The sequence below is a fragment of the Silene latifolia genome, unplaced genomic scaffold (assembly GCF_048544455.1).
Source record: "Silene latifolia isolate original U9 population unplaced genomic scaffold, ASM4854445v1 scaffold_95, whole genome shotgun sequence".
Taxonomy (NCBI): Eukaryota; Viridiplantae; Streptophyta; class Magnoliopsida; order Caryophyllales; family Caryophyllaceae; genus Silene; species Silene latifolia.
Genome location: NW_027413826.1, coordinates 747776 through 819864, shown reverse-complemented (window position 1 = coordinate 819864; position 72089 = coordinate 747776). Strand labels below are relative to the sequence as shown.

The 72089-nt window shown below is 39.7% G+C and overlaps 2 protein-coding genes across 2 annotated transcripts; both read right to left on the bottom strand.

Moving 5' to 3' along the window:
• Window positions 1–28710: 28710 nt before the first annotated feature.
• LOC141640620 (uncharacterized) lies at window positions 28711–50312 on the bottom strand. Its single transcript, XM_074449348.1, has 2 exons — window positions 49627–50312; window positions 28711–30305 (listed from the first exon to the last, which is right to left on the bottom strand). Exons 1-2 carry the CDS (start codon window positions 49658–49660, stop codon window positions 28816–28818), a joined length of 1524 nt encoding a protein of 507 aa, XP_074305449.1. The 5' UTR covers window positions 49661–50312; the 3' UTR covers window positions 28711–28815.
• An 11785-nt stretch (window positions 50313–62097) lies between these two features.
• On the bottom strand, window positions 62098–63087 carry LOC141640590 (uncharacterized). The gene has a single exon (XM_074449324.1). The coding sequence runs from the start codon at window positions 63085–63087 to the stop codon at window positions 62098–62100; it is 990 nt and encodes a 329-aa protein (XP_074305425.1).
• Window positions 63088–72089: the final 9002 nt, after the last annotated feature.

Sequence of the window (72089 nt, the reverse complement as noted above, 5' to 3'; positions counted from 1 at the left end):
TAGATCATGTTATTGAATGGCCTAGATTAAAAGTAAAAAGCAAGTAATAATATTATTCTAATGACTAAAATAATTACCTCTCTCCTCCTACCACTCATAGGGTATTAGCATGCGAGCGGGGTTGTCAATCAAAACATCACTCACACACGTCCTACTAACTTCCCCCACTTATCATCTCTATATTATTCAAAATTAATTTTTCCCCAAAACATTTCCCCCAATTAAACGCCATTCATTTCAACCGCTTAAGATTTAAAACGCTCTAAAAAATCCCCAATTTTATCGCTTTTTTGTTACCTTATTATCGTTTTTTTTTCTCCATTTTCTTTGCTCACTTGCAAACTGCCATTGTCGTCCTTTCAATCACTTTAGAAGGTAATTTTTTTTGGGGTTTTTAGAGTTTTATAATTTTTTTTCTGGGTTTTTAGAGTTTTATTATTTGTTCTCTTCATTTATTTAGACGTTTTTTTAATTTATTGGACATTGTTATGTTATTGGACCGTATTTGATCACCGTACTTTGTCACCATTGTTGATGTACTTTGTTCTATTTGATCACCGTATTTGGTTTCTTCATTTTGATTAGCCGATTATTTTTAGCACATTTAGGACATGTAGGACATTATTTTTGATCATCAGTATTTTGTCAACTAACGTTTTTAGCATATATGTTCATATTCATTAAGATTAGTCAGATTTTTTTGAAAAATCCTACTTTTTTTGCTTACAATTACTCTTTCTTTGTTAAAATTACGCTTTATCCATTTTTTTTTTGGAGAAATCCCACTTTTGATTACCCTTTTGTTAGAATTACACTTTTGTTGCTAAAATAACACTTTATGCTGCTACAATTACACTTTTCTTTGCTAAAATTACACTGTAACCTGTTAAAATAACACTTTATCTTGTTAGAATTACACTTTTGTCACTAAAATCACACTCTTTTCTCGTTAAAATGTCATCATTTGCACGTTAAAATAACACCGTATTTTGTTAGAATTACACTTTTGTAAGCTAAAATAACACTTTATTCTGCTACAAATCCCACTTTTGATTACCCTTTTGTTAGAATCACACTTTTGTTGCTAAAATAACACTTTATGTTTTCTGAATTAGACTTTTTTTTTTTGCTAAAATTACACATTTGCTGTAAAAATAACACTTTATCTTGTTAGAATTACACTTTTGTCGCCTAAAATCACACTTTTTTTCTCGTTAAAATGTCACATTGCTGTTAAAATAACACTTTATTTTGTTAGAATTACACTTTCCTCTCGCTACAATTACACTTTTTGTTTGTTAAAATAACACTTTGTCTTTGCTACAATCACACTTTTTTTTTGAGAGTTTTCTTTGCTGTTAAAATAACACTTTATTTTATTAGAATTACACTTGTGGTCGCTATAATTACACTTTATCTTTCTACAATTTTAACTTTTTTTTGTCTTATTTTTTTTTTGTATGCAACAATTAATGTTGCGTAATGTTAACGGATGCCAGGTGGAAATGAGGGTAAATCGGCAAGTCCAAAAAGCAAAGGTGCTGTCAAGTTGAATAAGGAGCTTGTTGTTGCCAAACCACCAAACCAAATAAAACCGGACACGAACAAAATAGCAAAGGTGGTCATCAAGTCTTGGCAAGCGGCTTGTTGAGCTCGTTGAAAAGCTTAATGATGCACAGCGAGATGCGGTACGGAGGATCGGTTTCGGTGGTATTCTGGAGCTTAAGCTCAAAACATATCCGATGGGTCATGTTAAAGATTTTCTAAAGCATTCGGTGATGAATCGTATATTTTTCGGGCTAAGGATAAGGAGTTCATGGTCACCAAGCATGACGTGTATGACTGTTTTATGTTACCACTTGGTCCTAAAACTCTTGATCTAGTACCTACGGGCCGCCAAAAGGATTCTCAAGCGCCGGAGAACAAGCAATTGAAAGATAAATGGCGAAAAGCGTACAACATAAAAGGGGTTAACGAAGGCATTAATTTAGGAATTGTCTTCCAAGATATTTTTAGAAAAAAATACGAAAAGGAGGTCCGCAATTCTGCAGGTTGTTTGTTCCGCTCGCAATGTCATCATTCCTAACTCCAACGTCATACAGTGGGATTGACTTCAAGCTTTTGAGAGTCGTTGAAGATGTGGACTCGATTACGCAGACGATTGGTGTACTTATGTCTTTGAAAATTTGGTGAAGGCTGCGGCGGCTGCTGGTGAAAATAAATGTACGCTGGGGGTGTATCCCCTTCTTAATGATTACATACTTTCAACGTTTCGATTTACGTGGTAAGAGTTGTCGCCACGGCCGCCTCTCATTAAGCACCGGGACCGCGACGCTTTCGACGGACTACATGGTGAGCTTGACAAGAACTGTTTGGGTCGGCTAACTTGGTCCTTGGTCAAGTATCCTCGGTGCCTTCAAAAGAACTCATAAGCATTGGTGGGGTGCCTAATGACAGCCAAGTGTTGGCCATTGGAAATGTGGTTAGTGATGCGGCATTACAAGTGGCTTCAACTTCAGGCGGGAAGAAGTTCATCGAGATTGAACTCCTTCGGTGTTGATGATGACGAGGAGTTGAAAGCTCGGGCTGTAGATGTAAGTGCTATTTGTTTATTTTTCAAGGCTAATTTTAATGTTTTAAAGTTACTTTTTCTTTCACTACAATTACACTACAATTGTAATTGCGATATTAATCATAATTGCTTAAATTACAAGGTTGTCGATTAAAATTATACTTTTTAAAGTTAAAATTATACTTTTGTATGTTACAATTACACTTTTGTCCTTTAAAATTATACTTTTTAAAGTTAATATTTTACTGTTGTAGCTTACAATTACACTTTCATCCGTTAGAATTATACTTTTTGCCCTTAGAATTACACTTGTCAAGGTTAAAATTATACTTTTGAATGAACACTTTTGACTGAACAATTGTCCAATTATCTGTATTTTAATGTAGGATGTGCATGAGCTTTACTTGAAGATGCAAAGGAATGCTAATGTCTTCTATTTATGGTATGCAGATGAAACCATGACGCTCAAAAGGTTAACAGGAGGGATGAACCATTCTAGTGACCCTTGTCCTACACAATGCACGCAATCATTCTTTCAAAGCCAAAGGATGAAGGATTATCTTTGTGGAAATGCAGGAGATAGTCAACAAATAAATCATTCCGTGAAATCAACACCTGTTCGCAACAAAGTCCAGGTGATCGATGATCGAATGACGAGGTAGATGACGACGGGTGAGCGATGTTGGTGACGATGATGAAGAGGAGGACAATGGTGATGAGGATGAGGGAGATGACGAGGATGGTGATAATGTTGACGATGAGGAGGATGGTGATGATATGGAGGATGATGGATACGATAATGAGAAAGAGGTGACTGTAGATGTTGGTACAGACCGTGAAGGCACGGTGGCCGCCTCAATTGTTTCGGATGAAGCGGCCGGTGAGAAAGCACGGAGGTGTCTACACAATAGATAATGGAGGCCGTGCAATTTTACGGCAGACGGGCTGAGTTTACGGACTCGCTAACGACGAGACGAGTACGAAGGAAGGACACCGACGTTGATGTTGGTAGTACTCGTGAGATTTCCGTTATTTACTGAAGGAGGAAGGTAGATGGAAAGCGGTGGGTGTTAAAGAACCACCAAAATTTGACCGGGAAATTCTCGAAGATATATATTCAAAAGAAGATCTTGATGAGGTGAGAAAAGTTCTATGCGAATCTGCGGTAATTAAAGGAAGAAGAGCAGACGATGGATATGGACGTGCATGTGGCCGGGGATATTGAGATAGCGACAATAAAAATGAGGAGGATGGGCCCACCGACGCCGATCCACCCATCACTCAATTCTTTGATTTCGTCTGCGGAGATTATTGAAGCGAGCGCCGAGCGAAATGCCGGCGAGAAAGACCATGGAATTGGAGAGGTAAGAGAATTGGTGAAAGTGGCCTCCGACGCTACGGGAGCGGTTGTGCATGTGAGTGAAGTTCCGAATGCCGAGACGGACAAGGATGATGACAAGATTGGGAAGGGTAATGCTTTCCCTGGTCTCCAATGTTCAAGTACAATAGTGGTTTCTGCAACACTAGACGATGCTGTACAAGTGGATTCTAAATCTGCGGAATTTTGTGGGCCGATGCGGGGAGCCCGAGAAGGCGGATAATGCTTTGGTGGAAGTTCGAACATAGAAGTTACCCCCCTGCCACTCAGTTCCTATTCTCGACTGCTGAGATATGTGATGCAGAGCGCGCAGCCGAACAACATTATGAAGAGGGTGCAGGAAACGGCGGATGCGCAACGACTGGCGAGCGGTTGTTGAAGGGAAACGAGCAGCCGGAATATGTATATGTGTTGCAGGCAAAGAAATTTATGGACGTAGAATGGACAAGTACTGTATATTCTACTGCGGACGTAAACGCGCTGTTCCAGGAGCACCCAATATCTGTGCATGCTGAAAATGAGGAGGGGTGGAATAATGATGAGCCAAATTTGGATACAAGTTCTCAGACAGTGGTAGAGAAGGTGGTGGATGGGGCTGACCTTTGAAGGATCACGGAGGTAATGCATTGACCTTCAGAGTTTAGAAGTGCCGTGGATGAAGTTATTTAGTTAGAATTACATTTTTCTCTTTTAAAGTTACACTTTTTTTAGTTACAATAACACTTTTTTGGCTTAGAATTACACTTTTCTCTGCTGCAATTAGACAATTGTTAGTTAAAATCACACTTTATTTAGTTAGAATTACAATTTTCTCTGCTAAAAGTACACTTTTTTAAGTTAAAATTATACTTTTGTAGCTTACAATTACACTTTTGTCTTCTAGAATTAGACTATTTTTAGTTAAAATTACACTTATTTGTGATAAAATAACACTCTATTTTGTTTGAATTATAATTTTGTCTACTAAATTATATTTTCTTCTCTGCCACAGTTACACTTACTTACCGATGATGAAATAACACTATTTTTATTACGAGATGCGGCGATTGAGGATGTTGCTTGGAAGTCTTCGGAAGGACTATCGAGAGAAGAGAGGTAACAATGACGTAGTACGAGGGCGAGAACGCCGACATTCCTATCCCTGGTCCCCGTCGTCCCTCACGCGTGATCGAGCTACCATCCTTTTTTACTTCACTCGAGTGAGCCCTTACCATGCATGGATCACGTCATTGAGAACCTTGGGTGTTCTATTGATTGTGGGGCACCTAATCCTGAATTGTGCTTTGCGACGAAAACCTAGCATTCATCAGGAGCTCCTAGTGCCAATGTTCATGATGAAAAATACGTGATTGACTATGCGTTCAATCGAATGTGCGTTTAACGAGTTGTAAGTGTATTATTTTTTACAAGAGGCCCTTAACATTCCTAATTATATATATATATATATATTTGTTGGCTAATTAAATTTTTTTGTTGTAGGGAACGATTGGTCCAATTCAGCGAGTTTTATTTCATTACCTGGGAAGATATTGCAACTTTGAACCCTCGAGAGCAAATCATGACAAGTGTTATTGATGGTTGGTGCTTGCTACTCAACCACATCATGAAACCTTCGGACATATCCCGTTCTTTCTTTGGACTAAGTCACATTGTAAGTTAAAATGTTACCTTTGTGTGTTAAAATTACACATTTGTCCGTTAGAATTATACTTTTTAAAGTTCAAAAGTTTGTTTTGTATGTTAAAATTGCACATTTGTCCGTTAAAATGATACTTTTTGCCGTTAGAATTACACTTTTGATTGTTTAACTTATACTTTTAACATCTCCCTTCTGAGTTTATTCTAACAGTTTTTTTGGTTAAAGTTTCACTTTATTTTTATAAAATAGCTCTTTTAATTATCTGTTCACGCATTTAACACTTTTCAAATTAAAGGACCCGGCAAGGTATATTTGGAACGCTCAAAAGCTTGGGAAAGTGTTGAACAAAGACGAAGACATTTATGGTGGCTGGGATGCCTGGGCTGAAACATGTCGTGCACTATTCCAGCTTGATACGGACATGGTAGGTAACAAAACATGTAATCTTGTCTCATGGTTTTTAAGTTTTCCTTTTTCTGATCTTAGCGACACACGGTGCAGATTTTTCTGCCCGTGTTATCTGGCGACGGTGATCACTACAGCTGCGTGTGCATCAACTTTCTCACCGAGTAGATTGACTACCTCGACAACCGCAAGTACGATGACCCAATAGAAACGCTCCCTTACGGAAGGATAGCGCGTATTTCGGTAAGTGTCCGATATCCAAAAGTCAACCAATTTATATGGGTCGTACTACGTTAACACACTGACGTTTTTTCATGTTCAGGCAAATATAATGGGAAGTATTTGGTGTCTAAAGGGTTCTAAGGGGCAAAGGTCAGCGGGTTCAAGATTGTCAACATTGAGTTCAAATTGGCAAGGTCAAGGGTATTCGAGAAATGACTGTGGTGTTTTCATGATGCTACATATGATGTTCTACCGCGGAAGCCCTTTTCAATGTGACCTCGGGAAAGAGGATGCTATGAGTTTGTACCGTGCTTTGAGATTGCTTTAACACTCGTCATCTGTGACATTAACAGTATCAGAGAAGAGATCTTGATGCGGGTTGGTTATTTCAAAATAACTGCTGGACATCCGTTGACAAGAAAGTTGAATGCTGTTAAGAGGAAAACAGATGGTGACATAGGGCCGGAGTCCACAAAACGTGCTCGCGTAACTGAATTTGAAGAGCCCGTTATGGAGGCGACGCCTGTTGCCATGCGCATTCCATCCGTAAAGCGCTATCCTCTCATTAAGAGCCATCCCGTGGAAAGAGGGACGGGTTGGGCTGCTCTCTCGACTGTGGTAGAGGTGGTCTCAACACAAATGTGGTGTCGAAGGCTTTGCTCCGGGGCAACCAAGCGTTAATCAAGGATATTAAAAACAGGAGGAAGCATGTTGCCGACTATTGCTTGTTAGATGACCACACTTATGATGAACGGTCCATCAATCGGCTTAATTAACTACTTCTTTAATCAAGGATACTCAGATTATTTTTCACATTTATTTTACTTTAATTAACGACTTCTTTAATATTACGGAGTGCAGTGAACAGCTGGTCTGGTACACCCGTCACGCAACGCTTCGGAGAAAAGACATTATGTCCTTGATGCCTGAAAACCTTATGTCGGTAAATGTCATCGAGTGCTGGTCGATTTTGATGAACCATTTGGAGAAGGAGGATTATGGCGACCAAATGAGGATGTCATTCTTTGGTATACGTCACATGGTAATTCCATTAATCATTGCATAATATTTATGTCCACTTCTATTACACCTTTGTTACTTAGAATGACACTTTTCTTAATTACAGCGTTATTATGTGAATGTTTCACTTTAGTTCTTTTAATCAACAAAAGTGTCATTCTAACTGCGTGAAGTGTAATTTTAAGGGACAATAGTGTAATTTTGGGTGACAATGTAACCACATTAATCATGTTCACTATTGCCTTTTCAAGGATTTACTGTTGGGTATGCTCGGGACGTTTGAACAACCAGGCACACAATCGACAAAGAACTATGACAACCTGTACGGATCTGGGACACCTTCATCGTCGACAGTGAGCGTACCGTTAACTTGAAAACAGACTTGCTATTTGTCCCATTCTGCATTGACGACCATTTCGCATGCGTATGTATCAATCACAAATCAAATACAGTCGACTTGCTGGACGGGCAAAGGCATTCTGATTTGAAAAAGTCGCAGTTTGGCAAAGCAGCGCGTTTAATTGTAAGTTATTGTCGATCGCTTTCTTCCGAATGCTATCTTTTTTGTTCAATAAGTTTTTATAAGGTAATTATGTACATTTGCAGGCTAGCGCAGTGAGTGATTATTTAGAATCACGGGATAACGAAAAGAAGAACACTAGGGCACGAGAAATTCCTAATTATGTGTTGAGCCAGATACCTTTCAGCGGGATGTCACCTACTCTCAACCAACCAGAGTCGGGTCTGTTCACCATGATGGCTATGCTGTTATACGAGGGTCTTCCTTTTGAGCATGAAGACCTCGAGAAGAAGAAATCACGGCGCTATTTGGTGATCCAGCTGGTAGCTACCCTTGTTCTGGCAGACATGAACATTTTGCGCGAAGGTGTGCTCGAGAAGGTCAAAGCTTTTGTTAGCACGAAGGACAAACTGTGGAAGGTATTACAACGAAGCGTGAGATGACCCCGTGCCAATGTGAAAAAATAACAACCTTAATTTAGTAGTTCTGTTTTTGTGGGAATATTCCCTTGGCTATGTAAACACTTATTTCATACTTTGTATTATTTGCAGATGTTAGCAACCTTAATGTAGACAGTTAGTTTTTGTGTAAACAGTCTTACAACATTCTATAAAAGAATGCCTTTTCCTCTCAAGCAAGATGCAGACCACAACGTCTTTCAATGTATCTAGTTCAACAATATAGAGTAACATGTTAGTTAAATCAGTCAGAAGAAAGTGTCACTGTAATACACAAAAGTGTAATTCTAACAGGCCATAGCAATAACAGATAAACATTACATTACATAAAATATAAATGTAATTTTAAAAGGCAAAAGTGTCATTTTAGGAGTTTTATTTATGAAAATATAGTTATGTTGTTTTACCTATTTAAAAGATGGTGCAATAATAACTATGTTATAAGGCTTTAGTATAGACGAAGTGTAACTGAAATTGCATACTCTGTAATTATAATGAGTTTAAGTGTAATTCTGATCATAACAATCCTACCCTAAGCAGATATGAGGCCATTGCAATTTTATTCCCTAGATATGTGTACTTTTAAGAACATAATTTGTCATAATAGTCAAGAGTGAAAATTTCAACGTTCTGAATTTGCACATTATAACTGTGTCGTCTAATAAAAAATACTTCATCAAAATACATTGTAATACCAACGGCGACCAGTTGTCTTCCTGGCAGTTTGATGTCTAAACACAATACGAAACATCATGTTGTACCTCGTATTTTGTGTAGACATCCCCAAAAAATTGTACTACTTATTACGTATTATATTGATTATTCTAAGATGCCTTCTTCTTCTTCTTCTTCTTCTTCTTCTTCTTCTTCTTCTTCTTCTTCTTCTTCTTCTTCTTCTTCTTCTTCTTCTTCTTCTTCTTCTTCTTCTTCTTCTTCTTCTTCTTCTTCTTCTTCTTCTTCTTCTTCTTCTTCTTCTTCTTCTTCTTCTTCTTCTCCATCTTCTTCTTCTTCCGACGAGGTTTCGACGATTGCGACATCGGCGGGTGCTCTGCGAATGGGTTAGGCGTCCTTTTGTCATGGTTAGCTAATCGCTTGCAATTTTTACACATACGTTTTGGCTTCCTTACCAAAGCAACTGCTTTTTCCTTTATCGACAACATTCTCTTTCCGCTCCCTTTGTTCTTGGATTTCTTGGGCGGCAAAATGGTTATCTCCTCACTAGGAGAACATCCAAGAATTTTCTCCAACTGTTGTCGTTTATTCAATGGTGATCCTAATGGTGAGAGTTTCTCCTTAAACTGTCTAATTAGACTAGAAAAGTTCTCGACATCATTCTTCAATTTGCCCATGAGCAACCCAACTGTCTGATGAATCTCCGACCACATTACTGACATCGCAATCTGTTTTCCATCTATTATATCAACGTACTCAGTTGCTTCACCATTACAATCGAACATTTTAGACAACCTTGCATCTTTACACCATCTTTTAACAACACATTGTTCTGGAATAATCTTCACTCCGTTTGATGAGTAAATCCATATGACATGCCGGCAAATAATGCCTTTCCTCTCATGCATTATGCAGCTACAAGTGGCTTTCAATGTATCTAGTTCAACAATATAGAGTAATATGTTAGTTAAATCAGTCAGATGAAAGTGTGACTGTAATACACAAAAGTAGCATTTTAATCAATAAAAGTGTGATTGTAACGGATAAAAGTATAACTTTAATCAATTTGTAATTTTAACTACCCAAAGTGTAATACTAATCAATAAAAGTGTAATTTTAACGGATTAAAGTATAACTTTAGCAACCCAAAGTATTATTTTAACAACCCAAAGTATAATTCTAACAACCCTAGGTGTAAATTTAATCAACAAAAGTATAATTTTAACGGATAAAAGTATAATTTTAACAAACAAATGCTACAAAATGATACCCGGCGTATGTGACCTCATAATTTCTGTCCCTGTTTGTATCTCTTACAGTGGTCACTTCTAAAGAGCCACACTCAGTGAATCCTCTACTTTTACAAGTACCAATTGAGCACTTGGCCTCTTCTTTAAATTCCTCGAATACTTTATGACTGTACACTTGCGCCCCGTGCACTTCAATAGCTAGATGCGTTGATATTTCAGGGAAACGTGTCTCATTACGATTGTCAATCTGCTTCGTGTGTGTCTTTGCTGGTCCATCGCGCTGTCAAAACGCATCGTAAACTCAACTAATGTTCCCGACTTACTCTCAAATCTCTTAAAAAAACTATTTTCGCTCTACGATCTTCGGGTTGTCCTCATAACACCTCCCATATCTAGGTCCCTACAATGAGCCATAACCCACTGCTTCCTTTTAGCGTACATTTCTTGGAACCAGTCAATGTTATTAACATTGTGTTCCCTGCCAATTTCTTCCCATTTTGCATCGAACTCTGCCGCTTCAATGTCTTCATCCCATATTATGGCATTCAATTTCTTTAGAAAAACTGAATAATCATCTCTCGCCATTCCATACTTGCTTGGATCCTTGTTCATGATATGCCACATACAATAGCGGTGGCGCGCTGTCTTGAACACCAATGGCACCGCTTTAAGAATACCAGGATCCTGATCGGTGATAATGTACTTAGGCTCTTTGCCACCCATCGCACCTTTAAAATGGGTGAACACCCATTTAAACGAGTCTGCATCTTCATGAGCAACAAGCGCGCCACGTAAAGTGACCGACCGTTTATGATTATCAACCCCCGTGAAAGGTGTGAACGACATGTCATACTTATTGGTGGAATACGTCGGATCGAACGACACTGCATCCCCAAAAACCGAGTAGTTCCTTCTAGCGATCCCGTCGGCCCATATAGCTTTACTAAGGCTACCGTCAGAATCAACATCATAGTCAAAGAAGAACCCTGGTCTAGTAACAGCCAATTCCTTAAAGTGGTCCACGAACATCTGACCGTCCCGTTCATGAATGTAGCATTTCACATCCCTGTGAAAGTTCTTAAAAGAATTCAAACTAGCACCGATGTTTTCAAACCCATTAACATGTTCCTTCGAATTTTGTAAGTCTTCGTAGCTCCTATCTTCAAATGTTGATTATTGACAATCTTTTTGATGTACGGATTTTAATCACCAAAAACATAATTAAAACAGATATACAAATATATCGATTCAAAAAAGAAAAGTGTTTTTTTAACAATAGAAAATGTAATTGTAGACTCAAAAAGTGTAATTTTAGATGACAGAAGTGTAATTTTAACAAAATAAAGTGAAATTATAACATAAACAAGTGTAATTTTAATCAAGAAAAGTGTAATCTCAATCAACTCACCCTTGAATTATAAAGGATTATCATTTTGTGATAGTCTCATTATGTTGCATGCCAACTTTTGAAACTCTCTATCTCTCGGGTGATACGAGTTCATGGTTGTGGCCACCGTGGAATCACAATTCGTAATTCCCCATTCATCACAAATAGCCTAATCCTCGCTTTGCAACCAACACGCCTGACTTTGTGTCTCCTACCTGAGTCTTGGCCGCCACTACACTCCAATTGTCCCTTCTGTTTGAACCCCTCCCGGTTGCAAACCAACAGTTTAGATTTGATCTCCCCTCCACGCCATCTCTTAGTCGTGTACTTACGCACATCAAAACCACAAGCAACAGCATAAATTCTATAAAATGTCACTGCTTCCTCTATTTCCAGGAATTCCTGACCAACATAGGGGGTGAACTTAGCTTCAACATCTTTGCAAAATTCTTCTTCGTTCGGCTTTCGTTTTCCATTGTGCTCAATATTATCTGATAATAGCGTAATTATTATCAATTGTTTTCATAACAACTTAAAGTAACCCATATATTTGTTAAAATTATATATTTCTTAAAATTACACTTTTCGTAGTTATCATTACACTTTTGCCTGTTAGAATTATACTTTCTACTATTACAATTACAGTTTATAAACTTACAGCTTTTCTGTTACAATCAACCCTTTGGTTGTTAAAATTACACTTTTCTGTGTTACAATTATTCTTGTTTCTATTAGAATTACAGTTTGAAAACTTACAACTTTTCTGTTACAATCAACCCTTTGGTTGTTAAAATTACACTTTTCTGTGTTACAATTATACTTGTTTCTATTAGAATTACAGTTTGAAAACTTTTGCCTGTTATAATAACAATTTAACCTATTAAAATTACAGTCCAATCTGTTAGAATTATACTTTTTATTATTACAATTACAGTTTCAAAACTTGCTTTTCTTTTACAATAAACCATTTGGTTGTTATAATTACACTTTTGTCTCATTACAATTATACTTGTAATTATTAGAATTACGCTTTGAAAACTGACATATTTTGTCTCTTACAATAACACTTTTACCTGTTAAAATTATACTTTTATCAGATACAATTACACTTTTATAAGTTATACTTACGATATTGACAATTTCAATTTAAGATACAAATATTACACTTTTGAAATTCAATTCTACCATAATAATTACAATAATACTTTGGTGGCTTAAAATCACACCTTTTGCAGTTAAAATTACAATTTCATCGAATTATAATTACACTTTTTAATGTTACAGTCATGTTGCAGATACTATATTCACTGTTATAAATTTCAAGCCTGACATATGATGTTGAACTCTACCATATAAATAACTCCATCATCGAGAAGTTTAACTTATTATTCACAGAGTTGATATTGAACTCCATAATGATGGAGTTCATGTTAAAAGAGTGGATTTACAGATTTTACATAATAAAAAACAAGCTTCAAAAATAACCTAAAATACACTTCCTCATCATATTTAAACAACTGTTCATATCTAACCTAATATTTTCATAAAAATATGATATATAAACTAACATGAAGAAAATAAAAAAAACAATCCAATAATTACCATGGCCAAATGGAATCATTTGCATATCCGTCATTTTTTACGTTGGACGTTGGTCTTGTTGTTTGTTTTTGAGCTTGGAGGATAATAATGGAAGATGATCAAGGAAGGCGATAATGGAAGTGATAAAGGAAGATGAGAAATGAAGAAAGTAGGATTTGCTCTCAATTTTCGCCAGTCTGATGAGTTTTTTTTTCAAATTGTGTTTTGGTGGAGAATGTTTAGAAATGTGTTGAGGAAGGTTGTTGAGTGATTATGCATGTGTTTGTGTGTGCACAGTGGGTAATAGCCAATTGTACTGACACACACATCCTCTCTCCTGCTCACCCTATTTCCCTTTTTTTTTCACGCCTATAATGGGCTTAAAGTAGGCAAATCTCCACTCTCCATTCTCCTAATCCAAGAGCCCTAATAAAGACTTAGGGACTCAAAAGATATTAAGGACTTAGAAGAACTTATCACTATATATATATATATATATATATATATATATATATATATATATATATATATATATATATATATATATATATATATATATATATATATATATATATAGAGGCAAGATCCTATGAGTCCACTTATATATTTGAGTCCATGAGTCCATAAAACAATATCACGCACTATACAAAACAATATCACGAAACTTTTTTTTCAAATTTTTTTTTTCGGAAAATTTTTTTTTCAATTTTTTTTTTTTCGATTTTTTTTTTTTAATTTTTTTTTTTTTTGAATATAAGCTGTGATATTGTTTAATATAAAGTGTGATATTGTATCATGGACTCACGGACTCAAAAAGATAGGGTGGACTCATGTGATCCTAATTCTATATATATATATATATATATATATATATATATATATATATATATATATATATATATATATATATATATATATATATATATATATATATATATATATATATATATATATATATATATATATATATATGATGGAGATGAACAATACACGATAAATCTGTCATGCCCAGAATTACCACTTGTGATACATAGAAATTAAAAGTAATTTGCCCATGTAACATCATGATATCATTGTGGTCAACACAGTGCCAACATAATCCATCCCAAAATGATCACCAAATTATTAAATACACTTAACAACCGCATAGAACGATAATTAACACAAATTAGTAACCACATGGAATTAAAATCATTATATACCGACGAGCATGCTAACGACATATAACGTCAATCAAAATATTCCCGTGGTCCTAAGTAAGACAACAAAACGGGCTTCCTAAACATGCAGATGTACTCGATCGAGTTAGGCGTACTTGATCGAGTACATAGTAGGGTACTCGATCGAGTATGTACATGTCAGAATGTTTATTAAAATGAAATATACGTGGAACTCGATCGAGTTGAAGGTACTCGATCGAGTAACTCCAGATCAGAATACCCTCAAGGCCATGTCAAGGCAAGAAATATACCAAGTTTTGGGTTTTATCCCCGACATCATTGTACCTACACAACAATTCCAGAAAATCCAAACATAAAATATGGCCTTATGGCCGATTATAAACCAACTAAAAATACAAATACCAAAATAAAAGTAACAATCCAACACAAGTCCGCTAAAACAAGCATAAGAAAACAAGGAAACGGTCACTCAAGGTCACCGCCTCGATCCTCCTCCATCTCATCACCTCCTCCGGCTTTCGACGTCCCAGCTCCTGACGTGCCTCCTCCAAACCCTCCTCCGGTAGCTGCTCCTGATCCTGGGTCTCCTCCACGACGCTAGGCATCCGTAAGGGTAGCTCTCAGGGGCTCCTCATGTAGTCGGATCCACCCCGTAATCGTTCCCTACGCCGCGCCACCATATTGGTTGGGCCAGGTTGGTCCCCACCCCCTGCACATAGGCGATCTCGTGAAGGTTCTGGAGCACCAAGGCGTTCGACACTCTCTCTGTGAGCTCGCTCATCTGCATCTGTGGGCTAAAGGAAGAAAGATAATCGGGGTACTGGTAATGAGGGGGGTCCCTGCTGCAGAAACTGAGACTCCCCAACCACTTCTCTAGCTCTCCGGGGTCCTCTACCCTCCCTAGTCACCTGGTTCTTCTTCCTAGTCTGGCCTCCACCAAACGGCTCAGGCATCTCCTCTAAAAGGCAATCAATGATCAGATATGCCATCAATGATCAGGTATGTCTGATCGGGAAGTGTAGCCTCCGTACTACTAGGGGCAGCCTCAGTCAACGGCTTAGTCACAGGAAGGTGGTCTGGGTCAGGCACTCTCATCCAACTCCTACCCCGCACCCTCCAAGCTAAACCTCCATCATCCAACACCCGCTACCACTTCTGATGAATGAAGTAGTCCTTATCCAAGGTCGAAACAATGGACACATGGGTGTGGACATGGGCCACCTGTGACGCCCAGCCGATCTGTGGGACGTGCAGTGGTCTGAAAGCCACGCTCGGTAGCGTAAAACATTGTTTCGACCGGATCGTTTTGGATCGGTCTGTTTCGTCTCGGCAAAAGTCTCGAAATGATGCAAGAGATGTTCGGAGTCGCCACCAATCATTTGTGGGATGCTTGAAACCCGTTTGAATCCACTTTATACCTAGGTCAACCAAGGCAAAAAGCGGTGTTTGACATAGGTACTAAAGATAAGGAGTCGTCCTCTTTAGCATCCTATCTCTAGAATGTCTCTCGTTCGCCCCGGATAAGGCGCGCCCACTATCCAAAGTTTCGTGTAAAGGTGAAGGTATGTATTGGTAAGCCCTTTAATCGGACACCCAATACCCGCGATGGCGCCTCTCTTGATCGATCTTGGTTGGTTTAATGCAAAAGTTGATAAAACGAGTAAATGCATGAATGCGCATCCACAAGTTTAAACCTAACATGTGAGCTTTCTATGTTGGTAGTTTATCCAAATATCAAGTAATTGATGTCAAATTGGATTTAATGTTGATTTGCATGCAAGACGGAAATTAAACATCCATTTATCGATTTAGGTTCATCGTGCATAACTTGAATAATTGTCATTGTGTTGATGATATTTGATGTGGGGTTCGGTTTTGCAAGCTTGACATGAATAATTTTGAAAAATGATTATGAACTATTTGTTTTAAGTTCGTTTGTTTGTAATTAGTCAATGTTTATCATCGTACTCGGGTTAAAAACTGACATGGTATGTGGAATCAAGGATTATTTTGTGTTTATGACTAATATGCTTGTTTTGAAATGTAAAGAAATGAAATAAAAGGTTTTAAAATACCCTTTAATATGTAATTAACCAAATATTATCACCGAAATACGGATTAAACCATCATGGTTTGAGGAACCAATGGTGAAATGTTTTATGGTTAAAAGTTTATCATGAAAGATTTGAAATGGTAAAAACCGATTGCAAATAAGAAATGAAATAAAAAGGAAAGATGAGAGCAAAGACGGTTGGATTAACGCCTGGCAGGGCATTGAGGCGCGAGCCCTCCTGCTACGCAAGTAGCCCCTGTCTCCGGCCAAAATCCGATTTTGGCTCATCTAACCTATATTTGAATCATGTTATGCATGTTTTAGCATGTTATAGTCATAAAACAGATGAAAAACGTGAAAGAAGAGAATTTTTACATCCTCATAATTACATGCTAGGCTTAAGACGAGAAATCGACGAAAGTGTATCAACTTGTTTGGTCGGAAAACTCGGTTGAAAATCGTCTTAGGAATGTAAAGAGTGTTTTTTTAAGTTTAGTGAGTGTGTAGTTGGTCGAGATGGTCGGTCAAGTGATTTAATGCACGATGACGGTACCAAACAATGTGTATGTACTTTCGATCGGTAGGTCAAAAAAACGTGTCGGTTTGTGACTTAAGAAGCCGAGTCGAGAATTTTAAGGGAGAAATGAGGGGGCGGACACTCGCGTTCCTTCAAATGGTGGCATTTGAGGGGTATTTAATGAAAAATGGGTGGTTGTGTGCGTTTCAAGCGACGTGGATGTATGGGCTACTCGAAGAGGCGCGAGCCATTTCGCGGGTCTTCAAGCTGTCTTATCACTATCACGCAATTGAAATCATGATTTGTTCTATCCTATGTTTTGGATGACATGATTTGTACTTGACCATTCAAGTATTCCGGGAATACTTAACATGGAAGTTTTAAGAAGTTTGTTTTTTGTGTTTGATTCGGTTTAACTCGTTGTTGGAGTCGGGATTTGAATTTTTGAGTCGGTTTTTGGTCCGGTGTCGGTTTTGACGCTAGTTAGTGTTATTGCGACCCCGTCGTCGTGCATTAAACACTCCAAATACCTTTTAAAAGTTTTGAAATGTTTTTGTTTTCGAAATTGTTTTGAGTTTTCCGACGTATAGTTGTACAAAACTGTCGATTAAACGCTGCGATTCCTAAGAATGTTGTAGTCCGATAATCATCGAGTGTTTGTTGGAGACTCGACGGATACTTGGTATCTCTGAGCCCCCGGTTGACTCGAGGCTTGGACAGGCGAAAATCAAAGAATAGCCATCGGGTCAATCGAAGATTACAACCTGGAGACCGAAGCGACGTCGAGGCGTCTCGAAAGAATTCGGACCAAGGACCTGCCGTTAGGAAGGGCGACGCCAAGGCGACCCTAGGATGCGAGTCAAGGACCTATCATCGGGAACAGTTTAGAGTTTGTCGACTGTCCGTATGGGTCGTTTAAAGTCCGTTAGACTACGTACGAAGGCTCGCCAGCCATAATAAGGAGTCATACCTGAGGCATCTTCCGGATATGTCCTTAGTTGTTTCTTGTTTGCGGGCAAAGGCTCGCCAGCCGTGTTGCGGACCTGATGGGGCTCGCCAGCCACGTTGAGGTTACGTTGTGAGGCTCGCCAGCCATGTTGAATGTGATGCGCTTTGAGGCTAGCCAGCCATGTTGAATGTGGTGCATTTTGAGGCTCGCCAGCCATGTTGAATGTGGTGCATTTTGAGGCTCGCCAGCCATGTCGAATGATGCGTTTTGAGGCTCGCCAGCCATGTTGCATGTGATGCGTTTTGAGGCTCGCCGGCCATGTTGAATGTGCGTTGTGAGGCTCGCCGGCCATGTTAAATGTGCGTTGTGAGGCTCGTCAGCCATATCGAATGTGCATTGTAAGGCTCGCCAGCCATGTCGAAGGTGCGTTGTGAGGCTTGTCAGCCATGTTGGAGGTGCGCTGTGAGGCTCACCAGCCATGTTGGAGGTGCGTTGTGCGGGTCGCCAGCCATGTTGGAGGCGCATTGTGAGGGTCGCCAGCCATGTCGAGGGTGCGTTGTGAGGCTCGCCAGCCATGTCGAAGGTGTGTTGTGAGGCTCGCCAGCCATGTTGAAGGTGCGCTATGAGGGTCGCCAGCCATGTCTAATGTGGTGATTGACTGTGGCAAATAGTCGTGTTGGACGGGCTTATTCCGATAAGTCGTTGAGTTAGTGGGCTCCGTGGGGAAGTCTCTGTTATCCTGCTGGGCAATCTTGGTGTTTATATTGGATGTTTGTGGTGCCGGAAAGAGATGGGCTTGTGAGCCTGGCTCCTGTGGACGAAGGTGATTTCGAATCTCGAAGAGACGTAACGGTTTTTACTGCCGTTTGTTGGAAGTTTGTAGAAAAGGGCAGATGTGTATTCTGCCATTTGATGTGTGTTTGGGACAACGGTTTCGACTTCGTCTTCCCGTGATTTGAGATTTGTGAGGGGTAGTGAATTTCACTATCCTGTTTGAAATTGTGACGGTTTTTAATGCCGTTTGTTTGAGATTTGAAAATAGCGAATTTCGCTATTTGTTTCTGTGATTTGAAAATGCCGTTGAAAATTTTGCGCAAATAGCCAATTTCAATTTCACTATTTGTTTTTGTTTGAAACGACGGTTTTGATGCCGTCATTGGAAATTTGAAATTTGTGGAAATAGCGAATTTGAATATCACTATTTCGTTTTCGTATTTGAAAAATGATAGTTTTTAATTCCGTCGCTGAAAATTGGTGAAAAATAGCGAATTTTGAATTTCACTATTTCGTTTTTGTATTTGAAAAATGACAGTTTTTAATTCCGTCGTTTAAAATTTGTGAAAAATAGTGAATTTTGAATTTCACTATTTTGTTTTTGTATTTGAAAAATGACGGTTTTTAATTCCGTCATTGAATATTTGTGAAAAATAGTGAATTTTGAATTTCACTATTTCGTTTTTGTATTTGAAAATGACGGTTTTTAATTCCGTCGTTGAAAATTTGTGAAAAATAGCGAATTTTGAATTTCACTATTTATTTTTGTTTGAAAAGTGACGGTTTTTAATTCCGCCGTTGAAAATTTGTGAGAATAGTGCGGAAACTGGGCCAAAGCCCAAAGTTTTGCTGAAAGAGCAGGGAACACCACAAAGAGGCGCGAGCCTTCCTGCGAGGGAACGAGGCTCCCCTTTTTCTGTAAAAAGACGCGAGAAGCCTAAGCTTCTCATTTCCTTCATCTTCTTCCTCAAAAACACGACATTTCCAAGAAAAATTGCCATTTTTGGATTTTGCCATTTGCTCATTTCCGTGCTATTGTCTTCATGTCATCTCAAGGTATGTAAATCTTCTTGAATCCATTTGAATTTGAACTTCTTTTTGTTAATTGAATTGGGGCGAAACTCTAACCCTCGACAATCGATTTGGGCGTTTTTGTTTAGCCCATTTTCGAGTGAAATTGATGATTGCATTAGGTTAGAAACCTGTTTAGGAGTATAGGGGTGCTTTTAGTTTGCATTTTGGTCCCCGTTCCCGCTTCCTAGGCTCGAAAAATGTGAATGAGACGAAAATCCGTCTCGTTTCACAATGCCGTGTTTGTTTCCTTGATTTGTGTGCCCGACTAGGTTGCATTGTAGTTGGGGAAGACCGTCTTTGCCATATTGGACCTTCGTTGGGCGTCGTGGGCAAAAGTTGGATTTTTGCCTTTGTGAGACGCTCTTATGCTGACGAAATAAGTGTCTGTCTGGGCTCAGATTGAGTCAGTTTTTCTTGAAATGGGCCTTAACGGTAGTTTAGGTCACTTTGAGACGTGATTAAAATCACGTTGTTTTGTTGTGGTCGTATTTTAAATTATTGACCTGTTTGTGCCCGAATTGGCGTAAAATTGCCTTTTTGAGCCGTGAAAAATACCCAGTTGTGTCGGGAATTTTGGTTGTTTATTTGGCGGACCTTGTGTGGGCCTTGGGGTGTTGGGTGGTTTTTGTAATTTTTGTCGTTGTTTTGACTCGTCTTTTGCTTGAATAGAAGGGCGAGTCGTTTTTTTTGTGCGATTTTTGTGAAGTGTTTTCCTGGACGGGCTTGGGCGGGTTTGCCCTTGTTTTGTTTCTTGTGAGTTTTGTTTGGACATATGGACCGTTGTTTTGTTTATTGATGTTTCTTGCTCGTTTCAGCTTGGGAGTGAGGGTAGAGTATGATATGGAAGAGAGTTGTGTATGTTTCCGTTGTTGTCATGGTATAGTGATATCCTGCTGATGGGACACAGTTGTGAGAGGTTGTTACAGTACTTTTGATCTTATATTAGATGACGCATTGGTGGACATAGTTGTGGCAAGAGTTTTGTGGAACATGTGTTGTACTGAACTGGAAGCTACAGGTAGTTCATAATCTTTTTTAGAGACAGTGAACATAGGGTGTTGGGAATTAATATCATGTTAAGTTATGAATGATTTTTGCGGTAATGGAGGAAAGGAACTCGAGGATCTAGTGTCAGGGTGGGTAATAATTGTGGATCATGAGTTATTAGTATGAAGATAAGTGCATGTATAGGGGGCTATGTCATTTTGGCGGTAATAGGGAACAATTGGAGTATTGGTTATGCTAAGGATCTTGTGGTATAGGTTAGGTGGTGTGCTGAATGAATTGAGGTATGAGAACTGTTTAAGTAAGAGAGCCTTGGAAATAGGAATGGTTATAGGTGTTGAGGTCATAGGCGATCATCTTTGACATGTCGGGGTGATGAGGATAATGAGAAGATATAGCTAAGGATTTAGTATTAGTGAGTTACGAGGACGTAACAATTATCTTAAGAGGAGTAGGATACGATAAAAGAGAGTTTGATGGTTGTGCATATTGTATCATATTTGAAAGTAGAGTTTTGGTGTAGCATAAAGGATGGATCTTTGTTGTGATTGATTTTATTAAAGGTTATGGCCGTGCTTGTAGTAGTGTGATGTCTAGGAGTGTGAGAATACTTCGATAATGTTGTGATTGGATGAGGATGCTTATGAATTCGATAGTGTTAACAGTTGGATGATGATGTTATGAGTGGGAGTAAACTTCGAGGACGAAGTTCCTTTTTAAGGGTGGTAGAATGTCACATTCCGTTTGATGTTTATCAGTGTCTTGATATTGGATTTTCTAGTGGATGATATGTAGTGAGACGAAGCAAGCGACGTTGGTGGATGGCATTTGGAAGTGTATGGAGTTAGTGTCGATGACCTATAATGTGGTTGATACCATATCGTGAGCCGTGTTGTGGAGGTAGGCATAGTTGGTGGAGTTGGTGTTAAGAGTTCATGTTTTATAGGTTGGGGTTTTGTTTTGAGTTCTTAGTTGCGTTGTTGTGTCTTGATCGAGTTAGTATGTTTGTTTCGAGTATGGGTTGAACTTCGGGACGAAGTTCTTTTAAGGAGGGAAGACGTAATACTACGGTTTTTACGTGTTTTTGGGTACTCTATCGAGTGGGGCTTACTCTCACGTCGAGTAAGTAAGTTGTTTTACGAAGCAGTGTTAATGGATGGGTACTCGATCGAGTAAGTGTAGCACTCGATCGAGTAAATGCGTATTACGGGTTGTTTTAGCCGGGTTTTGTTAATAACGCGAGATTAATATAAAAGGCTTCCATCATTATTCTTAATCATTTTTACTTCTTAAAACTTTTCAAGAGAAGAGAAAAAAGTTACGTAGTTCGCATTCGTCACGTTATTAACAAATCCCAAAGGCTAAGGTGATCGGATCGTCGTGTTCTTTACGCCGTTGAGTTAAATGCGTGTCGAGGGTAAGATCCTTGTATGGTTTTTATGTCGTTTCATTGAGTTTGGTTAAAACCCTAATTGGGTCGATTTGAGGGTTTTGGGTGTATTGTATGGATTGGGTGATAATTATATGAATATGTGTTATAGGAGAAGGATTCGTAGAGGGACATTGTTGTTTAGTTCTTTGTGACGGTCTTGTGGTCGCTATCCCGGTAGGGTTTCCTACTCGGTATTGATTACATGGTTGTGTGGTGATTAACTCATGTTGTTGTTGTATATCGTATTGGCATTGGCTTACGTAATGGTGATTGTTGGTAGCGTATTGTGATTGTATTAAGGTGATTGTTGTGTAGCGTATGCGTGATCATCGGGGTGCATCCCTGGCTGAGTGGAGTCACTTGCGGGAGTGGCTTCACGCCCTTGATTCGGCTTATGTGGAACCCGCCACATAAGGGATGTGCACATTAATGAACATGGGTTTATCGCTCGGATGAGATGAGCGGGACTTAGGTGGGAACGGTTGCGGTCCCCCACTGGCGGTGTGGAATACTTGTTGCGATGAGTATTCTGGCAGGACTACACACCTTAGTGTGTAGTCAGGTGTGTGGAGTTGTGACGGAGTTTGGGTAATGTGTTTGTGTATCTTATATATTGTATTTTGTGTAATCAGTACTGACCCCGTTTAAATTTTTTAAAAACTGTGGTGATCCATGTGGGGGTGGTGAGCGGTTGTCTAGCGGGTATACTATGGATGCGCGAGATTAGTCAGATGGAGTTGACACGAGTCCGATAATAGTCTTCCATTGTGTTGTGTTTATACTTTTGTTACTTCAAATTAGTTTGGTTTTAGAACAGTTGTACTTTACTTTACTGATTGGTTTGTTATGTAATTTCTTAAACTTATTTATTAAAGTACGTTCTTTTATGGTCTATTTGATATACATTGCCTCGGGCAACCGAGATGGTAGCATTCTCATGCTTTAAGTGGTCCTGGTAAGACACTTGGAGTATGGGAGTGTTACAAAAATATTGATTATGACTAAGTAAATATCACATTTAGACTAAATATTTTATATATTATCTTTTAAATATTTTGAAGTTAAATCTCAAAAAATAATATTTGAGAAAAGTTCAACCTATTTTATTTATAGTAAACTCTTAAACATCATTATATATAGTTGTTTAAAAAAACAAAAATTGCAAATTTCTTATAGATATATTTGACACATAGCACATGCAAGATACAATCAAAACATTTGAATAAGTTGAGTCTCAACCTTATAAGTTTGATACATAAATATCATACGTTATACATAGAAAATTAAAAATTACATAAAATTATATTCACATCATTTTAAACAAATATTAATTGATTTGGAGCTTAACGTATCATGAAATGATATAATTTAAGAACTTAATGTTGAATGTTGCATTATTCAAATAAATTTTATTTTACTTAATATGATATTTAATCACTCGCAAATTTAATTATAAAATATTGATCATGCATATTTAATTATCACTTATTAGTTTTAATTAAAATTGCATGTACTTTTATTTTAAAACATTGAAATTAAACCTAAAAAACTTAATTTGAGAAAATTTAATTTAATTTTATTTATAAGTAACAATATTAAAAGTCATATATGAAATATATTATTTTTCTTCAATTATAATAATAAAATTTTAAAACAGGCCGCGCGAATTGCGGGATAATACCTAGTTTTATTATAAAAATGGGTCGGTCGCGCTATAAGAGCCGTCTTGCTCGATAATTCGCAATAAGAAACCGTCTTACTCGATAATTTGCGAAGAAACATTTCATCACATTGCACCACGTGTAGTATGTACAGGTCCTAGTGCCACTCTAGGAGATAGGAATATTGGGATACTTTGAAGCGTCATTTTACGTGATAGTACTACTGTTATTTTGTCCTTTTTCTAACTTCGTCTCCATCTATTTCACAATCAGTTACGGAATACATTTCATTCATTTATTCTTCTGTTTTTCTCAACTCCTTTGATTCCCTTCCTTTTGTTTTACTTCTTACCCTCCTCTTATGTAATTTTACACACATTATGAAAAGTTTTATAAAAATTCATATTACAAAAATGTTTTACCTTTTGTGTAATCAAAGTGATTGGACGTCGATGTCCTAACATCTATGTTGTTCCTGTAGTTAAAAAACTGAGAACTTAATTTCGTCGTCCAACTAACTTGAATCCATCCTACTCCGTAAAAAATGAGGATTATTTCAATAACCTAACACGGATGTTATTTGCGACGATCAAGTAAAACCATATTCTTAGATAGATTATAATGCAATATTGTGTCGCGATTGCTTCAAATTTTTTTTTCTGGAGCCATATTTAGACATTATTAATCACATACATTATGTTACTTGAGATGGATCATAATAACATATTAACATGATCACTTGCTTATTTTAAAACTAGACAAAAGATATTTAATACTATGTGACTTGAAATTTGTTACTCTCCGTAGTAATAAAGCATGAAAATAATTATTGAAATAACATGATCAATTTTACCATGTTGTAACATGACACACTTATTGTTAATTTCTTAATGACAAGCTAATTAATCTAGTTAACTACGGAGTACATACGTCATTTATCTAGTGAATTAATAAAAACCAATCAGTAATTAACCATAAAATTTCACTTAGATTCTTGCATATCTAATAATGCTCGTTACTCAATCAATAGATGACAAAATCTGTTGGTATGGTACAAATATTTACGTACTCGATCTTACACTATAAATTCACTTCCACCATCACATATACTACTTCATTCCTTCCAACAACATTATATTCCTTCTTCCTTTCTCCTCTCAACAAAAATGGCGGAAAACAATCCTATCTACTTACGAAACTACCCTTCTTCCTTTACTTACCCCATCAACCACCACACCCACACCTGCCCATTCCACCACCCTAATTACTCCACCGGTATCCTCATAGCCGCCACGGAAAACAACTACCCATCAAAGAAACAAAAGACCGCCCCTACTCCTAAAAACGACCATAATGCAACCCCAAAAACTTTCCAATGCCAGTTTTGCCCTCGTAACTTCAACTCATACAAAGCTCTCGGGGGTCACCAGAATGCTCATAAACGTGAACGTGCTGCTGCTCGTGCAGCTGCTGCTACTCCGGTGGTTTACTCTGTTCCGCCGCCGTTGATGACTGTTTTGGGTAATGGTTACGGTGTCGAAGACGGTGCTGGTGGATTTTTGATGGGTTTTGGTGAAGGGGAAACTAGTGTCTCTTCTAGTGGTGGTCAGGTGATGAATAATAATGAAGATGGTTATGGTAATAATTATTATGCAGCTACTGATCTTAACCTTGATCTTACTCTTGGTTCTTTCTAAAGTAACTCGGTTAGATTAAATAGTTGATCATGGTTAAAAAGGAGCAGTAAATTTTGATTAATTTTCAGTTAATATAGTAGTGTTTCAACTTTCTAGATAAGTTTGAAGCTAATTAAGTTTGTTGATTATTCTCATCATTACTGAATTTTGGTGCATCTCTTTCTGTTTCTTTTATTATTTGTGTTTCAGTTACCTGCTGCGTAGTTTCTCAACATTATGATTCTGTTATTGTTATTTTAGGCACTACAGTGTGGAGTATTAATTTTGAGTTTTTCGAAATTAAATGTGACTGGAAAAGTGATCCGAGTGGCAATGTTGATCCAAAATTAGTATGAATGAACATAAGATGGTAACATCATACAGGATCCGAATTTTTGTATGATACGGTTTGATATCTTATATATATATATAAAACTGGGTTGAAAGTTGAAACGCTGTGGATGCGCCACGTGGCGTTTCAACCTTAATTACCGTCATTTATTTCAACTAATCCTTAAGTATGAACATAATGAATACTGCAATCTCAACAAATTATTAATTATAGTTTAATAAATATTACGGTATTTATTAATTATATTAAATAAGTATGGTTATTTGATTCTAAATTTATTAAAAAAAATATTTGGATAAAAATTCTAAAATGTAAATCATTACGTTTATTTTAAAAATTGCTTTCAATAGAGTATAATTTCCGTTATATTAATTGCAATATTTTGATATGTATTGGTAGTGTCTATATATAAAGTTGGGTTGAGAAAATGTGGATTTAACATGTGTCAAATTTTTTAATAAAGAGAAACTTACTTGAATGTTTTACATTCATACGTGAATTCTGAATGTAACATTTCCAAGAGAATAGAAATTAAATTTAAATTATAGAGAAGATAATTACAATGGTATTTCCAAGATGCATACTCAATGTAAAAGACTAAAAGGAATGGTTGTGTTCCCATGTTAATTAACACATTCATGGTATCAAACTATCAATGATCTATCACATTCATACCTATTCAAAGCCCTTTGAAACAAATTCACACTATAAATACAAGTTTTTTCTTCTCACGACATCACACTTCTAAACCTTTTTTTCATTTTCATAGACAATCTGCAAAAAAAAGAAAACGAGAAACTAGCCATAGTTATGTTCACATGTATGATACCATGAATATGTTGAATGTAAATCCATAATGATGACTAAAAGGTTAAAGCTCAAAGTATCCATATTGAGAAAGCTTTCAATGCGATTAAGTACGAATTAAGTACATCGAGTCGCATTGTACAACCTCCTCTTATTTAGTTTTTTTCTCTTCTATGCATCTCTTGCATGATACGGATACTTTGAAAACACAAACATTCTTCTATTCATAAACCAACCTACGAACATCGAAGAGATCGAGTAAATGTGGTCATGGGTCTCAGTGTGAGCAACTTCCGTGATTGGGAAGGAAATTTGATAGAGCATGCATGTGCGTGAAGCCGTGAAGGAGGTATAGAATGGTGGCACAGCGAGAATTGTTGTGCATTTTAACACAAAAATGAGTATTATTTAAAAACTACTCCCATCTTTACGTATAATGTCTTCATTAAGTGGAGTGTTTTCAAGCTTGGTCAAATATATATATTTTGGTAAATAATCTTTACTTTAATCCATTATCAATATCAATTATTAATTTAATACACGATCGTAATCACATTTTCTTTAGCCTCTATGTGTTACGTTGTTTTCATTTAGACACTATTGTCATTGACTTGCACTTGAAAGCATTAACATTAATTTGGTCTTAAAATCTTAATTGTGAGTTTTGTTCAACAATGCATTCAAATGTAAGGTCTTAAATTATTTATTCTTCGTTTAAAAACGGCTATCTAATTTAATTCCTTTTGGTTAATTTGTGGTTAATTACTACTACACTCCATATATTTATCAGATGTCCCCGAAAGAACTACACTCCATATTATTATACGTATATGGTTTAACTTTGAGGTCTTGAGATATCCGGAAAAAAATAGTAATATTATATTGCCGAAGGTTCTCTACACAAATTGCGAGGTGTTTTGGTTTGAGTAAATTTCTCCTCTCTTAAAGCAGTGTAGAGAGTGTCACTTATAGTTGGGGTTTTATGACGAGGATGACATGCCAGCATTAACTTCTCGGGGTTTATTAACCGGGAATGAATCGTCATGAAAAGAGCTGACATTTTCTGTGACTCACCAATGGAATTTTCAGGCCATTTTGCTCGAGTGCCAATTCGAGTTTCACATTTTGATAGTATTTTTTCAACAGAATACCGAACAGACAATCATAAGATGAGTTAATTTTCTAGGGTTTTTGAGTTTTCTAAAAGAGAGATAAGGTAGGAGTAGGATAAGGGAATACAAGTAATTGTAAGAATGCATAAGTTTGTTACGTTTGTTGAGGCTAAAATTATTTTGTAGAAGATTTGTACATAATTCACCAGAATAAGTTGTAATAGTTTGGTAAATAGCAGAAGTTGACCATAATTATGTAAAAAGAGCGTAAATGGTTATAGTATGACATACAGTAAAATATTACTCCACATTTATTACTAGAAATCCATGAAAGTAGTTTTCGTAGAAAAATAGTTTGTATAAATTCTTAAAAATATGTTTACTATCTTCTAAGAACAGTATGAAATTCTGTTTATGTTGTCTTCTGAAAACAACATGAAATTAAAATCAAAAAACATTGTAAAAAAGGGGAGTATAACTATATCGAGATGCCATGTAAGTTAAACAAAAACTAAAAGGGATGCATGAGATGAAAAGGAGGACTATTGTATCTTTATAATGCAATAGAATAATTAACTTATGTATCAAGACTCAAGAATAATTCTGTGTATTCAGATGCTCTTCTAATTAAAAATTTGAGTGTTTTTTACTAACTGAATATTAAAACAGGCCGTGCGAAGCACGGGATTCTACCTAGTATGGAGTATAAATTTGAGTACATGTTTTAATTTATTTAGATTATTCAAACATATTTAACGAATTCTTAATATTGTACTCTAATCCGTACTTTATATAGTTCGTCTTTATCGATTTATTGGCATTAAACTCAAACACGATTATAAACTTTGAATAATCCAACCATTTGGGACTACATCTAGTGTTAACGGCATAGCAGCAAATCGGTTCAATTTTATCTACTCCTTAATTTCTCAATCTCATTGTTAGACTCTGTCCGTCACAATTGTTTATTTAGCTTTAATTAAATTACTTCGTTCTCACAAAGAATAAAAAGGTTTTTTTTTTTTTTTTGGCAGCAGAAAAGAAAGGTTCCTTACGCAGTACCTACCCGACTCTCGGAGTCGGAATTTATTAATACATAATTAGGATAAGAAATTAAACTACAGACGGGGTTGTTCTCCGGAAAAAGCTTCTTTGTGGGACGATCGAGTGACCAAATGAGGGAACATTTCTTTTCTCTTCTTAATCAACCGAGCTTCGGAGGAGTACCTGCAACAAGACACACTTACGACACGAGGACGTAGAAATTTATGGGAGAGAGATCTACTTTTTGAGAAAGTAGATAAACTGTGTCTTGGAGATTCATCCCCTTGGCTTTGATTCTTCTTAGGAGTGGTCATCCTCCACTTCTCGTGCACATGATGAGTAGAGGGGTACCTGCAAAGGATAGGAGTAAAAGGGACGCCTGACGGCTTCTTAGACGAGAGAATCTTACACATCTTAGGACGAGCTGAAAAGATGAAAGGCGGAGAGGCAGGAACGCTTGGATCATTAATACCACTCCTAGTGTTATCCTGGGGGATATGAGTACTAGGAGAAGAAAAATTGTCACAGATTGAAGTCGCGCTTGAAGTCACGGCCTCGGTAGATGACGCGCTCAAGCTTGCGCTAGGAATATCAAGTTTCACGTTGATAACCTCAGAAGAAGAAGTCATGCCTTCGTTCATAGCCCCCATCATCTTAGATTTCCACTTTTTAGGACATCTCCTCCTCTTCTTCTTCTTCTTTTTACATTGTTCTCTTATACTGTCTCGCTCCTTAGTAGTCTCGCCATTAAGAATACGAGTTGTTAAAGTTGACAAATCACGTTTACGGTAAAAGCTCACCGTTTTACCATCCATCAACTTTTTATAAGATTCCGCGGGAATCCTTAGACGGGAATAACCCCCTCCCTTTTTGGAGAACTCCAGAACTGACTTATTGGCACAAAAATTTTGGCCCTCCGTCACATCCATATTCACACTCTCATTATCCTTTATACTCAGATCCTTTGGATCATCCATCACCTCTGTGACCACACTTTCACTATCTTTTATACCTACACTAAATGTCGAGACATTCGGCACAAGAGCAGGCTTCTTATTGTTCTCATCCACGCAATCTTTAGTAGCAACCCCCAACATTCTTTTACCATTTTCCTTAATGAGAAGGTGACCTCTTACCACATCTAATTCCCTTAAAACATCCTTATTACTAGGTTCAACCACTAAGGCCTCCACCAAATCCAATTCAGCTTTCGAAAACCTTTTCAACTTCATAGAAGCAACCGCCCTACGAAAAAGTGCCTTAACATGTCGAGGAAATGAGTCCAAAATCATAGAGCATAAACCCGAAGCAGCTCTATACTTCTCAAGTTTCTGGGCACAAGCAGCCATATTAGAAAGAAGGGAAACAACAAGGTCAGATAATGATTGAATATCTTGACCTCCAATATTTCCCAGACTTAAACTAAGCAATTTACAAGCTTCATCATAACACGCTACAGCACTATCAAAATGATTTTGCCGAAAAAGACCGTTCCCCCTATCTTTAAGCTCCCTCACCTCAGCTAACATTAATGGAGCTGACCCCTGCAATTTCATAAAAGAGCCTAACATCTGTAGACACCTCGTTTCTGCACCCCTCGCAAACCACCCGGTGATGATTGGGCCGCATGTTTGATTCGCGGAACGATTAGTGACAGTTCGTAAGATTATCGTCAAGTGATTGCTCAAATATAAATGTCAACCTCTTAGTTGTCATCTACGTGCCGATACGGTCGTTTTGGCAGTAATTAGAGTACATTCGGAGTCCGGGTCAAAAACCGTCTCCATTTTCTGATAGCTGTTAAATCCCGAGTCGGAATGTTCTGGAATGTTCCGGATATTTCTATTCCTTATTCATCAAATTTTATCTTTTGGCAAATAATATCCCGTAATATTTAAAAGATAATCGAATAAATCCGTCCTACCATAACTTAAACACGGAAATCTTTCTTAAGCGGAGGAAACCTCCGACGGGAACAGACGCAGAGTCTTTGCGCCTCTTCCAAGAGACGCAGTGGGCCTGCGCCTCTTCCCAGGCCCTTCTTTGCATGATTTACGTATCTCTTTTATATCTTTCCGAGATTCACTTCCAAAGAGTCTCCGAAACCCTATTCCTTCACGTGATTAGTATAAATAGGAGCCTTCGTTCCTCATATTTCTCACGCGAGTGTCCGCCCTTCTCTTCTCCCTTTGCATTCTAGACTTCGTTCTTACTAATTGGCGCCTACGTGCTTGGACTTCCGACCACGTAAGCTCGGATCTTTCCGGGTACCAGCCTCTCCGTTGCATGACCGACCAATTTGACCACTACACTTAATCAATCTAATTAATCTGTTCAATCGTTTTCCTCTTTCGAGGGCACTCTTTCCTTGCATTCGCGTCGAGCATCACTAATCGATCTTCTTAGTTCTTCTCGTTCCGTCAACATGTAAGTCTGAGGGTGTATAATTCCTTTTGTTTATTGTATTTTTAATTATTGTATAACAATTGTAAGGTTTATGTCGAAAACACCGTTAAAACCGATTTCTAAAACCGTCTTTAAAACCTTTTTGCGGATTTCCGGTGAGACGACAATCGAGAAAAGACGCAAAGAATCGCTGCGCCTCTTCAAAGGAGCGCAAAGACTGCCGCGCCTCTTTGTGAGGCCGCCGCAGCCTTCTGCTTCTTTTTCTTCTTCCTCCGTCCTCTGCAATTCGTATCAAATTTATTTGTTTTGTTTGTTAAATCTGTTAATTCTCCGTCATAAAATCATAATAATTAGCATGTATATTGTACCATATATTTCATCATTCATTCACATGTTTAATTCATCTAATCCGACTTAAATCTCAAGTAATCAATATTTGCGGGTTTTCGTCACTAATATTCAATTCGAGTTCTAGAGATTCAATTCGTTCATGTTGAGTTTCTGGGTTTCATTGTTGATATATTTTTCATCATGTTCATTGCTGATCCGCCATCAATTCATCATGTTTAGTTAATTATTCGCTTGTTTGGTTCATTCATTAACATCGACCCTTCACATGTTTAATCTGTCTTTGTCTCCGTCTCATCCATGTTTATTGTTTTATGACCTCAATCATATGTAAATAATCTGTAAATCACTTTCATCCGAATAAATAATTAAATCAATCCATTAAATTCGCCAATTAACGTTAACAATTGCAGTTTTGGCTTCACAGCCAGAGTTCGTCCTTGGAACAGACGCAGCGTTTGCTGCGCCTCTTCCAAAGGGCGCAGTGTCTGCTGCGCCTGTTCCAGGACGACTTCTGTCCTTGAACTCCTTTTCTGCTTTGACCTAGATTAATTAGTTTACGTATTAATTAACTAATATTCGTAATATCGCTAATTCCTGTTCGTTAATTTGTTATTTTATTCTTTCGTTCCTTTTTATCAAATTATCCGTTTTAAAGGTACTTTCGACATAAATCGCCTAATCCGTTGTAATTAATGTAATTCTTTTTGTTGTAGTTATATTAATTTATTGTATTCCTTTCATTTATCATTTGTATGTCTTCACATGTAAATCAACATTAAATCCTACTTCGACCCCAATTGTATGCTAATTAATTGTCCACCGACTTAGTTAATTTTCACATGCTAGGATTAAAACTTGGATGTTGCATTGCATGCATATAGCCGACGATATATCGAGTACGAATAACTTCCCTAATCATTAGTAGAGGCCGCTATCGAGGCGGGCGGGATTAGGTGTTCGATCAAAAGAGCTTCCTAATACGTACCCTCACCCCTTACTCCAGATCTCCGTGAGCACCCGTGTTCATTGGCATCCACGAGAGTCATTCTAGACATAGAATGCTAAGGGTAACGATTGCTTAGTGTTCATGTCACTACTTTGTGTCTTGACATGACACGAGGTATTCGAACGGTTCCAATTTCCCATAAAAATTGGTGGCGACTCCATACAAAATGCAAACGCTTGTTTTCGAGCCCCTTCACTCCCAAGCGCCCCGTGGGCGGCCCGCTGTCCACGGTTTGGCGACTCATGGGGATTATACACTTACGTGTAGCTAGGGTGAAACTTGAACAAGGTTAGGGAATAAGTTTGTGCAAGACAATTGTCGGTTTTCATAACTCGGTCTTCCTAGACCGTTTAATTCGGCCTTCCTAGGCCCAACCCAACCTATTCGACCAATCGTCCCGTCTAAACGGTCCTAATTCTTATTTGGGCCTAAGGATGGATAGCGGTTGACGTCATCCATACCATGGTGCTTACTCTTGTTTGTATCAAGGGCCTTCACTACTTGAGGAAATGGACTAGGAATCGGCCTTACTCTTGTTTGGCACGAGCCTCTCCACAGACTTCGGGTTTGATGGTTCGGTATGGCAACCCACCCTTTAAACCAAAACCCTTCTAAAAGCACTCAGCATCCCGTTATAATGCTTGTATAAATGTGTAAAACTCTACATGATCACCATTTCTAGACAAAACTATGACAAATTATCAAAAATCAAAACCCAATTTCAAATCAAGAATTTCGAAAATAAAGGCCTTCAATTAGCGCAAAATCCGGTCAAAACTCCGTCCGTTTGTCGTGTCAAAATTCGGGCCACAAGCCCATTTCAAAACCTCACTTCGAGTCCACTCCTACAACTACACTACAGTTGGCTAGGACACACATTTTCAAAGACCTTGTCTTTCTTCAAAACTCACTCAACACAAGTGGCACACACCCACTTCACGAGTCAAAACTCTTCCTCTTTTAGCAAGTGTGATAGAATGGTCGATTGTGTTTTGATTCGTCGCCGATCTCTTACTCAGTTTTCAAGATGCCTAGGTCAAGTGATGATACGAACCTCCAGCAAATTCAAGAAAGTAATGATCGAATCCTAGCCGCGCTAGCCCAAATGCAAGTTACCCAAAACCAAACCTATGACCGCCTCGAGCTCATCGAAGGCCGTATCTTTGACGTAGAGGGAAGGTTGCCTCCCATTAAAGGTGAAGTACTACAATTTTCCGATGACGAGTCTAAGGATGAGAATCCTCTCATGGGGACGACCGCAGCTGAGAAAAGGCTCCAATACCTAGAGGAGCAATTGATGTACCTTAAAGGAGATGACATTTACAGGGAGAACAATCGTAAGTATGAAGCCGTCAATTCCAAATTGCCCACTAACTTTAGCATGACGGATATCCCTAAGTTCAAGGGACATGAGAACCCTTTGAACCATATCCGTGCCTTCAAGGATTACATGTCTATCAAAGGCATCAAACCCGAGATGTTCTTAAGGATCTTTCCTTCATCTCTCGACACCATCCCAAAGCAATGGTTCTACACTTTAGATCACAAAAAGGTCGCTACTTGGGAGGACGCCGCGATCGAATTCTCAAAACAATACGCGGATAATGCCGAGATCCAAGTCAATATGCGCACTCTAGAGGTTCTTACCCAGAATGACAAAGAAGGATTCACCGACTTTCTAAGTAGGTGGAGGAAGACTAGTACTCAACTAGTAGAACGCCCGGATGAGGCCACTCTTGTGGAGAAGTTCGTGGACAATCTCAAGCCCATATATGCCAACCATTTGAGATATCAAAATATCAAGACTTTCAAAGACTTAACCGTGTTGGGGACACGAATTGAAGATGACATCCGCAAAGGACTCTTGTCCAAAACGGTAGGTCGAGGATATCAAGGGTCCACAAGTCGTTCATACGGCTCTACTAGCAAGACCGACGAAGTTAACCTTCTCGAACCATCCAAGAAAACTAGCCCACCAAGGAAGTTCACAAACCTTGGGGATACATACTCCAATGCTCTAAAAAGGCTAGTGAAGCAAGGCAAACTCCAACCCATTGGACCTACTCCCGAGCCCGAAAGGAAGTCCAAATTCGGGACGAAAATTCCTCTTGTGAATACCATAGGGGTAAGGGGCACGACACCGAAAAATGCTACAAGTTGAAACACGTGCTTCAAGATATGATCGAAGATGGTCGACTTCCAATTCCACCAGGAGGTAAGCCTAATAACACTCAGAATCCTCTTGGAGTTCTAGTGATTACAAGTGATGAATCTACCTTAGATTGCTCACATCTCATTTCTCCCGCCGAGGATGAAATCCATGCAATTGAGAAAGAAAGACTCTACTCTACCATCTCCCCTACCATTTCCGACTTCATCGCCTGGGCGGGGAGTGTAGATAGACAAGTGTGGGAACTAGAAAACATGGTAATGATCTTGCGCGATCCCAATGCAACACCTAAAGAACGCGCACCATTGATCTTCTCTCAAAACGCTACTATGCAAGAAGTCATCACCGCGGTCGACAAGCTAGTTGATCAAATCATACAACTAGAAAGTGACATCATGAGGATGAGGGAACTAGCCGCGATCAATGGAGTTTGGGCCGATGACGATGAAGACGAATATCTCATTGAAAACTCTTTAGTCAAAGAAATAGTCCAAAATGGCGAAGACCAAGATGTGGATCACCTAACTCGCTCGGGTCGTCCATACCAAAGCACTACTCAAAACGGTCCCACCAATGTCATCACACCAAATGACAACGAAGATGACCCCACTGATCATTTGCTCAAGCAATTACAAAAAACCAAGGCTGATCTTTCGGTCTGGCAACTAGTGGCAAGCTCATTTCCACACCGCCAAGCTTTACTGCAAGCTTTGGCCAAATTAAACGTGGCACATAACTCTACTCCTGAAGATGTAGTCAACTTGGTCTTCCAAGAATCCCCGAAACTAAGTAACCCTGTTACTTTCTCGGATGAAGACTTGCCACCTTTTGGCGCCAGTCACAACCTTGCTCTATACATCACCGTCATCTGTCTAAAGAAGAATGTGCCAATGACCTTGGTGGACGATGGCTCCGCGGTCAACGTCATACCCCTCAAAACGGCATACAAACTAGGCATGAAAGAGTCGGACTGGACTCCTACAAATCAAGGTGTACGTGCATATGACGGTACACGACGAAAAGTAGTAGGACTTGCTAACCTAACCATAGCAACGGGACCAATCGAACGAAAGGTTAACTTCCAAATAGTGGACATCGAAGCTTCATTCAACATACTTCTGGGGAGGCCTTGGATTCATGCTTCTAAAGCAGTAACATCCACCCTTCATCAAAAGATCAAAATCCCACTAAATGACAAAGTTGTGACAATCACTTCGTCACCCATTAAGGCCATAATCGAGAAGCAATCAAATAATCAAGTCCTTGCGGATCCCATATACGAACTTGGGGGCTTCCAAAGTGTAAATGTCATAGAAAGCGAGTTGGCACCCTTATACTATAATCCCTACTCCAACTTGGTGGTCAACCACATTCTCAAAAACCAGGGATACTTCCCTGGAATGCCTTTGAACCCAGTGCGGAAAAACACCTTCGCGCCATACAAGAAAGGCAACTCATCGAGAATACCACTTGGACTAGGGTACAAACCCACAAATGTAAAGAAGTTCTCGAAATGCTCGCCCAAGTCCAAAACCGCAAGTATGTAGGAGTCCAAATGAGGCCATATCTTCCTACCCTCAATGGATACTTCGTTCAAGAAGGAAGTTCGGAACTCTTTCATGGATTTCCCGAACCTTGGCATTACCTCGAAAAGAAGTTAGCCGGAATCGAGATCTTTCACGATTGCTACTTCATCCCTCCAGAAACGGTTCCTACCGTCAAAACCCGTCAAGCACCTTGCTTAGACGAACAAGCTGTTAGCCTCCTGTTTGGAGAGGACCGATTTGTTAGGGCCGCGCAGGATGAGATCATTACTACGATACTTCAAGACGATCGCTTCAACCCCACCGCATTGATCACAGAAATCGACACCAAGCAACAGAAAGGGTGGAGAAAATCAATCAAATGGACCAACAGTCAAGGAAGACTCTTCAAGCTCACCACTGGAGAAGGAGAGATGTTCAAAGAAGAACCAGAAGACGACGAATTCGAATCGAGTCGGAGTCGGAGTCGAGTCGAGTCCGGAGGAGTCATTAGAGAGTCTACTCCGTCGTCATCCCCACTCCCTCGTTTCTCCTAGCTTATTTTCGAGTAGTCACGTAGTTCGGAAATGCCCCAATTCTATCGTCCCTTTGCCGCCACTATCCTTGGATCAGTTGGCTTCTTTGTTTCAACTTTACTCAAATCTTAATATGAATAAATCGAGGTTACGCTTACTCTTTGCGTTATCTTGAGTGCAATTCTTTTATGATGATACTGAGGATGACCAAGACCCAGACTTGACCGAAATACCTTCCTACGTAGCCAAAGAAATACTACGGGGAAGGGGAAGGGGGACCAGTAATTGAGGACACCGAACCCATCAATGTTGGAACCGAACTAGAACCCAAAGAACTTAGGATAGGGACTACCTTGAGCTCAACCGAAAGAACCGATTTCATAGACCTCCTAAATGAATTCAAAGACGTTTTCGCTTGGTCCTACAAAGACATGCCGGGGATCGACAGGGATATCGCCGAACATAGGATTCCAATTAAGCCAGGTTTCAAACCTGTGAAATGAAGCTTCGACGAATGAGAACAGTGGGCTCAAGATTAAGGAAGAAGTTGACAAACAATTCAAAGCCGGGTTCATCAAAGTTTCCGAGTATTCGACATTTGGGTAGCTAACATAGTACCCGTGCCCAAAAAGGATGGGAGAATCCGAGTTTGTGTTGACTTTAGGGATTTGAACAAAGCAAGCCCAAAAGACGACTTCCCTCTACCTCACATCGACATATTGGTAGACAATACTGCAGACCATGCATTACTATCCTTCATGGATGGATACGCGGGTTACAACCAAATCAAAATGGCCATGGAAGACATGCATAAGACCGCGTTCGTCACCCAATGGGGAACCTATTGCTATACAGTAATGCCGTTCGGATTAATCAACGCCGGAGCTACATACCAACGCACCGCGACTACACTCCTACATGACATGATGCATAAAGAAGTCGAGGTATATGTAGACGACATGATTGTCAAATCCAAGGAAAGAGAGGGACATATTGCGAACCTTCGCAAGTTCTTCGCAAGGCTACGGAAGTACAATATGAGACTCAACCCTCAAAAGTGCACATTCGGGGTGACGTCTGGCAAACTCCTAGGGTACGTCGTTAGCCAACGAGGCATAGAAATAGATCCTTCCAAAATCAAAGCTCTGATCGAAATGCCACAACCTCAAACAAAAAAAAGAAGTCGAGGATTCCTGGGAAAAGTGCAATACATAAGTCGATTCATATCGAAACTTACGATGATTTGCGAGCCTATCTTCAAGAAGCTCAAGAAAACAGACCACACCATGTGGGGACGACGACCGTCAAAAAGGCATTCGACGTAATCAAGGAGATATTGGCTAAACCACCAGTACTCATGCCACCACAACGAGATCAACCTCTTGGTTTATATCTCACAAGAATCGAAATCGCCCATGGGTGCTATGCTAGCTCAAATCGTAGGAAGTGAAGAAAGAGCTATTTACTATCTAAGTAAGAAGTTCTTGGAATACGAGTGCAAATATTCACAACTCGAAAAGACATGCCTCGCTCTTGTGTGGGCAACAAAGAAGCTACGTCATTACATGCTTAGCTACTCACAAGATATTCTCCAAAATGGATCCAATCAAATACCTCTTCGAGAAACCCGTTCTCAACGGACGTCTGGCAAGATGGACCATGATGCTCTCCGAATTTGACCTCAAATATGTGCCACTGAAAGTAATAAAGGGTCGCGCCGTCGCCGAATTCTTCGCAGAAAATCCCATCAACGACGCACAAACCATAGATACTTGGTCATTTCCCGACGAGGATATACTTCAAACTGATGTAGACTCTTGGGATCTATACTTTGATGGAGCATCAAACCTAAGAGGATTTGGGATAGGAGTGTTGCTCATTTCTCCCGAAGGTGAGCATACACCGATTCTTTGTCAAAACTCGACTTCGAGGTGACAAACAACGCTGCAGAGTATGAAGCTTGTCTCATTGGACTACAAGCGGCAGTAAGCTTAGGTATCAAAAACCTACGAGTGCATGGGGATTCATCACTGATCATCAACCAAATTACGGGATCCTGGAAAATCCGAAGTGAAAGCCTTGCACCCTATCAGGCCAGGATAGACCAAGTGGCTCAATTCTTTGATCATGTAACCTACTTACACCTACCTCGAGAGGAAAATCAATTTGCAGACGCTCTTGCGAAACTTGCATCTTTGATAAACATGCCAGATTACATGATGGAAATGCCTTTGTGTATCGAACGACGGTCGGAGCCAGCGTATGTCCATCAAATTACCGACGAAGAAGAAATCGCACAAGAACCTTGGTTCCAAGCAATCCTAAACTTCAAGCTTAACGGTACCTATCCGCCAGAAATGGACAAAAGGGGACAACGAGCTATACGCCTACTAGCTTCCCAATACATCCTGATGCAAGGAGAATTGTACAAAAGAACACCTCTTGGTGTAGTCCTACGTTGCCTTGATCATTCACAGGCACGAAAAGTAATGGAAGAAGTCCACGACGGAGAATGCGGTCCTCACATGAGTGGACCTATGATGGCAAAGAAAATCACACGTCTAGGGTACTATTGGACCACAATGGAATCCGATTGCATCAAATATGTGAGGCATTGCCACAATCACAAATCTTCGAACGTACAACACGTCCCTCCTTCGTTGCTCTACACAATGACATCTCCTTGGCCATTCTCCGCATGGGGAATTGATATAATTGGGAAAATAACCCCAGCCGGAACAGGAGGTCACTGTTTCATCCTAGTAGCGATTGACTACTTCACCAAGTGGGTAGAAGCGGCTTCCTACACCGCTCTTACTGACTAAAAATGTGGCAAAGTTCATACAAAACAACATCATCTGTCGATATGGTTGCCCGCATGAGATCATTAGCGATAATGGGTCCCACTTCCAAGCCGAAACCGAACAATTGCTAGCCAAGTACAAGATCAAGCATCATCACTCCTCGCCCTATCGACCACAGACTAACGGCGCGGTAGAGGCTGCTAACAAAAATGTCGTCACGATCCTCAAGAAAATGACTGACAATTATAGAGATTGGCCAAGCAAAATACCCTTCGCTTTGTGGGGGTATCGTACATCAGTCAGGACGCCCACTGGGGCTACTCCTTTCTATCTGACCTACGGCATGGAAGCCGTACAACCAGTTGAGCTAGAAATACCATCCTTGCGTATTCTACTAGAAAGTCAAATCCCGGAAGCCGATTGGAAAAGGGATAGATACGAAGAACTCATCCTCCTGGATGAACGTAGGCTACGTGCCTTGCATAATGTCCAAACATATCAAGCACGTATCAAACGAGCTTTCAACAAAAGAGTTAGGCCAAGAAACATCAAAGAAGGAGATTTAGTTCTCAAATCGGTTAGAGCTCTTTTACCTGTCGACCCGAGAGGGAAATTCAAACCTAATTGGGCCAGACCATATCTAGTCAAATCCATACTCCCAGGGGGTGCGGTTAGGATCACAGACCTGGATGGAAATGAGTTTTCAAACCCCACAAATCTCGACCAACTGAAACGATACTATGCCTAGGATAGAACAGAAACGCGCCTCGCGTAAACCCACGTGTCGCTCTTGTGGCACTAAATAAACGGCCCCTGGCCTATTTGAATGTCACTATGCTCTTGCATCTTGGCAAACTTGTCATCCTCATGTCATCAAACAAACTAAATTCGCACCTCCAGAGTAAGTAAAGCTCATGCTTGTTTTCTATGTTCATTACAAGCTCTTGCTTCGAACAATTATTCTTTTACATTTACTCGAACTACGCGCAAGGGTTTGATTTCGCTTTCTTTAAGTGAATACGTAGGCAATCCTTCACCGGATTCAACCCGCCATTATATATAAAATAAATGTAAATAGAAGGACATTTGCATTGCATTTGAAATTCGACAAGAATAATTAAAGAAAATGCCAACGGTTTCATAACCACATAACCTCTTTTATTTCATTCAATTTCTAATAATAATAGTACGACAGATAATAAAAATAGATAGGCTAGGATTCTAAAAATCCCTCCTTTTTATTACAACAATAATAATAATAATCAAATAATAATAACTAAGACTTGGGCTATTCCTCCATCTTTCCCTTGCCCTTGTCGTTCTTGTCATATTTCTTGTCACGACCTCGAGCCGGGCGCTCTTGCACCACTTCAGACCTAATCACCAACGGTCTTTCTCGAGGCCTGACTCTCCCATTCTTGTTAACCACCATCTCTGCGACAGGAGTAGTCTTCGATTTCTTCGAAGGATGAATGACTTGAAAGCCGGCTTCTTCTTCTCCTTCGGTCAGATGCTTCTCTTTCTCTTTCTCTCCCTCGCGCACCTTGTAATCAACGGGCTCGCGCTTCCTCAGTCTTTCGCGCTCTTCCGAAGTTGCAGCCTTTCTCCACCTCAGATAAGAGTCCGACACCCACAAAGCATTGGAGGAGAAGCTCAGGAACCACATGTTTCTCTGGGCCCATTTCATAGCCCACTCTCTTCGGCTCTCGGTAGTCAACGCCATAGCAGTCTGCGGGACGGTGTCAAGCCTGGGGATCATCTGCTTCAACCCAACTTGCCTCATCAATCTCTCAGGGAAGATGCACACCATAAACTCCAATCCAGGGATGCGCACGGACCTAGTGGGATCTAAAGAAGACACCCCAGTGACAGACTTGAGGTGCCACCACGGTACAACCCACCCGATCAAAGGGCCGTCATCGCCTTTAGCTTGTTCTTCCAATAGTCGCAGACCGGGTGAAGTCCACCATGTACCAGTGTCCTCATCGAAATCATACGGGCATGATAGGAAAGTGCATGAACCGGGGCTCAAGCAATCGGAGCCGTTCCATGAGCAAAACCTACCAAGACAATATTAGACACCAAAAAAAAAAAAAAAAAAAAAAAAAAAAAAAAAAAAAAAAAAAAAAAAAAAAAAAAAGAAGGTGTCTTTTACCTGTAAGATGACGGGACTTCCCAAGAACGGCAGATCGCGGTTAGATTTCCTATTATCCAAACCCAAAATGATCTCCCTAAGCACGCATGTGGGCTCTGCGCCTCCATTTGCTCAATAAGGCCCAATAGGCGAGGATCACCTCTCAAGTCCTCATCAACATGTCCCTGAAAGACATACACATGCAACAAACAGAAGCCAAATGCTCTCCTTCTAGCAACATAAGAGATAGTAGGGTCGGCCCTGTTGATGAATCGGTCTATAAAATCCAACATCCGCACGCCTTTCGGGGTAACAAGACGATCTACCTCGAGTCTAGTCGGTCCCAAGCAAATCTCTCGAACTTACTCTTATACCCTTGAGCAGTAGAAGGGATGGCAGGTAAGTGTTCAGGGTCCCACCCGCCAATAGCAGCAATTTCCTCCGGAAAAGGACAAATATCACCTCCTGGAAAGGCGAATACATGATAATTTGGATCCCAATAATCAAGGCAAGCATCCAGGAACGGTTTCACCACCTTGATGAGTTTCAAACTCAATAAAGACCCAAGATTATAAGCACCCATGTCGTGCTTTTCCGTGTTCGAAAACTCATTAGTCCATTCCTTCAAGCGAACCTCCAAAGTATTCATGATGATAATTTTCTCTTGAAAATTTATTTTAGGAGTTTTAGGAGAAGCGACGAAGAAAAGACGGAAGAATTATATGATTCAAAGCTTCGGCGCGCTTTCTATTTATACTAATTTGTCTTTGTTTCCAAAATCCGTCGTAACAAACCCCTGTGGGAACAGGCGCGCGCCCACTTGCGCTCTTCAAAGGGACGCACTGGTCTTTGCGCCTCTTCCCCATGCTCACTCCTGAGATTTCCGCGTTTGGATCTTTCCTAATTCTATAACACGCGTGATTTCCTATTCCTATGGGATTTTATTTTGGTAAACTACGGAAGTTTGCCATGTTTTGGGATTTCCTAATTTCGCGGGCACGCATTTCGAGGCGACATTGACATTTTCGCCATTTTATCACATTTGTGTATTTAATTGTCCATTTAATTCTTTTTATTTTTTCAAACATTTTTACATTTATTTCATTTTCTACATTTTCTAACTTATAAATTTCTATTTTTCTTTTTTTTTTTCGGGGGTAACCCTCCCTACCGTCCGGTCATTTCCGGTCATTTCCGGCAAAATTTTTGCATTTTTGCGTTTCTTTTGAGTCTCATTGTGCGCTAATTAAAGGCCTTATGTGTATATAAGATGTATGAATCGCGTGATTTTCCATGTAAAATTCGGCAGCATAACGGCATAAACCGTTATCTACCAAACCTGTTCAAAAACTAACCTGCAGGTACAAGCAACACAACCCAGCAGCAAAGGCACTCAGGCCATCATATATGCAACAAAAAGCAAATGTACGAGCAAACTGGGGGCTTGCGCCCCGAACAAAGTATAAATGTACAAGCAAACTGGGGGCTTCGCCCCAAACAAGTCAAAAAGACCAAGTAAACTGGGGGCTTGCGCCCCAAACCAAGTCCAAAAAATGTTTCAAAATCAAATCTACAAAACTACACAAGCTACTGCTGGGCACCCTCCAACTCAGCAACTCTCGCCATCAGAGCGGCGATCTCGGCATCCCGAAACTCGAGCTCCCTCGACAAGCGAGCCGTCCCCTCCCGAGCCTGGGCCAACTCTCGTCCTGACTCGCGGTCATCCTGCAAACAGCAACAAATTGGCTCATGTCAATCAACTCAATTGGAAAACCAAAAATCAAAAAAAAGAAGAAGATCGAAAAATGGATATAAAGGTTCATACCTGACGACCTCGACCGCCGACGAGTGCCTCAATGGCCGTAGCTCGTAGCCGGTTGGCCACCCTCCATAGTGCCACGAACCGAGATGGCGCGACCTGCATTTCAAAAGGAAACTCTCAGCAAATTAAACAAATTCAGTCAAACGTGTTCTTACACGAAAACCATGCAAAATGGGAGCTCACCCTCCGAATCAGATGCTGCCAGTCATCTAGGCCAGCATCCGTCACAGCTACGTCAAAATCACGCAGCTCAGAGATCGTCGTCCTCCCAGTGGCGTCAGTGTACTCGAGGGTCTCGGGGTACTCTGGGGGCTCGATGCCCGCCGCCTCAACCTCCTGAAAAGACAAATAGCTCTCATCAATCGACGATCTTTCGTCGCAAGTCTCGAAAATCAAATCAACAAGAAAACAAACAATACTCACCACTACCGGCCAATAGGCCAACCTCCCGTAAAGGAACGCCGAGTAATCCTCGTCAGGGAGAAGAAGGTCGTCGCCACTGGCACCGGCCAGGTCCGCCTCCTCTCGGCCTCGAAGGCTCCTAAACATCGTCCTAGGAGGATCGATGGGAACCGTCAACGCACCCCGAAAGCACCGACGAGCTAACCGCCGCCTAGATACCATACAGACCCATCGACGTCCACAACAAAGAAACTCGAGCTCCTAGGACGAAGGGTCTCGAACAAAGGGAGGCGCTCCAAAGATACTCCGCCCAAGGTCCGGGCACCCACCGTGACAATATGAAGGCAAAGGTCATTCTTATGATCAATTGAAAACAAAATATGAGAAGATGTGAATACAAATGGGATACTCACGCTCGGTGAAGGGCGTTCACGTCCCGCCGGTGACGTTGTGAGAAGAACGCTTGCTCTTCGTCCGCACATGACCCAATCCTCACCACGGATAGGCCCTCTCCAACGGCTCCGTCCTCTTGGGCGAGGTCCTAAAGTAAGAGTACACCCACGCCTGTAAAGCAAAATGGTCAATGACGATCTTTGATAAAAGAAAGGAATTTACGTTGATCTAAAGGACGGTTCATACCTCAACAGTAGTCCAGTCCCGACGGCGCCGGAGAAGTCCCCTTCTCCATCAACTCTGGGCGAACCATGGCCCTCATAAAGCGGATGAGGACCGCAAAACCAAACGGTGACCCGGTCCCAACGCCCTAAGGAACTCGGTCGAAAGAAAGGAGAGAAGCTTCGTCGACAGCCTCTCACCCTTGTCTCCGAGGTAAATCGAAGACAAGAACCACCAAAGCCACGATTTGAGCCCTCTGCTCGGCTGTACAAGGAGGAGGAGCCGTCTCCCTCCCATCAATCACCACCGATGCCAGGGTCTTCCCCGCAAAGTAATCTCGAACATAGGTACTGGGTACCAAACCCAAGACCGCAAACAGCCTTCGCGACAAGTTCCACCGATCAACCTCCTCGCCTCGGCCGAGTCCGCCTCATGCCGGTCTCTCGCCACACCATCTCCTCGGTCCCGCACGGCACTGACAAATCATGCCGTAGTCCTCCAAGGTGACTCCCACCTCACCAAAAGGCGGTGAAATGTGGAAGTCGTATCCCGACCGATCCAGAAAGCGCGGACCAAGCTAAGGTTGGCCCGCAACTTCCTCTTCACGATATCCCTCCAAACCTGAACCAGAGGACCAAACGCTCCGCGCTCGATCATGGCCCTCTCCTCCTCCGACAGCCGCTCGTAATGCTCCATCGCCGTCGTATACCCCGAGAACGACCGAATGTTCCCGGCCTCCTATTAAAATTTGAAACAAAACTATCTTTAGTTTTGGAATAAAAATTTGGAAGAGATTTGAACAAAAATGGAAAAGGATAGGTAATGAGTTAGGGAATTCCTATTTACCAAGCTCTTCACCGTCCTGTAGGACAAGTGACCCTCTGCAGCCCACACAAGGTGCCTACTCTCCCAGGTCTCGGCCCACGCAGAGCACCTCTCACCGGCGACCCCCTCGTCCGAGGTGGGCCCGTCTCGGAATCTCCTCCTCGTCAGCAGCCTCCTCCTCGGGAACCTCCTCTGCAGCAGCCATCACCGCGGCGGTGAAGGCCTGCTCTAAAGCCTCCTCAACAACAGCGGCGTCTATGTCCATAGAATCTCTCCCAGAAATAGAAGCATCGTCACCTGCAACGATTAAAGCGAATCCAGGCCGCGTCACATGACGACAAACCCTTGTTAAGTAGTTTTCGAGCCTTCAAGGCCCAGAAATCGCCCCTTTCCGGCCATCCTTGGCCATGTTCCCGCCAAATCAATCACTCATGTGATGAATAGGGTCAAGTCAAGTCAAAGTCAAAACCTAGTGCCGAGTTCGGGTCGAAAATTCGGCAGCATTTCGCTATAATGGCGATTATGCCCTAAAAAGTGTCCTACAAAAGTTGTCACAAACCAAACTTCCGAGATGACAGAAAGTTTACCCATCATCCAAGGGTCCCTACTATCAAGTTTCATCACAAATGGGCAATCCTAAGGCCATTTTCGAAGCAATTTTCGATCTAGCTGTGAAACCGTCTCAAAATTCGCTCAAGGGCTCAAAACTTGATGAAAATTCGAAGTAAAAACATGGTTATGTTCCTAACATTGCCTACTACTCGTTTCTAGTATCAATTTGGCATGAAAAATTCATTTGGGGGAAAAGCCCCAAATTTTCGATCATTTGGGTCGAAAACCCTAATGTTCGCGGCTCAAAATTCGACAAATTTGGAAGATTAATGCAAGATTAAAGCACATACCTCGATTAGTCATATTTTAAGCAAGCTTTTGAATCCAACCTTGATAGAAATGGTGAAGATTTGAGAGAGAAATTGAAGGATTTGTGTTTCAAATGATGAAATAAACCTTTCGACTTCGCGTTTTACGCGAATTCTTGAATGGGGGAACAGTGACGAAGAAAGGCCGCCTCTTCCAAGAGACGCAGCTCTTGCTGCGCCTCTTCCTTTGTTTCCCTCCTGATGGATTTTCAAAAATCCGTTATGAGTTCGTTACTCGTGGGCCCATCTTTGGTGCGCCTCTTCCTCGATGACATGTTATCACTTTGGCCCGTTTCGACGATTTCCTTTCGTTCCCGCCCGCGTTTTATCCAAAGTGCGACAATATTTCGCAAAGATTGTCCGAGTTCATTTTATCCCGCACAAAGCAAGATTTCGCAAAGATTGCTCAACCATTTTGGCGCAGAGTATTTTGCGATCGCTCACTCGAGACTTTCTTTCATGACGATTCGATGTTCCTAGTCGTCAAATCATTTTATCCGGTGAGAGTAGTATTTTGCAAGATCGCTCATTCGAAGTTTCCCCTACGACGATCAAGATGTTCCTCGTCGTCGATAGGTCCCCAACAAGAGTTCGCTTGAGACCGACGCAAGCGCATTCAACTTCCAAATTTCGCTGACCGCTCGAGACCGACGCAAGCGGATTTTCCCCGCCAGCTTTCTACCGACGTCCTGCTGTTTTCAATATCTCTTATTCCCCGCGAAGTTCGATTAAGTCTCGGGTATGATCTCTTCTTATGGCTGGCGAGCCTCCTTACGTAGTCTAATGGACTTTAAACGACCCTCCCGATAGTCGACGGACTCTAAAATGTTCCCGACGACAGTCCTTGGCTCAGACCCCTTGAGCCGCCTCGCGTCGCCATAGTCGTCGGTTGTAATCTTCGATTGACCTGATGGCTATACTTTGACTTTCGCCTTGTCCAAGCCTCGCCAAAGTGGGGGCTCAGACACCTCGTTTCGCACCCCTCGCAAACCACCCTGATGATTGGGCCGCATGTTTGATTCGCGAACGATTAGTGACAGTTCGTAAGATTATCGTCAAGTGATTGCTCAAATATAAATGTCAACCTCTTAGTTGTCATCTACGTGCCGATACGGTCGTTTTGGCGAAGAATTAGAGTACATTCGAGTCCGGTCAAAAACCGTCTCCATTTTCTCGATAGTTTGTTAAATCCCGAGTCGGAATGTTCTGGAATGTTCCGGATATTTCTATTCCTTATTCATCAAATTTTATCTTTTGGCAAATAATATCCCGTAATATTTAAAAGATAATCGAATAAATCCGTCCTACCATAACTTAAACACGGAAATCTTTCTTAAGCAGGAGGAAACCTCCTGGGAACAGACGCAACAGTGTCGCGCCTCTTCCAAGAGACGCAGTGGGCTGCGCGCGCTCTTCCCGTGCCCTTCTTTGCATGATTTACGTATCTTTTTTATATCTTTCCGAGATTCACTTCCAAAGAGTCTCCTAAACCCTATTCCTTCACGTGATTAGTATAAATAGGAGCCTTCGTTCCTCATATTTCTCACGCGAGTGTCCGCCCTTCTCTTCTCCCTTTGCATTCTAGACTTCGTTCTTACTAATTGGCGCCTACGTGCTTGGACTTCCGACCACGTAAGCTCGGATCTTTCCGGGTACCAGCCTCTCCGTTGCATGACCGACCAATTTGACCACTACACTTAATCAATCTAATTAATCTGTTCAATCGTTTTCCTCTTTCGAGGGCACTCTTTCCTTGCATTCGCGTCGAGCATCACTAATCGATCTTCTTAGTTCTTCTCGTTCCGTCAACATGTAAGTCTGAGGGTGTATAATTCCTTTTGTTTATTGTATTTTTAATTATTGTATAACAATTGTAAGGTTTATGTCGAAAACACCGTTAAAACCGATTTCTAAAACCGTCTTTAAAACCTTTTTTGCGGATTTCCAGTAGAGATGACGAGAGAAAAGACGCAAGAATCGCTGCGCCTCTTCAAAGGAGCGCAGCACCTGCCGCGCCTCTTTGTGAGGCTGCCGCAGTTCCTGCTTCTTTTCTTCTTCCTCCGTCCTCTGCAATTCGTATCAAATTTATTTGTTTTGTTTGTTCGTCTGTTAATTCTCCGTCATAAAATCATAATAATTAGCATGTATATTGTACCATATATTTCATCATTCATTCACATGTTTAATTCATCTAATCCGACTTAAATCTCAAGTAATCAATATTTGCGGGTTTTCGTCACTAATATTCAATTCGAGTTCTAGAGATTCAATTCGTTCATGTTGAGTTTCTGGGTTTCATTGTTGATATATTTTTCATCATGTTCATTGCTGATCCGCCATCAATTCATCATGTTTAGTTAATTATTCGCTTGTTTGGTTCATTCATTAACATCGACCCTTCACATGTTTAATCTGTCTTTGTCTCCGTCTCATCCATGTTTATTGTTTTATGACCTCAATCATATGTAAATAATCTGTAAATCACTTTCATCCGAATAAATAATTAAATCAATCCATTAAATTCGCCAATTAACGTTAACAATTGCAGTTTTGGCTTCACAGCCAGAGTTCGTCCTTGGAACAGACGCAGCGTTTGTCGCGCTCTTCCAAAGGGCGCGAGTGTCTCTTCTGTTCCAGACGACTTAATCGTCCTTGAACTCCTTTTCTGCTTTGACCTAGATTAATTAGTTTACGTATTAATTAACTAATATTCGTAATATCGCTAATTCCTGTTCGTTAATTTGTTATTTTATTCTTTCGTTCCTTTTTATCAAATTATCCGTTTTAAAGGTACTTTCGACATAAATCGCCTAATCCGTTGTAATTAATGTAATTCTTTTTGTTGTAGTTATATTAATTTATTGTATTCCTTTCATTTATCATTTGTATGTCTTCACATGTAAATCAACATTAAATCCTACTTCGACCCCAATTGTATGCTAATTAATTGTCCACCGACTTAGTTAATTTTCACATGCTAGGATTAAAACTTGGATGTTGCATTGCATGCATATAGCCGACGATATATCGAGTACGAATAACTTCCCTAATCATTAGTAGAGGCCGCTATCGAGGCGGGCGGGATTAGGTGTTCGATCAAAAGAGCTTCCTAATACGTACCCTCACCCCTTACTCCAGATCTCCGTGAGCACCCGTGTTCATTGGCATCCACGAGAGTCATTCTAGACATAGAATGCTAAGGGTAACGATTGCTTAGTGTTCATGTCACTACTTTGTGTCTTGACATGACACGAGGTATTCGAACGGTTCCAATTTCCCATAAAAATTGGTGGCGACTCCATACAAAATGCAAACGCTTGTTTTCGAGCCCCTTCACTCCCAAGCGCCCCCGTGGGCGGCCCGCTGTCCACAACATCCTATCCCCATCATTCTCCATAAACCCATCGCTCACATGGGCACAAGCAAAAACTTCAAGAAATTTGTAGTGACCGGTAGAAGAAGACATCATTCAACAAAACGCGGAAACGAGTACAGCTTAAACCCCAAGAAAACAGAACAACAGTGATTAACCAAAGACCCAGCGAATACAGCTGAAAGATCTAGCACCTCGACACAATTAATCACTAGAAGAAAATCTGAGCTTGACTGGCAGGAAAATGGAAAACAAAAAAACAGGAAAAAGGGGAACCTTATACCAAAGCAACCAGTAGAAGGATGCAAGCAAGATCCCCACCGAAAAATTAAGTACCAACCCAACCAAGTGACATTAAAACATAAACTTATTATAAAACTATAGCAAGATTAATAATTAGCAACCAAACCCACAAGGAAGGGAAGATGACGTCCAGCCGTGATGCACAAAACGCAGCTCCCAGCAGGAGAAGCGCGCCAAGGAAGTCGCACCAGGTGAAGGAAAACGCGACAAACGATCGATAAACAACCCTCGAAAGCAATGAACCGACCGAAGATCAATCAAAATCCCTCTTATTCCAACAACAGGAAAGCAATCGACTAATAGCAGAGAGGAAACGAATTGAAAAGGTTGGAAAAAACCTCGCCGGCGACCTAAAGAGGCGACCGGAATAGTCGCCGGCGAGGAGGTGATCGATTTTTTAGGGTTTTTTAATTTGGGGCTTTTTGGGTTTCTCTCTCTAGAATAAAAAGGTTGTAGTACTCATTCTTAGATCACTATGCTAAAATCCTACGTATAACTTTCTTTATTCAATTTCCCTATAATGATTATATATGTTGATGTATGTTAGTCAATTTGTATTCCGAGTATCATCAATCTATCACCCAAAACGTACCATTTCTATACATAGAATCTGTATAACTTTACATTAATAGAATGTTGTAAATGAAAGAGTAGGAAAAGACAGTGAATAAAAGAGGTAAGTTAATGAAGTGTCATAACAAGAGATGCAACAACAAAAGGTGATACCACACTGTAATACAGTACAGAAGAGCACAATCCTAAAATTTCTTTCGTTGGAAATTTAGTTGTCCCAAGTCTGACAATATATATTGATGACTAGACCTGTACTCGGGCCGGGTTAGGGCCGGGCTGGGCTGATCAGGGGCCGGACCGGGCTCTCCTAGTCAAACCCGGGCCAGGGGAAGGGTGTAAGGTAATATCCGTATAAGACCCTTTAAATTTAAGGATTATAACGTAAATTTAACATGTGAATAAAGGTCATAAACGAAATATAACGAAGAACGATTAAGCAATAGAAATAACCTTCGGTCCTAGTGCAAAATGGCAATGAGAGATCAAGGTAGATCTCCTCCTAATTGTTGCACCCAAGATTGTCCGAGAAATGCCCTTGTGCTAGAATGAATCCTCTAATTGCCTTGCAATATAGAGAGGATTGTTTTGTGAGTTTTGGTTAGATGAGAGATCTAGAATTTTTAGAGAGACAATTCCCAAAACCCTAATTTGTTTTAGCAAATGACAAAATTAGGTTAAGCAAGAGGAGAAGCTCTCCTTTTGTTCTCCTAATCTCGGCCAAACCGAGTGAGAGGAAGAGAAATGGGCTTTTCCATTTCCTCTTCACTTAAACTCGTGGTACGACCCGAAATGCGCTAAATGTATATGACACGGTTTAATTATAAATCGTCATCGGTTATCGGTTATTAAAGCATCAACTAATAATACGGATTAGTTGAATTATTAATACATGTCCGACAAAGACAATATTGTATAATTATATTCAATATACATTAATCAAATATAAATCGTTTATATTCAATCTTACGAATTAATCGTTAAATTCGTCTTAGCCATTTTTATTTAATCCGTATTAAATAGAATATCTCAACATCACATTTTTGACTAATTAATAGTCAAATAACTCAGACTAACTGGTTAGTCAAATTTGGCATCTACATGACTGTATTTTCATACCGTCACATTTCTCAAACGTATCCTATAGGTGTGACTTTTAGGGACCAATTGATCACCGCCATCAGTATGACAATAACGTCAAACTTATCTAGCAAGTCAACCGTTATTGATAAACGTGGACCAACTGATTATGATACAAAAGTATACCCTTTGATCCTTTTAGAGATTTATAAGTCCTTGCACTAACTCATTAAGGACACCACCCCAACAAGCTCCCACTTGTCCGTACAAGTGTATGTGCAATGATGTTATCCGCACTAACTGGAGGACACCACCTCCAACAAACTCCCACTTGTCCGTACAAGTGTATGTGCGATAACCGATTCTCATATTCATTTAAAATTTCTCCCACTCAATGTAAAACAATTTGCAGATCCGGATCCACAAAGGTCGTATTTTACAATCGATCTGGATCAAGAGTGGTTTCCCCGACTAGAGAGTAACTTAACTGATAAAACGAATCCGTATCCGAGCATGGCCATGCATTTCGATTCTGACTCCTCGAGTGGCCCTGAGAAATATCGAGTACCCGATAAAGGCTGAATATTTCCTTCAACTCGAACTCCTTCCGATCTAAGCGCAAAGATGAAATGACCTAAACAATCTACTTGGCCCCCTGTCACGGATGACCGTGAGAAAGAAACCAAAGTCACCCAAAATCTGCCTTAGTCTCAAGAGACAGTAGATAGTCAAAAGAATCGACTCTTAGGATCACCATGGAGGTCCTATCCACGACCGGCACCGAATGTTATAAAACATTTAGGACTCCACGTCGATGTCACAATTGTGTCCTACGAAATATCCATATAAATCGCCTCTGTGATTGGTTAGCCAACCGGTTGACTTATGGCTCGTTGAACCCACCATCAATCAACGTCACAAAATAATTGCCGAGTTATCACTCATGTGGGCAATTAAGGACTGAAAAATATAATGTTCGTTCAGTTCACTTTGTGGTGTTCAAAATTTGTCGTACAAATCCACATGAAAAACAAAATATATATAAAATATCAAAACGATGATGTCGTATAGAGTACAAAAGGGAATGAATCTAATCCATAAAAGAGTACTACAACTTAGGAACACGTTTAATTCCCATGGAATTAACATGCCCTTCATGTTTATCTTGTCGTAATGCTTTAGTGAGAGGATCTGCTATGTTATCCTCAGTAGCAATCTTTTCTATCACTACTTCCTTTTGCTCCACGTAATCTCGGATTAGATGAGCTTTCCGTTGTACATGTCTAGACTTGTTGCTAGACTTTGGCTCCTTAGCTTGGAAGATGGCACCACTATTGTCGCAATAGATGGTGATCGGGTCATTCGAACTAGGCACTACGGATAGCCCATGTAAGAATTGACGCATCCATATCGCTTCCTTTGTAGCTTCGTGACGCGGCATAGTACTCGGACTCGCCGTAGAATCTCAGAATAGATTTGTTTCGAACTCTTCCACTGATCGGCGCCATTAAGAGTAAAAAAGCGAATCCAGATCGAGATTTCGAGTCATCTCGATCCGTTTGGAAGCTAGCATCTGCAACAGAATCTTGCGCATAGCTTTTGTTCGCCTCCATAAGTCAATGCCCAATCTTTAGTCCTCCGTAGGTACTTAAGAATGTTCTTGACACCAGCCAATGTGGTTCACCTGGATCTTTGTTGGAATCGACTTGTCATACTCAATGCATATGCCACGTCCGGACGTGTGCATATCATGACATACATGATAGATCCTATTGCCGAGGCATAAGGTATCCGTGCCATGCGCTCTTTCTCTTCCGGTGTCTCTGGTGCCTGAGACTTGCTCAAATGCACCCCTGGAGCCATGGGAAGAAACCCCTTCTTGAAGTTAGTCATGCTGAATCTCTCTAGGACTTTGTCTATGTAAGACTCCGATCGAGAGATAGCATCCGTCGTGATCTATCTCGATAGATACGGATGCCTAGAATTCTTTGTGCCTCTCCCAGATCTTTCATCCGGAAATGGTTTTTCAACCATACTTTCACCGGTTAAGAGCGGTATGTCATTCCCAATCCGGAGTATGTCATCGACATACAATATTAGGAAGACAATCTTGCTCCCACTCGACTTGATATAAAGACATGGTTCCTCGACCGATCGAGTAAATCCATTTTCTTTAATCACTTGGTCGAAGCGATGATTCCAACTCCGAGATGCTTGCTTAAGTCCATAAATGGAACGCTTAAGCTTGCACACTTTCTTAGGATGTTGTGGATCGATGAAACCTTCGGGTTGTACCATGTACAACTCTTCCTCCAAAAAGCCGTTTAAGAAGGCGGTTTTCACATCCATTTGCCAAATTTCATAGTCATGAAAAGCGGCAATCGCTAAGATAATCCGAATGGAGCGCAACATGACTACGGGTGCAAAGATTTCATCGTAGTGCAAACCTGGCACTTGGGTGAAACCTTTAGCAACTAGTCGTGCTTTATAGATATCTTGTTGACCTTCCACGAAATGCTTTATCTTGTAAAGCCATTTGCATTGAAGGGGACGAACCTTAGCGAGTAAGTCAACAAGATCCCATACGTTGTTCTCATACATAGAGTCCATCTCGGATTGCATGGCCTCAAGCCATAGCTTTGAGTCGAAACTAGTCATGGCACCTTTATAGGTTGCGGGTTCACTACTCGTTAAGAGTAGAACGTCATCTATGTCATGTTCCTCGACCATACCAATGTATCTCTCTGGAGGAATAGAGACTCTTCCCGACCTCCTAGGTTCCTCAGGAATGTTAACCGTAGCCTGGATTGAAGGAATAGGTTCCTCCAATAGTTGCTCGGTACTTGGTTCGGAATCTCCGACGTTCGAAGGTTCTATCACTCTTTGCATTCTCGAGAAATTCCTTCTCTAAGAATGTCGCACTAGCCGCAACAAAAACACGTTGTTCGGTTGGCGAATAGAAGTAATGACCAAGTGTTCCTTTAGGATAACCTATAAAGTATGTCTTGACCGATCGCGGGCCGAGCTTATCCTCGTGTCTCCACTTGACATAAGCCTCGCAGCCCCAAACCCGTATAAAGGACAAGTTAGGGACCGTTCCTTCCATAGTTCATATGGAGTCTTGTCAACAGCTTTAGACGGACTTGGTTAAGTATTAGAGCAAATGACAAAGAGCATAACCCCACAATGAGTCAGGCAACACGGTGTGACTCATCATGGATCGAACCATATCAAGTAGTGTTCGATTTCTCCGTTCGAACACACCATTCAATTGAGGTGTTCCAGGTGGAGTTAACTGTAAGGCAATCCCACAGTCTTTGAGGTGTTGATCAAACTCGTGAGAAAGATACTCGCCACCACGATCTGAACGTAGTGTTTTAATCTTTCTACCAAGTAGGTTCTGTACCCTATTTTGGTATTCTTTGAATTTCTCAAAGGATTCACTTTTGTGCTTCATTAAGTAGACATAGCCATATCTACTTAAATCGTCCGTGAAAGTGATGAAATACCTATAGCCTTCTCGTGCGGTGATTGACATAGGTCCACATACATCCGTGTGTATGAGTCCTAATAGGTCAGCAGCGCGCATTCCAACACCTTTGAAGGAAATACGAGTCATCTTACCGATGAGACATGATTCACACGTGCCAAATGATTGAAAATCAAAGGCCGAGATAGCTCCATTTTTAATGAGCTGTTTTACGCGTTTCTCATTAATGTGTCCCATACGGCGATTACCATAGATACGTTTGATCTTTGTCACCAACCTTTAACTTTTTATTCATTACGTGTAATATTTCGGTGGTCTGATCTAAAACATAAATTCCGTTCATGGAGACTGCCTTGCCATAAATCATATCGTGTAATGAGAAAATGCAAGTATTATTCTCTATTACAAATGAAAAACCAAGTTTGTCAAGTGCGAAACAAAATAATGTTTTTGGAAAGACTGGGTACATAATAGCAGTTATATAAAAATAACTCAAATCCGCTAGGAAGCTGGATCACGTATGTTCCCCTCGAGACGGCAGCCACTCTTGCTCCATTCCCGACACGCAGGTCAACCTCACCCTTTACGAGAGGCTCGAGATTTCGGAGGCCCTGCACATGATTACACAGATGAGAACCACAACCAAGATCAAGTACCCAAGTTCCGGAACTTGCGTGGTTAATCTCAATCATATGAATAAAAGTAGAAGAGAGAGAAGACATACCAACAGGTTTAACACGACCTGCCTTTAAGTCCTCATGATAAACAGGACATGTACGCCTCCAATGCCCAGTCTTGTGGCAATGATGGCATTCCATGTTTTCATTCTTGCTCTTTGTCGCGCCTGATGAGGTGCTCGACTCACCAGGCCCACTCTTACCTGAACCCGACTTCTTGAACTTCGGTTTACCTACTGCTAGGTTTGCCTGAGCTTTGCCCTTACCTTTCCCCTTGTTTGTCACAACGAGAACATCCTGTTTCAAGCTCCCACTGAACTTCATGTCCTTCTCGGTCCCGAGAAGGGAGTGCAATTCATGGGGACTTTTCTTCAAATCATTCATATAGTAATTCGCTCTAAATTGCGAAAAACCATCGTGGAGTGAGTGAAGCATGCGATCGATCACAATGTTCTCGCCGATCTTACAATCAAAGGTCTCCGACTTCTCGACATTCTCAATCATGCCGAGAATGTGTGGGCTAACTGGTTGGCCCTTTTCGGAGTCTCGCATCAAAGAAGCGAGTGGTATGCTCATAGGTCACGATTCTCGGTGCTTTCGAGAATTCCTTGGTGAGCGTGGTGAAAATCTTGTTCGCACCATGGGCTATGAAGCGTTTCTGCAAATTGGGTTCCATTGCAAAAATGAGTACGTTTTTAATCGCACTGCTTCCATACGTAAATCATTAAACTTGGTGATTTCAGCAGCTCTAGCCGTGGGACCGGGGTTTGCCGGGATGGGCTCTAATAGATATTTGAGCTTCCGTCGCCAGCGGCGACATTCCGTAATGCCGCCTCCCGGTCCGCGAAGTTTGATCCATCATTCTTCGATCCGAGTAGACGATTCATCCGATTCATGAAGATCCGAAGCCAGGACTCACGGTCCAATGTGGCACTTGGCATTGGGTTATCAGTAGAACCAGCCATTGGTTATTTGCAGTTTAAAAGTTCGTGATCTACACTGAAAAAGAAAGAAAAAAAACAAAAACGAAATAAGCAACTCATCGAGGTGATTTAAGTCTATTTAAAAATTCATTTTAACGTGTAGACTCTCGCACTTGCATAATTGATCTCCCTCAAGAATGATACAAGTGATCCCAAGACTCAATTTCTGTAAATTGATAAGCCAACTGTTTAGCTAATTCTTCCGTAAGAACTCTTGGTCGATAGATTTCCGTAAATCCTATCTATAGTCCACCATAGTCACAGGATCGTACGAGTGACCATAGTGTTGAGATAAAATAGGTCAATCGATTCCAACTTACCCGACGTAGAAGGGGTCATATTATGCCTACCGACGAAGAAGGGACTCATTGGAGTTTGACCTATAAAGACCGTTCTCAATTTTTGTTTGTACGAGGAAGATCCCATCAACTAAATTATAATTCATATTAAGTGAACGAATAACTAGCGTCTGCGTGAATGAATTAATTTGGGTGATGGCTTAAAAAACGTGTGACATGAGAATGTCAAAGAAAACTAACTCGTGACCTCTATATGTGTCAGTTTTCATGCAATAATTAGGTGGTTTGGTTTTTAGGCGGAATATGATGCATATTATCGTTACGAAAAATAAATAAAAGAATGCAATACGTAAATAAAAATTCCTAGTGTGGCCTATCCTAATAAAAAGAACATAAAACAACTTTGGAATCCACCGTTGGACCCGAGAAGCTTGTCTTGATGTTCCATCTTGATCCATGTAGCGGGAGTGAGCATCCTGTCTCCATCTTTGGTCTTCTCAAAAATTACAATTTAAAATTTACAAATATAAACCTATTTACATTCTAAATAAAAACTGTAATTAAAAGAAATAAAAATGGAGATACGAGATCTCAAAATACAACCAAGACCGTGTTCCATCATTACGGTAACACGTTCTACTAAGGCCACACTAAGTTACAACCGTTTGCAAAATAAAGAAATACGTAATTAAAAGCATTCAAATTAAACTAGAACGATAAATAAAATGCATCAACTAAATTAAATTTATTCGTGACATAATTCCGTAATTATGTTAAATTTATCCAAACCACCAAAGATAATTAAAATTATATGACAAAACCGCTTTAGTCAAGTTAATTTTAATCCGAGATAATCCGTTACTTTAAATCGTTTTAAAGTAATTTGATTGTTCGTGGGTGAACCGTTTCACTATCAAGCGAGAGCATAAAACCGTTTTATGCAAAATTGGCCGAAAGAGAAAAAAAACAAATTTTTTTTTTTTCTCTGTACTGTTGTACGTGAACAGTACCAGAAAGGGAAAATTTTTTTTTTTTTTTTTTAAAAAAAAGCAAAATGCCGAGAGCCTCAAAAGGCAAAAAAAAAATCAATCGGCTTTAAAACGAGAGCAACAAGAGATCAAAACAAAACGGTTTGATAAAACACAATTGTAATTTTAATCTAATCCGTATAGAAATCAAACTACAATTGTTACATCTTCAACATATTGCAATCATTATCGGTTAAAATTACAACATGTGAAGAACGATTGAAAACAAGAGATCTAATGATCTAACAAAAATTGTGTGGCACGCATAACGATGCAAAAAAAACAGAAAAACAGGCCGTGTTCATGAAGGCCACACGGTTTTCTAAAACAAACTGGCCGAGACAAAAAAAAATGCCACACGAAATTTTATGCAATCATTTTGATCGATCTTTAACATATTGCAATGAATATCGATTACAATACAATATGCAAAGATCGAAAATGAAAACAAAACAAAAAACAAACATCACCGTGTAAACTTGACACGGATCCCAAGGCACAAAAAAACGCAGCAAAAGTAGCAAAAAAAAATAAATGCCGAGGGAAAAAAAAATTTTCAACCGTGAGAAAATTTTGCATCAAAAATTAATCGATCCATTTCGTTTGATGAAAAACACATAGAAAATTTACGTGGCCTCGCTCTGATACCACTTGTAAGGTAATATCCGTATAAGACCCTTTAAATTTAAGGATTATAACGTAAATTTAACATGTGAATAAAGGTCATAAACGAAATATAACGAAGAACGATTAAGCAATAGAAATAACCTTCGGTCCTAGTGCAAAATGGCAATGAGAGATCAAGGTAGATCTCCTCCTAATTGTTGCACCCAAGATTGTCCGAGAAATGCCCTTGTGCTAGAATGAATCCTCTAATTGCCTTGCAATATAGAGAGGATTGTTTTGTGAGTTTGGGTTAGATGAGAGATCTAGAATTTTTAGAGAGACAATTCCCAAAACCCTAATTTGTTTTAGCAAATGACAAAATTAGGTTAAGCAAGAGGAGAAGCTCTCCTTTTGTTCTCCTAATCTCGGCCAAACCGAGTGAGAGGAAGAGAAATGGGCTTTTCCATTTCCTCTTCACTTAAACTCGTGGTACGACCCGAAATGCGCTAAATGTATATGACACGGTTTAATTATAAATCGTCATCGGTTATCGGTTATTAAAGCATCAACTAATAATATGGATTAGTTGAATTATTAATACATGTCCGACAAAGACAATATTGTATAATTATATTCAATATACATTAATCAAATATAAATCGTTTATATTCAATCTTACGAATTAATCGTTAAATTGCCTTAGCCATTTTTATTTAATCCGTATTAAATAGAATATCTCAACATCACATTTTTGACTAATTAATAGTCAAATAACTCGAATAACCTGTTAGTCAAATTTGGCATCTACATGACCGTATTTTCATACCGTCACATCTCTCAAACGTATCCTATAGGTGTGACTTTTAGGGACCAGTTGATCACCGCCATCCGTATGACAATAACGTCAAACTTATCTAGCAAGCCAACCGTTATTGATAAACGTGGACCAACCGATTATAATACAAAAGTATACCCTTTGATCCTTTTAGAGATTTATAAGTCCTCGCACTAATCGTTGGACACACCAACAACAAAGGGGTGGGCCGGGCCGGCTCTCCTAGTCAAACCCGACCGGTGGGTCGGGCCGCTATGGTCGTCTTATCATGGGCCTTACCCTTTTATTTTTTTTATTTTTTTTTGCTAAAATGGTGGGCCAAGGCCGGGCCGGGCTGAAATTTCAGGACCCAGACCAGGCCAGGGTTAACGGCGGGCTAAGGTCGGGCCGGGCCGGTTCAGGCCAGGCTGCATAAAATAACGGGCTAGGACGGGATGGGTCCGGCCGAGCCGGGTCAGCCCGTGCTGATGGCCAGCTCTATTGATGACCATATTTATCTCACTAGTTTGACATACATCCTTTCCACAAAAATTTACCTCAAATCAACTCTTCTAAAAATACAGTTCAAATCACAACCATATAACCATATGCATTGACTGTTAAATCATACAAATGGGCGTGGCCTGGTTCGAACGGAGGAAGGACAGACCACTCAACAACACAAGGAAGATTCCATCATAAAATCAATTGGCAATAGGACGAGCAGCCCCTTAGTTACAAAGTGGTACAATCTTTATTTCTCTTTCAATGTGGGACACTCACATGTGGGTTAACACGAAATTCTTCACATCGACTTGTACAAGTAAACAATAAAATGGTACTCGTAATCAAAATTGATTGACTTGAGTGGTCTATGGAGACTTTTATGTTTTACAAGTGATTAGAAATTCAATTCTCTATTCGAAAGATACACCATTGTGTATAAGTGTATAAATTTTAACCGTTAATATAATATGACAAAATTTTCATTTGTAGAAGTGTATAAATTTTAACCACTTAATTCCATGCTAAAATAATCTAAAAATGTACAACGGCTTATTTAATAATGATCAAAAGTCGTCCTACTTCAGTTACCACAACATTGCATATTTGCATGGACATACAAAATCCCAAAACACGACAATTATTCGTACGATTCCTTCCTTTCTAAATCCGGATTCCATTACCCCCTTATCCACGTCATTGCACCACCTTCCTTTCTTTTTGTTACCATCTCATTAGTTATTGTTCCGCGTTTTATCGGGCGCGATGCCCCAATTTAGCTAATCGCTCGACCGACCTCGTTAGGATTTAGGGGGAATCAAAATAGATGAGTAAACTGCCTTTCACCTGGCTAGAAACGTCTAGACACCATAGAAGTTACTATACTTACATACAAGACAAGCGTGTAAAAAAGACATAATGTAAAATACTTAGAACACATCTTGGGTAAAATGCTAAAACTAAGTACATCAGAAGTATATTAACAGAAATTGATATGATCCACATGTAAGAATATTGGGTCCAATACTATTTATGTGGACACACTATTATACAGATTTTATTTGTTTTCTATCGTTTAAGTTTAACCCAATATAATGATCCATTCGGATAATATAATACGGGCATATTAATCACGTCGTATAAAGTATGGGCCGGATATCTTAATTGTGTAGATACCCATTAGGTTACTAATGCATGATGGGCACATTAGATTAAGGAAACTATATAAAAGTCATCTGGGTTATGATCCCTGGTAGCACACAATAATCTAATCTCCCCGCACCCCATCGGTAGAGAGATCCCCATGGTATGTGTGTCTACTAGAAGACATAATCCTGAATACCGTCCCTTCAGACGATTTATTCCAACCTCTCGTCATGTAATCAGGTACACTTCCGCATCTAGTATTTACCGATTAATTTAGTATGAAGTTATGATCTCATAAGTATTTAATTTTAACAAGTGGTATCAAAGCCACTTTCATATTAAATTATTTGGGATTGGATAAATAATACGTGAATTTTTTCTGCGTTTCAGTATTGTCTGGATGATTTATTATCCTCCTTGTAAATCTTTGTTTGTGATTCATGATAAGTATCATGCAATTTGCCATAAAGTATCTTTTGTCCACTAACTCAGTTTGCAAAATTCCTTTGCTTTGGTTTGTGGAAATTTGTGAAAAGGTCAGGTGTTATGCGCCAATGTTTCAATTCATTCGTAGCCCGCATATATTGGGGATTAATTTAATTTTTTTCGGGATTAAGCGCTTTCGGGATCTATGGTTTGAAGTTTTTGATATATTAAAGTGGTCTATTGATCTTTCGATTATGATCATCATTCATGTGGTTTTGGTTTGCAGCTTTTGATAATAATTAAGATTTGTCAAACTTGTGTTCGTTTGGGTGTGATATAGCTAACGTGAAAATATGGGCAAGAAAATTGTTTATCTGCCACTTCACGTCTTCACGGTTAATCACTATTAAGGATTCACGGTTAATCATTATTAAGGATTCGTTTATAGCTCAATACGGCTTGATAATAACTTTTTTTTTTTTTTTGACAAAGAACAAATAAGATACTTTACACAAGAAACTCGAGCAAGATTATGAGCTATCTTCACTCCCCTAAGACAGAAACTAAGAGAGCACCAATGAAAATGAGACGCAATAGACTTAATATCATGGATAATGCAATGATAGATGCAATCGGCTTTTCCGCTCCCGCAACCTGCAAAACCAAGTTAAGACAATCCGTAACAAGTCTAATATGAAGGTACCCCTCGTCCAAGGCCCATTTAAGCGTCATGATAGCTGCATGTCCTTCGGCATGAAGGGCAGAAGAGGCAAACGAGCGAGCGTGAGCAGTGTTCCTTAAGGTCCCATTACCATCCAATAAACACCACCCCATGCCAGCACTTCTATCATCCCTCCAAGCAAAGATCACACTTGACAAGACAAACATTTCCGCACCCAGGTCCACCAACAATCCAATAGGGAAGGAGTTTCTAACCCTCTTAGCTAACCCAAAATCGGGGAGGAGTCCACCAAGGATCTTTGGAAGGAGGCTAGCATCCTTACTGCACACAACCTCCTTCATACACTGAATGTCACCAAGAATAGAAAGTAGAGCATTCATAGGCCAAGGGCGACGATTCTTGAAGATCATATCATTCCTGCAACACCAAATTCTCCATAGGGTAGCGATTAGGGGAAAAATGAGGGAGTTAGGATCTGGGCCACTTAGGAAATAAGTAACCCAGTTAATGACCCAAACCCTAACATCAATGTCCACCCCTCCCGTGATTTTAAGTCCTAAAGGGCAGCCAAACCATAGAGCCTTTGCAAAGCTACAATCTCTAAACAGGTGAGAACTAGATTCCACACAAGGAGATGAGCCATCACAAAGAGTACAGGAGGAGCGCCAATTCATTTTTTGTCTAAGGAATTCAGAGCCCAATGGAAGGGCATTAGCCATAAATTTCCATAAAAACACCTTTAGCTTGTTAGAGATAGGCAACTTCCAGAGTTTATATCTGCAAAAAGCCACAATTGTTGCAGACATTCTAGAAAGATCAGCAGGCGAGGTAGGTCCATTGGTTAAGGCCATAACAGCAACATAATATCCCGACTTGACAGTGAATGCACCATGTTTAGAGAATTTCCAATAGAAGGAGTCATCCGAGGGTTGACACGGGATATAACTTGCGAGGATTTTCTTTATAACTCCCTCACCCGGATCGAAACCAAGAGAAGAGAGATCTCATCTCCTATGACTATCATGAAGGTCACTAACCAGTAACGCGGGATCAATAGGAGCATCAAAAACCTCTCTACAAAGATCATGAAGACTATCACCCTCTATCCATTTGCTCTTCTAAGTATTAAGACGAGAAGAAGATCCAATAGTCCAAGCAATGTTATTGTAGATAAGATCGGATCCCCATACAAGGCTTTTAAGAGCCCAAGACGACGCTTGTGGAGCCTTCCAACGGGTCTGGAATAAAATATCATCTTGAACACCAAGCTTGGGACCAATAACTTTACTAATAAGGCATCTCGGAACACTTAAGATTCTCCAAGCAGATTTGGCAAGAAGAGCTTGATTAAAGCAAGCAATATTACGAAGTCCAAGGCCCCCTTCACCCACAGGTCTACTAAGGAAATCTTTACTACACCAATGGATAGACCTATTATTTCTAGTTCCACTCTACCAAAAATGCACCATCAAGGACTGGAGTTTTGATGTTACACTTACCGGTATACGAAATACCGATAGAGAGAAAAGAGATAGTGAAGACATAACAGAACGAATAAGAGTCAATTTACCAGCCGAAGAGAGAAAAATGTTATTCCAGGAGGATAGCCTTCGCTTAGTCTTGTCAACACGAAATTTAAATAAATCCCTTTTAGAAGACCCAATACTCGTAGGTAGGCCAAGATAGTTGCCAAGATCATGCTTAGGAGCAAATTTAAACTCAGTCAAACACTTCTTGACCGTCATAAGTGAACAATTTGGACTGAATAGAATAGATGACTTATCTTTATTAAGACATTGCCTAGATGCAGCACAGTATTCATCGATAATATTCATAAGAAAATCCAAATTGTCATAGTCACCACGGATAAAGAAGAGTGAATCATCCGCAAACAATAAATGGGAAATTTCCGGCCCGTGCTTGCAAATTTTGATACCCTTAATGAGGTAGTTATCCTGGGCATAGAGAATCATTTGGGATAGGACTTCCGTGCAAAGCGCGAATATATAAGGGGATAAAGGGTTACCTTGCCTAATCCCACAACCAGGTTCAACTCTATCCATAGGAGCACCATTAATCAGAATTTCGTAAGAAACATATTCAATAGTACTCATAATAAGCTGAACCATAGAGCCCGGCAAATTTAAGTAGGAGAGCACCCCTCTTATGAAATTCCAGTTTAACCTATCACAGGCTTCACTCATATCAGCCTTTAGAGCCATCATACCCATCTTACCATAACTCCTATGATTTATGGCATGAAGAATTTCTTGGGCAATGACAATATTATCAGGAATACTTCTATTAGGAACAAAAGCACTCTGAAAAGGACTGACAAGATCATCCATAACCCCTTTTAATCTATTAGCAATACACTTTGTGACAACTTTCATAATAACATTGCAGAGGCTAATCGACCGAAAATCCCTAACTCTCTCCGGACAGTCATTTTTCGGAATAAGAACAATAAAGGTTTTATTGAAATCCTTAAGCACAGTACCGGAATTTAGGATATTGAGAGCTCCTTTAATAACATCATTCTTAACAATAGCCCAATACTTTTGGTAAAAAGCAGTCGGAATACCGTCAGGACCCGGTGATTTTAGAGGTCCCAATTGGAACACAGCCGCACGAACTTCATTTTTCGAATAAACACGACCCAATTTGGCCCTCTCCTCCGTACCCACTTTGCGCTTAAGATTATCAAATAAGTAACCATACTTATTTAAGTAATCTTCAAAACACTCAGGCTCATAATCGGAATTAAAGATAGTGGAGAAGTGTTCATAAAACAAACCACCAATCTCCTTCATATCAAAAGTCCATTCATTAGACTCCTTCTTAATACCTAAGATAAGATTAGCACCAGATCGTCCTTTAACCCAATTGAAAAAGTACTTTGTGCACGTGTCACCCTCACAATTCCATTTCAATTTGGTACGTTGACGCCAATAAGTGCAAGCAGCAAGAGAGAATTCCATAAGCTTTTTGTGGCATGATTCGTAATTAACAATATCACCACCATTCTCAATATCTAAAAGATTGGACTCAAGATCCTGATCAAATTCACTCCACTTTAGTCCTCATTCATCCTTTTTGTTACAAGCCAAAACACTAAAAGCGGTATTTATACGACGAAGTTTTTCCAAAAGAACATGAGAAGCATCACCCTTAACATATCTTTCCCAGCTTTCTTTAACCAAATTTACCGCATTCGGCATGATCAAAACACCAAGTCTCTAGCCTATACACTTTCTTTTTGGTGTTCAGAACCATATTTGTATCAAGGATTATAGGCGCGTGATCCGATATTTGAATAGGTAAGTGTTTGATAAAAGTATTTGGGAAAAGAGAAAGCCAATCATTGGGAGCAAACCCCTTATCAAGTCTTTCGTATATTCGATGTGGACTATCCCTATTATTGCACCAAGTGAATCTGGGTCCCTTAAAGGGGATATCCATCAAACAATGTAAATTCTTCCAATAAGTGAATAAGTTTGCTCCTCGAATCAATTTATCACTGCCACCTAACTTATCAGAAGAGAACTCAACTTGGTTGAAATCACCTATAAGCAAAAAGGGTTTGTCGAGAGAATTAAGATGATGGGTAATGTTTTCCTAAACAGCACCCCTCTTAGAATGATCGGGTTCACCATAAACACAACACAAATACCACATGCTACCCTTACACTGATTCACCAAGAGGATAATAAGATTGCAACTGATAAATACACATTCTAATTTACAACTACTTTTCCAGCCGACCCAGAGCCCCCCTTTTAATCCATCAGCATCACATCCAACAGACTGAAGGAAACCCATAGGTCGCAGAAGAACATCCACTGAAAGTACATCACACTTAGTTTCAGAAAGGAAGACGAAATATAATTTATTATGAAAAGACCTACAAATTGCTCTAATTTTAGGAACAACAGGGGCAAACAGGTCCTTAAGACCCCTGCAATTCCAAGTCAAACCTTTCATGGGGAACAATGGGGTTGAGACCACCGCATCCTGGCCACCCAACAACATTGCCACACCCCGACTTCACCCTACCAAGCACATCTCATACGCAAACCCCAACACCCAAAAACACCCGTAAACTGACTCAAGCAGGAACACCAACTTCGAACCATCCAACCCAACCGAGGCACCCAAAACAAGACCACTCAGAGCACAAAAGAGCCACTACAACCAGACTTGCCATTGCGAAAAGAAGAAGGACCCGACGACCACCATGACAACCAGCACAGAAACCAAACCAAACCACCATCTGCAACCACTCACACCAAAACGACCAAACAAACGAGTCTCGAAACTCAAAAGACACAGAAATAACAAGGACCCACTTGGGAGCAGCATGAGAAGGAGCAATAGATGAAGACCCATCAACAAGACAACAAGATGTACCAAGACACCACATGGACACCCGAATCACCAGAGGATACCTCCCAGGACCACCGCCAAAACAAACAAACCGACCAAACAAACGGACGACACAGTTCAACACAAGGGAGAGAGAAGAGGGAACGAAAGGTGGAGGAAATGGGGGGATCACCTTATCAGACCCAAAAGACATCCGCTTGGGAGACCAACAGAACCAACAAAAGAGAAAACTTCATCAACAGGACAGACAAACCAGGGATGGGGGGAATTGGGGGATCACCCCTGGAATGAGAACGAAAAGCGACGGTGACAGGACAAGGTACCGGAGGGAACGGACAAAACACTCTTAAACTTTAAACAAATCGCGGCATAACCATCTTTAAAGATGAATACCAAACGAAACCTCACTTAAAGTAACACCATTACTTTAAAAGCGAAAACAAGAACAACATTTAATACGATTGACACAATAATTAGTGAAACATGTAACATGGATCATATCACCGCGCCTTGTTGCTGCCCCGGTTAAACTTGTTGGTCAAGATCCTTGTGTTAAACTCATTTTTTGGTTCATTGATATTTGGAGTTGCAGGAATCTGCTAGCTCCTCGACGCAAACGTAAACAAGGGCAAATCTGCCGCCATACGAGGAGCAATAAACATGACCGTCGGAGGAACGAAACGACGATGAAGGAGCTTCTTAAAACGCAAAATTCAGGCTGGTTAGCAGAAGGAACCAAAGACATACGATAAATCATCGAATCGAACCAACCAATGACCCACAAGAGACGAGTCAAAAAATCAACCCGAAAAAGACGGATCAAAACTTCAAATCGGAAAAGGGGATAGCCAAAGAACCGGTAATAAACAATAGAGAACGAAAAACAGGCCGTCATCGGAGATAGGCCATGCCTGACCCGTCCCCGGCGCCATAGCAATGGCGAAAGAACAGCAAAAGGATGGGGAGATGCGGGAAAATAAAATTGAAAATTGGGGGTTTTGGGGTATGAAATGTGACGAATCGCCGGAGATAGGCTAAGGGACCAACCTATCTCCGGCGATTAGGTAGGGGAAGTAGAAGGAGGGCAAGTGTGGATGGTGGAGGCGGCGGAGCAACGAGAACTAGATTAGGGTTGTTGATTTGGGGGTTTTTATCGCTTTCTCTCTCTCTTTGTCTCACATTACCCCTGCTCTGTTGGTTTTTTACTGATAGTAGATTTGCTTGATAATAACTTAAGATAATGATATGTTCATGTTTCTGTTTGGTCTAATTACATATGGAGGTTTGGTAACTTTGTGAGCAATGTTATTGATTCTGTTTGCTCTTGATAAAGTTATTAATATTGCTAATGTTCTTTTCTACAGTTATGGGAGTTTGGTGGAAATTGCCGTTTAGTTTTAAGTGCCCAAACATTCACCTATAGTCGCAAGTTTCTAGATGGTAGAGTGTTAACCACACATGGTTCTGATGATCTATTACTAGTTAATTTGGATATGGGATTCGGAATGCGCCATCACTACTACAGATACAACCTATAACAACGGTCAAAAACCGTTGTTATATAAAAAAGCGGACGTTGTTAAAGCGTCCGTTGTAAAAGGTTTTAACAACGGTTGGTTTTTTTAAGGAAACCGTTGTTAAAAATATTAACAACGGTTTTAAGTATAAAAACCCGTTGTGGAAAGTGTGACTCAATTTTGGGGGGAAAGTTATAACAACGGGTTATTTATAAATAACCGTTGTTGTTTGTTCTTAAAAAATAAAAAAAAAAATAAATTAAATATTACTAGCTATAAATATTAAAGCATCCTTTACCAACATATTAAAGCATCCTTTACCAACATATTAAAGCATCCTTTACCAAAGCATCCTTTACCAACATATTAAAGCATCCTTTACTAACATTCATTAATTGAAACAACATGGCAATGAACCCTAATTTTATCAACAACGAAGAATGGCTTACACAAACGATTGAAGATGATGGGAAGGTTCTCGCCGGGCTTCCCGCCGATCAACACCCATTAATCAAAGCATCCCTTGAACATCAACGGAATTATTGGATTAAGAGGCGTGAAGCAGTCCGGCTTGTCAACAAAGCCTCATCATCATCATCATCTTCATACCCTCCTCGTCGGCCGATACTCGCAACTTGGTCGCAACAGAGATATGTTGAGTTGTACTCTTCCAACCTTATCTCCACATGCAAGTCGTGTCCTTGCATATATTCAATCTGTTATTGCAAAATATGAAGCCAATGACCCGGAAGTTAGCGGTATACTGGAGTGGCGTGATTGGTGGCAGGTTGAGAAGCGTTTTTTACGCTTAACCGGGGTTGTTCCGGCTTATTATACATCTTTTGATTTCTGATAATTGCTGTAATGTATTTGGTTTAAAATTAAATGAAATGATCATTTTGAAAGTGTTGAGTTATGCTTGTTTGATTTGCTTCCATTTTTTCAACTCCATAGATCTATCATTCATCATCAAGATCTGATTATGGCACAACTTCCTAACATATATGGCACAACTTCCTAACATATATATTAATTAAAAAACAACTCAACCCACACATTAGTATAAATACATTGCATTATCTCAACTAACATGCATTTCCATTATCTCAATATATTCTCCAAACCCTAACTGCTAAAACATGCTCGATCCGTACTGAAGGACGCAAAAGAAGATGGAAATGAAATAATTAGAAACACATACATGGAAATGAAATAATTAGCAGATGCTGAACGGAACCTAATGGTCGATAAAAACACATACATTGAAATGAAATAATTAGAACAATAAAATAATGACGATGAAACAAACCCGATAATTACGAACGTACGTAAAGAGATGATGAAATCAACAAAGGACGGCGAGAAGATAAAGCGACGATGAGAAAGAGAGAAAGAGACGATGAGAAAGTGTGTGTTTTGTGTTTGTGTTTGGTCCGTCACTGCTTTGGGTTTGTGTTTGTGTATTAAGGTTTGTGTTTTGTGGCTGCAGCAGACTTGTGTTTGTGTGGTTTATAGTATGGAAGGTATTGACAACGGTTATTAAACAACAACCGTTGTGAAATATGTTTTAACAACGGGTGTAGAAAACACCCGTTGTTAAATAAGTTTTAACAACGGGTTTCAAAAATAACCGTTGTTATTACTTTTCACTAACTTTGCGCCAATTTTGCGCCAAATTATTAACAACGGTTCCGCATGTGTGACCCGTTGTTAAAACTAATAACAACGGTTTTTATAACCATACCCGTTGTAATTAAGTTTAGTAAAAGTCGCGCCATATATTCTACAACGTCTATTGTGATTTTCGTGAATAATCGTTGTTAAAGGGGCGTTGTAGTTGCCTGAATTTGTAGTAGTGCATGATTGATCGTGTGCGTATTGCTATAAGTGAATTTTAATGTATGACAAGTGAAAATTGAGGATATATACTTGTATAGTTTATTATTTTTACAGACTTATATGACTAAGGAACTATTTTGATATAATTTTGTATATTATCACTAAAAGTTAAGTCACTTGTTAATTAAGAACTTGTGTTTTCAGATTTAATTATTGGCCAATCGGATTTATAATAACGGGTCTAATATTTTAGGTTGTTTGATCGACACAATAAGTTGCAAAAGTAACCTCTATTGTGTAAGTTGAATGATTTAGAATATTATGACTACAGTGTGTGATTGAGTTTCATGCGGATAATGGTCGGCCCAAAGGAAGGCTATGATTTGGCCGAAATTCAGTCATGCTTGTGGTGGTAAGTATCTAACAATTGTAAGGTTTTCATGTGAATATTAAGTCGGCCCAAAGGAAGGCTTAATATTTGACAGGAATTTATTGTTAATACTTGATCACTACACCAAGATGGTCCACTAACAAGTTAATTTTATGTCCAAAGACTAAACTTAATGTTGTGCTAGGTGTCTTGTGTTCATGGGGATGCCAATATTTGAATCTGAAAATTAAGTTAAGGGAGTGTCATTTTATTTATGACATTTATAAGGATTATGCCCATAAAGTTTTTGAGGTAAATAAATTCAATTCTTGGATTTAGTGTGTGTAATTCATGCGAAAAATGGTCGGCCCAAAGGAAGACCATTATTTGGCCGAATTGCATATACACGTTGCGTAATAAATATGTGACGATTATTCGGATTTTCATGTGAATATTGAGTTGACCCAAAGGAAGGCTTAGTGTTCGACGTGAGTTTCTCGTCAATATTTGATTACAATTACTAAAGAATAATGTCTTTAACTAGTTAATATTTACGTCTAATAACTAAATATTAATTTCGAAAAGACACTTTAATTATTTGAATTTATTCAAAATATAAGGATGTTGTTTTGTTCATTCAGTTTGACATTTATGGTTATTATATCTGTCATTTCAGTTACATTCTCAATTCGGATGAAATTATTTATTAAATGAATGGTAAGAGAATGTGAATTTTATCTCTGGTTGCTTTGATCTTACCTTGCTTTAAGAATGTATAATTCTGCTTCTCATAAGGTAAAAGTTATCGTAAGGAGTAAGGTATGTAACTTTGAGAAGTATTACATTCAAAATGCACGAGTTTAGTGATTATTCGAATTTAGGGAAATATTTAAGGGCATTGTTTCAGTTAATTCAGTTAATTAAGAAGCTGCAAAAGTCAAACTCAAAGAAATAACAACAGACATAAGGTTAGACTTTTTTAGTCGTTAGTTTGTTAAGAGTTTGGACACATAAGGAAAATCTAGTACCAGTTTTAACGTTTGGCGTGTCGGTAAAGTTAAACTTCTCATTCGGTTTGTCTAAGGTTAACTTTTATATTCAATCATGTTTGGTGGGTGAATTTGGTTTTTCCACCCACATAAGTATATTGATGCAAGTATAATTGAGATGTTACAAGCCAATTGATGATGAAAGATTCATCTATTTAAGGCATGTCATCATCTAAGTTATTTGAGACAGTCAACTAATTTAGTTATCATTAATGACTTGTTCCTTTATTTGAATTTGGAAAATTCTTTTTGGTACCACCTTAGGTGGAATTCGGATATTTTTCATATGGGTAAATCTGGTTCTTTGTCCATTGAGAAATAATTAATTTTGGGTTTTCAAAATTCAAATAATGATGAATCCATCATTGTTGATAGCTTTATATAGTTTAGATTTTAGTCTCTTTCAAGTAAGCTTGCATTCAAGTTCAGTGGATATAAAGAAGAAAAGAAACTACTATACTTTTCGGTATCACACATTAAAAGGAAAATTAAAGTTTTGTGTCAAAATGAAATTGTTAGCCCCTTTACTTCGGATATTCAAATTTAAGGGGATAAAGACAAACTAAAGGGAGATTAAATATGAAGTGATTTCAGATGTCTTACTATTAACATATATGGATAAGTGAACCATTTTATACTTAAGTATTAATGGTTTATATTATTATGTTAATTTGTAGACGGAGTTTAGGCAT

Bases quoted from the DNA above. Each gene is read 5' to 3' on its own strand.
- LOC141640620 (XM_074449348.1), bottom strand. From the start codon at position 49,660: ATGGGTTTATGGAGAATGATGGGGATAGGATGTT. The intron at 30,306-49,626 runs GTGGACAGCGGG...TACAGATGTTAG, and splicing joins AATGATGGGGATAGGATGTT to GCTCTTTTATGAAATTGCAG.
- LOC141640590 (XM_074449324.1), bottom strand. From the start codon at position 63,087: ATGGCCTTAACCAATGGACCTACCTCGCCTGCTGATCTTTCTAGAATG.